A 72,089-nucleotide genomic window follows, 5' to 3' on the forward strand; every position below is an offset into this window, starting at 1 on the left:
CCTTTCATGAGATCGTTCTAAACATGTCTGTGACTTACTTGCAGAGTATACGCGGTCTGAAATTAACAGAATAGAAAACAGATATTTCCAATATTGATTGAAATATACTGAAGCTAGGTTATTGATTTTCTTATTTACGAAAGATTAACAGAGTATTTCTTTTCTGAAATGTATGATTTCACAATTTCTTACTGGTGGTGGTTAAAATCCAAATGCAGGAATTCCCTCGTTAGTGAAGAAACTTCCTCTTTGCATCGCCCTAGGATTACGCAAGATGGGAATTCCCATCTCGCCTAAAATGGCGGACATTCTTATCTTGGAGATAGGGTCTATCAGTTGCTGACAAATCGTTAGGCGAGATGGGAGGAGACCTTCACGGCATGGTACCGGTACTGTTTCAAGTAGGTGGATCTCGCAGAAATACAAAGTAGAAATACAAAGTAGAAACTGGATTCAATTGGCTAAGGATAGAAGTCAGCGGAGAGCTTTTGTGAATGCGGCATTGAACCTGCGGGTTCCATAGGCCATTAGAGTTTGTTAGTTATGCATTTTTTCTTAATTCTCATTCCTAGGCGCACATTCTATTCTATACATTTGATCAAGAACTGTTAACTTGGCATATGTTTCCTGCTAAAATATCATACCAGGAGCGAGGAGAAATATTTTTTAAACATACGGGGGTTATTTGTTAAGTAACAAGCGTTTATTGTAAGGATTCCATCCCATCTTGCCTAATCCCATCTCGCCTAACGATTTATCAGCCGCTGATATCTCCAAGATAAGAATGCCCGCCATTTTAGGCAAGATGGGAGTTCCCATCTTGCCTACTCCCATCTTGCCTAAGATGTAAGAAGGGAATATCTGCACTAAAGAAGGAATTTCTGTAGAGGGAATTTCTCCATTAAAGAAGGAATCATTTTAACCAGATGTTTCAATCAATATTCGCCGTTCGAATATGTCTGCAGTACAGATACATGGAGCAATTATTACATTTTCTGAAACCATCACAAATCTCGGGATAACAATTGATCCATATTTTGAGTGGAAACCCCGTTCAACGTTGTGCGTAAGAAAGCTTTCTGGTCTTTTCATTCACTCACCAGACTAAAGAAAATTCTAACCATTGATACAAAACCACTCCTTGTAAAATCTCTAATATTTCCTCACCTCGAATATTATGATGGGTCGTTAAACTAGATATTTCATTTCTTCCCAGTACCTCCATTTTATTATTATTATTATTATTATTATTATTATTATTATTATTATTATTATTATTATTATTATTATTATTATTTTATTTATTTTTTTTTTTTTACATTTGTGTAGGCTGAATTTTCCAAGAAATATACAGATAATCTCACCTATGATAAAGATATTGCATAAACCGTTACTCTATTTGTAGTAGTTCTCGAAGAGTAGGGTAAAGATTGTGCCCCACAAGCATGTTGGGAAAATTTTTAATCTAATTAAAAGTGGAAAAGTAGAGTCAGAAATACCTTTTTTTCTGTAGACATGGTGCAGAGACCATTTAAAAGATATTATTTCTGATCATTATTTGTCCATTGTTATACAAAGTTTGTTATATTACGAGGTTCATTCCGAATGTAGTTCCCCCTATTTTTCTGTGTTGAGTGATCTATAAGCTAGGGCAGCGGTGATAATAAGAAATGAATGAAATGGTGGAATGAATAAAGTGGGAGGAAATGGGAGAACTCCGATAAAACCCAAGCACACGGTGTTTGCCAACCACAAACACCACTTGGCGCGATCTGGGATCGAACCAGGGATCACACGCACAAGAGGTAAACGCTCAACCACTGTGCGACTGCGGCTCCCAGCAACGGCGAAGAGGCATTTCCTTTACACAAAGAATTTATTTAAAAAATAATATATTTCACTATATAAATTCTATATACAAGGTCTGTATGATAAGTAATGAGACTCGCCGCGCCGCGGCGCGCGTGTCGCTGGAGCGGGTTTGTCGGTGATGGAGGATGTAGGGGGGGGGGTCCGAGCAAAGCAACGCACCGCGCGTCAGTTGGCTCCGAGCCTTAGTGGAGCGCGGACAAGCCTTGGACAAAGCCCTTGTGAACATTCTTGTCACGGCGGAAAATCAACAAACATGGAGGGTTCCATCGAACAGCGTTATGCGATCAAATTTTGCGTTCGCCTGGGGAAAACGGCTACTCAGACGCTTTCTCTCATCACGGAGGCCTACAAAGAGGAAGCCCTATCCAAAGCCCAGGTGTTTCGTTGGCACAGTGCGTTCCGGAACGGCCGGGAAAGCGTTGAGGATCTGGAGAGGGCTGGACGCCCGACAACAGTGACTACGGACGAAACTGTGGCAAAAGTGAGGGATCTCCTGAACTCAGACCGTCGATTATCGTTGAGATTGATTGCTGATGAACTCGATATGAACCACACAACAGTGCACAAGATTGTGACGGAACAATTGGGAATGAGAAAAATCTGTGCGAAACTGGTGCCGCGAGTGTTGACTGACGAACAAAAGCAACGACGTGTTGATTGTTGTCAGGAACTGTTGAACCTCATGAACAGTGACCCTAACTTTGAAGATGACGTCATAACAGGTGACGAGTCGTGCGTGTTCCAGTACGACCCTGAAACGAAACGTCAAAGCGCGGAGTGGCACACTCCTGCGTCCCCGCGCCCCAAGAAGGCCAGAATGTCGAAGTCAAAGGTGAAAACAATGTTGATTGTTTTTTTTTGACAATGTGGGGGTGGTCCACAAGGAGTTTGTACCCCAAGGACAAGCCGTCAACGCCGCCTTCTACAAACAAGTCCTTGAGAGACTGCACAGGAGCGTCAAGCGGAAAAGACCGGCGATCGCTAGCCGGTGGAAGTTGCATCACGACAATGCCCCTGCCCACACCGCCTTCTTAGTGACCTCCTTTTTGACCCGGATTGGGGTGGAAGTCCTTCCACAACCACCCTACAGCCCAGATGTGAGCCCGGCCGACTTCTTCCTCTTCCCGAAGCTGAAGCCACGCTTGAAAGGAACCCGTTTTGCAGACGTCACAGCCATCCAAGCAGCCGTGACCACATTTCTAAAGGACATGCCGGCTGCTGACTTCCAGGGGGCGTTTGCAGCGTGGAAACATCGATTGCAGAAGTGCATCGACGCAAGAGGAGAGTACTTCGAAAGCTTTTAAGTCCCTGTACAGATCAGATCAATAAAACAATGTTTCCAGACCTGGTCTCATTACTTATCATACAAACCCTGTATACACTACTTACTTCCACACATAATGAACATAAACACGTGATAAGAGAATTCGTTGATTTACTAGTAGAGATATATATTTATATTTGCAGAGAGTGCAAATAAATCAATTTTCAGTTAATAAACATCGATGTTTTCTCACTGCAACTTTTAAATTATCATCCCACCTTATCTAAGAATCAATACCAATCTTGCATGAGATTTCTTGCTAATGATAGAAAAAAAAACATTAGAGCAACAAATTAGCACACAAATAACCCATAATTCCGGCATTTTAATTATTTGATCGGAGTATTATAGCCCTAGTTTTATAGCTAGAAGTTAAACCAAATCTCACAAGTTAATAAAGAATTCCTGCTAAAAGGTAGTAGCCCCAAACTCGGAATTACAGCATCAATTAGCCCATAAATAGCCATATTTCTGACATTTGATTTTCTTCGATTCGATATGTCTAACCTTAAGGGGAGTTCTAGCATGATGTCAAGCTAGACTCACCCACTTTGATTCCGATTTCCCGCTAAAAGGTAGGAGCCCAAAAATCAGGATTAGAGCAACTAATTAGCCCATAATTCTCGCGTTTGAATTTTTTCGATCGGACCATTGTAACCGTATGTTTCTTTAGCTTACTGACAAGCTAGACTCGCCCATTTTGAATCTGTTTTCCCGCTAAACAGTAGGGGCCCAATAATTGAGATTAGAACAGTTAATTAGACCATAAATAGTACATAATTCTGGCGTTTGGATTTTTTCGATCTGACCATTGTAACCGTATGGGACGTTCTAGCTTGATGTCAAGCTAGACTCGCCCAGTTTGATTCCGATTTCCCGCTAAACATTAGGAACCTAAAAATTGGAATTACAGCGACTAATTAGCAAATAAATAGCCCATTATTCTGGCGTTTAAATTTTTTCGATCGGACCATTGTAACCATATGGGGGGTGCTAGCTTGACGTCAAGCTAGATTCGCCCATTTTGATTCCGATTTCCCGATAAACATCAGGAGCCCAAAAATTAAGATTAGAGCAACTAATTAGCCCATAATTCTGGCGTTAGAATTTTTCCAATCGAACCATTGTAATCATAACCGTATGGGGGATTCTAGCTTGATGTCAAGCTAGACTCGCCCATTTTGATTTGGATTTCCCGCAAAACTGTAACAGCCCAAAAATTGGGATTAGAGCAACTAATTAGCCCACAAATAGCCTACAATTCTGGCGTTTTTCGATCGGACTATTGCAATCGTATGGGGGGATGCAGCTTGATGTCAAGCTAGATTCGCCCATTTTGATTCCGATTTCCCGCTAAACAGTAGGAGCCCAAAAATTGGGATTAGAGCAACTAATTAGCCCATAAATAGCCCATAATTCCGGTGTTTGAATTTTTTCAAACGGATCATTGTAACCATAACCGTATGGGGGGTTCTAGCTTGATGTGAAGCAAGACTCGATCATTTTGATTCCAATTTCCCGCTAAACAGTAGGAGCCGAAAAATTGGGATTAGAGCAACTAATTAACCCATAAATGTCCCATAATTCTGGCGTTTGAATTCTTTCGATTGGACTATTGCAATCGTATGTGGGGTTCTAGCTTGATGTCAAGCTAGATTCGCCCAATTTGATTCCGATTTCCCTCTAAACAGTAGGAGCCCAAAAATTGGGAATAGGGCAACTAATTAGCCCATAAATAGCCCATAATTCTTGCGTTTGAATTTTTTCGGTCGAACCATTTTAACCGAATTGGGGGTTCTAGCTTGATATCAAGCTAGACTCGCCCATTTTCATTCCGATTTCTCGCTAAACAGTAGGAGCCGAAAAATTGAGATTAGAGCAACTAATTAGCCCATAAATAGCCCCCCATAATTCTGAGATATGTTCTGGTCGTTTTAGTGTTGGTTGTTGGTCCAACTTATATTTTCTATATTTTGCGTTATATTTTCTAGGTGTTAGGGAAGAAGCAACCAAAATAGTCTATTGGACTTCCTACGTTGATAAACTGTCAGTCTTCTATCTTTAGAGAGGAAAACCGACGCTTGATTCAGGGATGTAAGCGAGTTCGCTCGTTTGTCATGAGTTTTGTCTTGAACTTGCTCATTTTCGAAAAGATGAGCGTGAATTAGTTTAGCTCAAAGTATAGGTGCACTTAATTGCAAAATCATGGCCAACTTTAAACTCAACTCAGGCATTAGCGATTTAGCCACTTGTATATCAAATGATAATAAACAATTTTGAAGTTTGTTGTGTAATCTCTGAAGACATTAATATATAATCATGGAGAAGATAATCTAAAACTTACAATAACAAATGGCCTGCAATTATGGAGACTAATAGTTACTCGAAACAAGATATTTCTATTTTGGCCTCAGCAAATCAACTTGCGAATTGCAACGTGTTCTATCGATATACCTAAAAGAAATGTAAAGCCTTGGTTTGTGCACCCATAATTTAAATTGAAACAGATCAAGTTCTGGATAAAGTATGTAAAAGCAGAATGAGTTCTTGGAAAGGTCAAAGAGATGCCTGTTTAATAGTAAGAAAAGTGAACATAAGGGGTTCAACAGTAAGATGAATTTGATTTCGATAGTTCATGCCTTCATTGCAATGAAGATCTGTATGCCACCTGAACTGAACAATGTTTGCATCATCTAATCCCTACCACAAAACTGTTAGTGGAAACATGATTCCCTGAAAAGTTGTAAATTTGGTGATAAGATATAGTAACATGTTTCATATAGCCTGGATATGAGATAATCTATTTTCTTTCCTTGATGACTTAAGTATAATGCTCCTATCTATAACGCAGTATCCCATAACGTTCACATAGGGTAGCTTCTCTCTTTCTCTGTGTGTATATACTATTTCATGGGGCAAATCATTGTGACATGAGCATTAATGTGCTTTCTTGTTGTATAGTGCTTATTATATATTCATATTGTAGTTAACAGATATTGCAAATATTCATTGAAACATACTGAAACTAGATTATTGATTTTATGTAGAAAGATTAATACATAGATTACTTCTTTTCTGAAATGTGCGTATGATTTCACAATTTCTTAGTGTTGGTGGTTAATACTAGTACAGGAATTCCCTCTTTAGAGCAGAAATTCCCTTCTTACATCTTAGGCAAGATGGGAATAGGCAAGATGGGAACTCCCATCTCGCCTAGAATGGCGGAGATTCTTATCTTGGAGATATCAGCGGCTGATAAATCGTTAGGCGAGATGGGATTAGGCAAGATGGGAGGACACCATTGTAAGTACCTCCTGAAATTTTGTGCACCCTTTAGAATAAGGCTTCCGACATCCTTTTTGGATACACTTGAACCCGATTTTTATTCACGGCATCAGTCTGTACGCTTCGTTAGTGTAAGGTTAACATATTAAAGAAAATCGAGTGTCTCACCGAATGTGAAATAACGGTCAGTCATATTGTTCCTAACAGCAAGAAACATGATAGCTACGAATATTGACTGTAAGGTGTGTGTGTGTGGTGACAGCGTAAACAATGACGGCAAACTGCGAAGAAAACTTAAAATGTTCCTGTTCAAGTAAGGTTGGGAATTTTTCAAGGAAGATCTGATCAAGTGTTTTAGTTGGTTGGAACTCTATCACCCGCCATACAGTACAGCCCTTGTGCCTAAGGACTACCACTTATTCCGACATCTTAAGATCTTCCTGGGCGGCAAACATTTAGACGTTGATAAGGTAAAAACAACTATGAATAAAACTGGATTTTATGAAAGGCAACCGAGTTTCATAGACGTTGATAAAGTATAAACAACTAGGAATAAAACTGGATTTTATGAGGCAACCGAATTTCATAAGGAGCTATCTAACACTCATTGTTCGTTAATAAATGTTTAAAACCAGTGAGAAAGTGACGTAGAAACATGTCGAATATGCCTACCTATTTTGGAAACCGTACCGCAGATTGGTCAAGATTTCTATGAGTAAACTTGTTTTCATCTAAATGATCTCGGGAATTTATAGATGGGATAAACTTAATATGACATGCAGATCGCTTTCCAATATTCAAAGTAACGAAACTTAACATCAATGGTATTAATATAATTTTCTTCTCATGGCCATATCCTTCCTAACCAAAATGCAGATCACCTGGTATAATATATTTATTGATATGACAGACTGGCATCTTCTGAGCTTTGATTTGATCAAAAGGACATAATGGATTTACTAGACATCACCAGCCTTATGCAGAGTCGTTTTGACATATGATTAGCGTCTTACTAAAAGTCTGACTACTACAGGAAACTTATATTAGTCGAAGTCTTTAGTATGGTACTAATCACGCTTCAAAACGACTCTGCATAAGGCCCCACATGTTTTTGTACTTCCTCATGCGCATCGTAACGTAGGAATCGGTAAGAAGTGTTTTTGTGACATATAGAGAAACCACGATGGCTCAGTGGTGTGCCCTCCCCGCTGGTTTAGTGGCTAGCACGTGAGCCTTTGGTGTACGGGGTCCCGGGTTCGATTCTCAGTGGAGAGCCTTTGGAATTTTAAGTGTCCAAGTGTCCCGACGTATTACTGAGGCCAATAGTTGTACTTCTTTCTTGTACCTTTCGTATAGAATTAGTCAACACTGAGGACCACGCACAGAATTGGAACGCCTCTTTTGGGCATTCTTAGCGAATCACTCTTACCCCTTTTTCTTTCACTCGGTTAAACAGCTATCCGCGCAGAAACACGTGTTTAAGTAAGTTATTTTAAATAAGAAGTCAAAACACCAAATTTCGTGTCTCTAACCTTTAGGGATTTAGAAACATGAACTCTTATTATAATAATTGTAATCCAAGCACCATTTTTCTCCCCATCCCGTTTTCTTCCTTTCTAAGTCAAATATAATACATAAAACTGATATTAATAATGTATATATATATATATATATAATGACCATAGCTTAACTAGCCACATATTCTTGTTTCTTGTTAATATAAGGTACTTTCAGGAAAATCTAAATCTAAATTAGAATCATATGCTGCTAAATTTACTTACAGGGTATCTCATCGTCTTGATTCGTTGAAAGTAATTAAATAACATAAAAACAAAATATAGTACTTTTTTTAAATGTGAAAATATAATGATTAAAAAAAAATAAAATTAAGAAATGTTAACTATTTAACCATCTTAGCATTCAGGAATTAGTGAATGGGTGGTAACAAATCGAGGACGTATCAGTTAGCTAGCAATCCTTTATAATTACCTCATTCACCGTAGCGCAATTTTTCGAATTTTTTTTCTTTTTAAAAATGTATAGAGAACAATGTAATAACCTTCTATTTAATACATGCAGGTTTCAAAGCATTTAAAGCGGATGGTGGTCGAAACGTCAATTTGAGTTTTCACGGCGCTCAAGGAATAAACCTCACGGATACTATACATAATTGGAATTAAAAGGTATTGTAGTGTGAAGGAATAGTTATACGAAACGATAGTCAGATCATGGCGAGATTTTTCTTCATTCTCATCACAAGATTCTCTCTCTTTTTTTTAATTCTATGTAGTAAAGTCATTGTCCATAAATTTCCTGAAATATTCCCTTTTTCCTTCTCGGTATCGCTTCTTGAAATGAAACAAAACGAAAAATTGTTATTTTAGAAAAAAAAAAGTGTTGAAAGACCATTCCATTGAGAAGAGGAGTGACATGAACCTGGCGTGTCGAATGTTGTAGTCGAAAAGGGAAAAGAAGATCGGTCACATATCTCGAAGGAAGAAATCTCTTCGATACAATACCTGAGCATGACAATGTGGTGCAGAGCATGACGGACGAATTCAGAGGCAGAGACGGAAGGGGGTGATAAATAAAAGTAGATGAGAGGGAGGGGCAGGTAAAGGTGGATGTTGTTTTGTTATTCTGTTGGTAGTAGTGATGATTAGAAAATAAAAAATAAAAAAAAAGAAAAGAAAGAAAGAACGGCAATACGGTAGCGAAAGCCTAAAATTTGCTTACTCATTTCGGATCGACACCTCGTCTGGTATTACGCTCTCTGCCTATATCGTAGTGACGTTAATGAAATACATCTATTCATTCAGTTGATTGTAATTCAGGGGATTCCATAAGGGATAGCAATGTTTTGAAACAGTGGTTTTGAACCGTGAGTTCGAGATCCTATTTTAACAGTCTGATACTTAAATCTAGTACAAAATGAAATGAAATATTCCCACAATTATGCCCTTTAGGCTAAGGGATACGATGAGTAAGGCAAGTGAATGGTGATAGAGAATTGATGGAAGGTGAATGTGGGAGGAAACGGGAGTACTCCGAGAAAACTTACTTGGCCAGAAAATCGAACCAGGATCCTCCACACAGGTAAATGCTCTACCACTGAGTCACCGTTCCCCTCCATTAACCCTTGTACAGTAACAGCCCAACCGGCTAGTTTAGTAACTTGTGCGCGTCTCTATTGTACAGCGTCCTGAGATCGATTCCCGGTAGGAGAGTATTGAAATTTGAATGAATCACAGCGGTTCGGATTCCACCTTAAACTATAAGTTCACGTCTCATATAGTCTCGATGCTGAAATGAACTACATTAACTCCAACCCAACCAACTAAGTTAGCACACTAGAGTCATTTCAGATTTTGCTTGATAGGGAGGGAGGGGAGTAAGATTTTCCGATGTATATAAAATTTCACACTTTTCATTAGTATATTAACATACTGTTGATTAATGCAATTGTTCTCTTAATGTCGCTCCTGCCCTTGTACTGGATGCATAACACGAATCAACTTGATCCATCGGATTGGAATGTTTTGATTATTTTTAGCACCATATATGAGATGAGACGATCAGTTTAAACTGAGGTTGAGTCGGATTGATTTCAGTTTAACGTCCCCTTTCAGCTCTGGGGCAATATGGGACAAGATGTATCGTATAAAGTGAGATCTCAGGTTTGTATCGGTGACAAGTATTCTCATCGGGAATTAAATTCGGAACCAAATGCGTTAGCCACTCAACCAAATTGATTTAGATCAGCAATTGCCCTTTGGATAGTGACTTATGTCAATGTTGGAAGAAATACGTATTTTCACCAGCTTTTTTTTTTTTTTTTTTTAAAGGAAGGAAGAGGATGACAATTCCTTTACATCTAACAATAAATACAAGCTGTGCATTACTATCTCATAATTTTCAGAAGTCGAGCCCCTGAATTTCGCTCTTGGCCACGCTGTACTGTTGAAAACTATCATTGATATGTTTACGCCTTATAGTCTATGCTAGAAAAATTTTCAATCATATGACTTTAGTGTTACAAATACAAAAATGATTTTCAAACAACAAACTTGAATTTCCCAATTTTTCCTGTCTATAATTTCCAACTTTCCTTTTTCCCGGTGTACATACCAAAACGTTAAAAAACTGTTGTTCCAAGGTTTGTTTAAGTTTGCTAAAGGAATGGACACATAGCTACACGCGCACCAGACAAAAGTTTGAGCCAGTCTCGTTTCGAAAGTGTGTGGTAAAAGCGATATCTCTCTCGAAAATTGCATGTTTTGAATTGAAAGAATTCTATCACATCGTGAGAATGACGCGTCTTGTCTCATCTGCAACTCTAATAAATGAGATAAAAGTGAGTATTTTTTTTAGTAGACTTGTACAGGATTAATAAAAAGTTATTCCGTTTAAACTTTTGTGTAGAGTGTAGTAAGACATATGTTGCAGTGAACTTTAGTCTGTTATGCCGGTTAGGCTAAAGGAGACGGTGATGAGTAATGAATGAAATGGTGGAATGGAATGAACTAATGGAATGAAAAAAGTGGGAGGAAACGGGAGAACCCCGAGGAAACCCACTCACACGGTGTTTGTCCACCACAAAGTTTACTTGGCGGGGGTTGGGATCGAATCCTGTACCCCAAGCACCAGAGGTGAACACTCTACCACTGAGCCACCGCGGCCCCCAGTAGTAGAAGATTAACAAATAGGAAGTGCTTTCTGGGAGTTGGAATATTTATCACAAACTGTCAATAAAAGAAGTTTACGATTACTGTAGAATAGTGAACAGTAAGAAACCTTGTTATCTTCGATGTTGCTATCATATTCTTAAAGAAGCGCATTGGAAAAAAAAATTAATAAATAAATACCAAGTAATACATCTTGCTTTAACTTTTTGACAACTAATGGCCAACAATTACGTTTTTACAGTCAGCGACAAAAGTTCTTTCGCTTTGGTAAAATTTATTTTGGAAATAATGGCGCTATGGCTGGAATGTACAGCGGTGATATGGCTGAAACGTGCAGAAAAATATATTCCTTTAATTTACTGAAAACTGTGCTGAAATTGTCCTCCCAGTCTGAAGTTATTTACGAAATTAATTTCTTCAAACGGAAAGAGCTTTTGTCTCTAACTGTACATCATAGCTAGATTGTTTCACAGATATCGATGAAAAACTGCCATCATTGGACCAACTCCATGAATCAACCTGCATCAAATGTTAGTAAAGTACTGAGCAAGCATGTGAAATAATATTCTAGGTCAATGGTATTCAATCAGGAAAACGCGATGATTTCTTAAGGAGTAAGTAAAATCTAAAATAGCATAGTTCTATTTAATTTTTATAGCATAAGTCTTTTGTTTGGAGTAAAACCAGGTTATTTAATTAGTAAGTATTAAATGCTACTATTTTTTAATATTTACATATACATAAGTATTCTTACATGGATACTTTCAAATATCTAGGCTCAATATTAACGGACAAAAACCATATTTACGAAGAAATTAAATGTCGACTAAAAGCAAGGGACTCGTGTTATTATTCAGTTCAAAATCGCTTGTCGTCGCGAATTCTGTCGAGGAATTTGCAGCTAAAAGTATATAAAACTACAATTGTGCCTGTTGTCCTGTGTGGTTGCGAAACATGGTCCGTTACTCTGAGGGAAGAACGTAGACTGAAAGTATTTGAGAACAAGATCCTGAGACGAATAGATACTCGGACCCAAGAGGAATGGCGAAAACTTCATAACGAGGAACTGCATAATTTATACGTTTATCAAACTTGTTAGGTTCATCAAGTCTAGGAGGCTCAGGTGAGCAAGCCATGTAGCCAGAATGGAAGAAAAAAGGAATGCTTTCAAAGTCTTAACTGGAAGGCTAATCGGAAAACGACCATTAGGAAGACCTAGGCTTAGATGGGAGGACAATATTAAGATGAATCTCGCAGAAATCGGACTACAAAGTAGAAACTGGATCCAGATGGCTAAGGATAGAAGTCAGTGGAAAGCTTTTGTGAACGCGGCATTGAACCTCCGGGTTCCATAGGGCATAGAGTTAGTTATACTTATATTTAATTTGAATTAAGGATAGCTTAGATCTGGGAATACGCTTTTGAATCAGAAAATACTGTTAGAAGTACGCAAGAAAAAAGATTGAATACCACTGTTTTTAGGATATTAATACTAATTATCTGATGAGAATCCCACGAGGGTCCGTTCTTCATAGCAATAAAGCCGCAAAAACACGAAAAAATCGAACACAAATTATAAATATATATATACGTATATTTTATTGTATAACTGTATAAATATATAGAATGAACAAGTGCATTAGTGGTTACAGTACCAATAGTATTAATGACTGAAGCAAAACATCGTATAGTTGATAATGATAGCAACATATCAATACGGACGACCACCAGCAACGAGTCATGGATTTTCTCTAAAAGAAAGGAAGTCGATTGGTACAGCATCAGATCTCTAAATAAAATAGTCCAGGCATTACAACATTTACGAATCGGGTGGTCGCCATATTTTTTTCTATGTAAAACATCACACTAACTTCAAGCCAAACAAGCAAAATTTAATCTTGATTTTTCTTTCTTGAATGAAAAAGAATACATTTTACACTATTAGTATAGTTTCATAACATCAATCTAGATATACGTTTTTATATACACAGAAATTTGATCCAAAAAAAGATTTATTTTTCTAAAACTACTATTTATGTTTTGATGAAAACATATTGCGTCAACTTTTGTTAATATTTCTTCATATTCAAAGCTGTATTTATTTTTTTTTTCTTTCTTTCAAAGAATCCCAAAAGCAGCAAAATTTATCGACAAAGAAAATGGGAGTAGCATTTTATTCTACGAATTGCTAAATAAATAAATGTATAGAAATAAGAAAAGACATGAATTATGTTTATAAAAGTTAGTGGTTGACACTTGCTTTTACCTTTTTAATTGAGAAATAAAATAAAACAAAGGAGAAAATACTTGCCATGAAAAGTTATATAGAATAATAATTTGGTATCAATTATTGAAAGCATACAAGTAAATAAAGGAAAAAGAAGAAAGAAAAAGGAGGAGAGATAATATATTTGTTTTTCGAGACGAAAACCAGACTAATCAAGTGTGACCAGATTTCTTCTTTTTCGTAAGATATTTTTTTCTTTCGTTCTTCTTTACTACGTATTTTCTGATTACTTTCTCTTGTTTCCTTTTCTTCCTCCCATACAAATTTTTACTTTATAAAAAAATCTTTCTATTTCAGCTATGCTAATTTATGTAGATGTTATTCTTTATATAATTATAACTAAGCAAGTCTTAAAATAAACATTGTGAATTCTTCTTTGTTAAAGAAAGGTTTCCTTTTGAAAATATTGATATTAATAATTGAACCTGAGTTCGCGGTGGCGCAATGGTAGAGTATTCTCCTCTGGTGCATGAGATCCTTGGTTCTATCCCAGCTCGTGCCAAGTGAATATTGTAATGGACAAACACCGCGTGCATGGGTTTCCTCGGGGTTCTCCCGTTTCCCCCCACTTTTTCATTCTACCATTTCATTCGTTTCTCAATATCACCGTCTCCTTTAGCCTAACCGGCATAACCGTGGGACGTAAAACTTAAAAGATTTCATTTCAATAATTGAACTTTATATTAACCGAACAGCTTTACTGAAAAATCTTGAAGAGAATTGTAACTTATTTCTAATTTTTTAAAAATAATAAATAGTTGTGTTTTTTAAAAAATAATTCATTGATTGTTAAACTGTCTTTTCAGCATCGAAGATATATGATACAATATCTAGTAATTTTCCAAAAATTTTCAGCCTAACATTGAAATATGCCGCCGTTACCTTTCATGGCATATAGTGCCATATATGGAAGAAATAATATGGAATATCAGCTTTAGAACGTCTAGCTGCGTTCAGGGTCCGTAATTTGAGGGAAATTTCCCTAATCTAGAGAACTTTAGTACGTAAATTTAACAAGAAAGGAAAATGGAATTTTATTTGATAAAAGGGGAAATTCAAGGAAAATTCTCGCGCAGACTAATTGACTAATATAAATGTTTAAACTTTTCTTTTTTCTTCAGAAATGAACAAATATCAATAGTGTGTGTGTGTGTCTATTCAAAGGACCAGAATTTGTAGACATTTTTGGTTAGGTGTATTTGTGAGTATTTTTATTTTCGTAAAGAAAACTTAAGGAAAAAGTAAAAGAAACAGAAGTAAAAAAACAAATAAAAAAAGAGAGACAAACGTGGTTGGCACTTCTTTTAATGTGACTAAATTATCTTATCACATAACTTGTCATAAGAATTGGACACTCAATAAACTGGGGAAAATTTGAGAAGACAACGGAAAATTTTCTGTCAGTCGAGGGAAACTTTTATTAAGGAAACCTGCGAACACTGCCTTTCGTCACTTTTATGGAGGCAGTCATTAGAATCAGTCACCGTGCGTTGAGATTGCGTACTGCCTACAATGCTACAGCTCACACGACTGGAGATGGCATTATATGTCATAAACAGCTTATTACTAGTGACGTCATATTTCAATGTTAGTCCGGAAAGATTTTGAAATACCCTCGTATTTTGGAATCCGAATTTAATCCGTTTGAGTTCCGAGACAATTTTTCTGCTTTAAAGTAAGTAGAAACTAAATTAATCCATTTCTGGATCCCAAGAAACTCGAATTTTTCCCAATGACTTTAAAATACTAAATTTACTGGATATTAAGGTAATATATTAACAAATAGGGCCTAATAATTGAATAAAAGTGTAAGTGAATAAAATTAAAAATATAAAAACTTGTATTTACCACAAAAGGGAATTATGGTGATCCATGTGGCAGCTGGAGGAGGAGATTAGTATTACATCTTACGTTTTTTCCCGTACGTTTTACGTTGTTCTTGCACGTTTTACAATATATGTTTTAATTTCTTCCATAAAACGATTTATCTTGGCTGTTTTCTTACAATAAATAAAACAAAGAATAATTCTACATAAGACCAAAAAAAAAAAAAAGTATTACAATTCCCGGTGGAAGCTCATATGGTTCGGATCGAACATGTAGCTATAGAACCTAGTTTAGAAGGGACGGCAAATTCAAGTACACACACAAATCTTTACACAAATCTTTGATTTCTTTTGATCCTACTTTTAATGAAGACTTTGCATCTCTTAGCAGTTTCACATAATTCGTTTTTATACGTTCAAAAAATCTTTGTAGAACATATCAAAATCCTTAATTACTTGCACTTTGGCTTTTATTAGTAGCTTCTGTTCCTGTCATCAGTATATCATGATTGATCGAAATTACGATTTTCTTCGAGATAGTGTTGACAGAGGAAGGTTAAGTTGCTGAAACCAAATTGTTCATGTATATATTTTTCTACATAAGGTTGGGATGCCAGTTAGATAGGAGATACGAGAGCATCCTGTTCTATTTAATCTCTGAATACTAAGTTCCATCATTGAATTGCGTTGCTAACAGTGTATGAGATATCAGTTCATCTACTTATACACAAAAACAAACAAACAAATAAATAAATTGTATTAACTTTTTAAGAACATTAAGGAAGTGTCTCCACAGGCCTGTAGCCAGCCCAAAAATGTTTGGGGGGGGGGGCGGCTGGAGTTAGGGGGCCAGATCCAAACATATTATAGTTCATCACCATATTATAGTTAATTTGCAAGCCTACCGTGAAAATTTTAGGGGGCAGCCAAAATTTAGGGGGACCCAGCCCCCTAGACCCCCTGGATACAGGCCTGTGTCTCCAACGTTTTCACGTCTCGTCTCGTAAATTTTGTAGAAGTCTAACCTCGTCTCGCTTTCTCGTCTCACTGTAAATTTATTTACAGAATTTTTGCTCTGACTTTTTTTTCGGAATTTTATGTATATACAAGTTAGCAGAATCCTTCCACGACATGAAAGCTCCATAAAAGGTTTGATAGAATATAATAACATTAAACCATAATTATTATTGGGGTATATTGCGTAGAAACTGTAAACGTTGATAAATACCCTTCATTATGCACGTATAATCATTTTTACTATAAATCATATAACACTATAACTACAGTGTTTGAGATCTAAATCTTTGGTGAAATAGTGTAGCCAACCAGGGGTAAAATTAAAATCTGAAAAGGTAAGGAACGCATGACGTCCCCCGTGCATATCTCTGCCCATTGTATTTTTTTTAGGAAGTGGTGGAACGCCATAGATATTTTCTGGAAGTGGGAGAACGGAATCCGCCCCGCGTTACCTCTAATTTCTCCCAGTACCTGTTGTGCTTCACCTCCTAAAATTTTTGTTCCAACGCGTTTGGCAATAGTTAACTTCAAAGTGAGAGAGGAGCGAGATGTGCAAGACGTGTCCACTAAGAATGGTAATTGTTTGCCTATTGATACGATGAAACAGTAGTGACTCTACCAGAAGTTGAGCGGGTGGACTGTGAGTGAGTGACTTGTGAGAAAAGCTAAATGAAGGGCAGCCACTCAGGTGGAAAGACCATTCGGAGTCAATTGACCTTGACAGACGGTGCGAGCACCTGTTGAGGTGAGTTGAATTTTCTTTTTATTCCACATGGTGTCGCTTTCTGAATGATGTCCAGAGCACGTGACGCTACAAATCGGAATTTCTGCACATACAAAATGATTGATTCCTTCTGAAACAGGGGCGTCATTTAGGGAGGGCAGAGAGGGGCAATTGCCCCCTCCTGAGTTTGACATTATCAATAGAATAGAAGTAAATCAGTGAAAAACACGAAATTTTACTTATATCAAGGGGTCTTGCCCCCCCCCCCCCAAGCAAAATCTGAAATGACGCTCCTGTTCTGAAACTTTCTCTACCCAAACAAAGAAATTTTAAAAAAAAACAGTTAAAAAGAGCAAGTTTTGATTACATTTTCTATATCCTTGAATTAGAGTTTCCCACAGACTTTCCGCTAGGGGCTGACGCACTCCAAAGCCTATGAAAATCCTTTACAAATAAGACCACATTTTTCTATAATACAGCGGGCGTAATCAAATGTCAGTTTTCTTTTTCTTTTTCTTTTTTTTTGATAAATACCCCATCACGAAAAAAATATCTGAAAATCAATTGTGACGTCATAATGTTTAGACTATTAACTGGCATAAGAACAAAGAACTTCACCAACTTACTGAGTAATAATTTTTATTTAGAAGAAAATTGTGTAGAAGGAAATTGTGTGTTAGAATGAAACCAATCTACGCTACCCACTGTCACGTCTGTTCCATGGGCAATTTACAGAAAATAAGAGTATTTTGAAGCAAAAACTTACAACTCTAATATATATATATATATATATATATATATATATATATATATATATATATATATATATATATATATATATCACTTCGTCTTGACGAAAGGATCCTAATGGCATTGGAATTGGATAGTTCTGAGCATCCGCTTCCGGTACATGGTACTTATTTTATTTTCCGAGGTGAGGTATTTCCCGCGATTAGGAACATGCAACTTACACAATTGGTCAACTAGTCTTGACAAATAGAAAGCGGTCGGATCCGAAATTGGAAAGTGTTGGTCACTCATTTCCGGTGTAGGTACTTAGTTCACTTTCCGTGTGTGGGATATTCCAGTGCAATCCCGGTACCGATCGATTTATTTCGCCAAGATGAATTGATTGGTATATACCTTGCCTGTATGCAATCTTGAGAAAAAAAAATCTGTCGGAAAGAAAATTAGGTACCGTACCCTGTACTGGAAGTAGCTGACCGGAAGTGACCAATTTTGAGATCTCTTTCTTTCGTCAAGACTAGGTATTATATAGGTTGGATGTACGTAATCGCTGGAAATATTGCACCCCTGCAAAGGAAATTAGGTACAGTGTCTATATACCCGAAGTAAGTGGCCGGAATTGTCTAATTTCCATACTAATTATTTATTTGGTCAAGATCAGTTCATTGACATATAAGTTTCCAGTGTTCAATAGTTTGAATATCGAATTCCTTGAAAGTAAGCTATTTACCAGGCACCGGAAGAGGGTGACCGAAACTGTCGAATTCCGATACTGATCGTTTTATCTCGTCAAGATGAAGTTGGTAGCCTGTGTGCAATCGCTGGAAATACTCCATGCCAGGAAGCTATATTATTCACGATGTACTTAAGAGTACAGACTCTTTGTTGTTTGTTAGCGTAAGCGCCTTTGACGTTGGAGACCCGGATTCGATTCCCGGCGGGAGCTCATGTGGTTCGGATTCTACGTTAAACAGTCGGTCCCGTCTCATATAGCCTTGCTCCTGAAAGGGACGTTAAATTCAACATCAACTAAACTGTTTGTTGTTTGTAAGTGATCCTACGACCAACCAGATTCAAAATTTATTCATTGAAATCGATATCAACTTTTTAACACAAAACTTCCAATAGTTTCTCTTGATAAAATTGAGAGCCAATTTCAGCAGATAACACAGTCAGTAAGCAATTTTTCATGTAAGCACGATGTCTACGAAAAACATGTTAAAGAACTGTAGTTTGATGTTCCTTTTATAACTGAGTCACTCATTTCTAATATCTAGTAAGTATACATTTACACAAAATTATTGAGTTAGTTACGAAAAACACGTTAAGTTCTCGGAAGAATTTGCGATTATGATAAGTTAAATGCCCTTCTCTTACATGTTCTTTGTAGTTGGTGTCTAAGATACCTTAAGAACTTTTCGATTTTGTACATCGTATATTAAATTTGTCTCTGGATGTTACATTCAACTAACTTATCATCCCGTAACCTTGTCTTGTAAGTGTTGTGCCACCTATTGACTTTCTGCTCAAGTGATCATGCAAAATTGGGCCTGATGAGCAAGTTAAAGATAAATTACATAAGTCTTGCAACGCTGAGATTATGAAATACATTATTTACATGGGCTCCGAATGAGCCACGTCTAGGCCTGCAACTAGGTCTAGACAAACAAGAAATTCGGCGCCGCCTTAATGTATGGGCTACATATTGCCTTTTTGGCCCCCACCAACCACGCGCCCGGGCCAATGACGTCCTGACCGCGACCAAGGCTTAAAATCTGGTGCAGTAGCAAGCCAATTTGAAAGATTAGTGTTATCATATGACAGGTTTGTGGCATAGCAAGAAAAAAAATATACAACATAAAATTTTATAACACCAATCGTGGAAATATTAATCTAGTATTTCGATCAATGTCTATTAACTTATATATGTTTAATTGAAATTTATATCTATACTGTTTCATCAGTTGACAACATAGTCTGGTGGTTAGAGCGTTGTCTCACGTCCGCGTTGTTCCCGGTTCGATTCCTGGCCGATGCTTCCCAATTTTCGGCATCAACCCAGCGTCGTGAGATAAACTGGGGGAATCATGTGAATAAAAGACGTGTGAAGACCACTAGGTCTAAAAAGCTTCCGATACGCTTGTTAAAGACAGGGCGACGCAGTTCGCTGATCATATGTTAGTAGCTATGCTGGAAGTAGTTCAGCTGGTCACTAACAGATGGCGTTGGAGAGGCTCAGACCCGTGAAGGACTGTTAGGCCAAGTGGTTTGGTTTAGTTTTAATATTTCATGATCTTTCTATTAAGCATACTAAATTTTTGTGTTGTCTATTATTATTATTATTATTATTATTATTATTATTATTATTATTATTATATTATATTATATTATATTATTATTATTATATTATTATTATTATTATTATTATTATTATTATTATTATTATTATTATTATTATTATTATCATCATAATTTTAATTCTTATGTTACAGCGTAGATATACGAATTGATATTAGAGTCATATTATAATATCTTGTTAATTTTATATGTAACTTTGTAAATAATGTTGTACAAGTTCAATATTATTATCAGTGGCGTATTTACGATTTTGTTTCGGGAGGGGCTTTGCTAACTTTCGGGGGGGGCTTTGCCTGAAAATGTGAAAATTCTGCAAGATATTTCATTTACTTTACTATACTAAGTAAGATTTCGGGGGGGCTTAAGCCCGGAAGCCACCCCCCTAAATACGCCACTGATTATTATCGAAGCAAGTCTCGCACCAAGCAAACAACAATACAAAATGAAATCTGACAATCATCCTCATCTGCATTATTATAATGGTAACCAAGAAAGTTTTGCCACTTTTTATGAAGGTTAGTGTTCCATTGACCATCACACCGTGGGCTGAATACGAATGCAGATAAGGCGAAGGTCAGTTCTTGTTGTGGGTATATCCAACGTACTACCTGGTTGTGGAGTTCAGTTACACCGTGAACGTGCGTAAGGATAGAGTGTAAATGGGACCTCCACAGAGAGTCATAAGGGCGTGTATGCTGTACGAGTTTAAAAACTGGGGTGAAACGCCGTTGCAGCAGGGCGGAAGATATGCCAGGCCTTTGGTGAGGGTATCGTGACTACGCGGACAGTGCAACGGTGATTTTACAAGTTTAAGGACGGTGACAAAACACTTGAAGACGCACCACGTGTAGGAAGACCAACACGTGTATAAAATGAAGATATTCAGGCAGCAATTGAAACGAAAAGTGGCCAGACATGTGAGGAACTGGGACTACAATTCAGTGTGAGTGAAGAAACCATTCGGCAGCATCTTCATCAACTTGGGAAGCACTACAAGTTGGGCCAGAAGGTGACGCGAGCAGACATCTGTGTTTCTTTACTGTCTCGTCTGAGGAAGGAGCCATTTCTGGACAGGGTGTTGACATGTGATGAGAAGTGAGTCCTGTACGAAGTTCCACGGTACCGTTATCATTGGTTAGCATCGCATGCACCGGTTCCAAAACAGCTGAAACCAGCACTGCACCAGAAGAAAGTAATCGTGTGTGTTTGGTGGACTGCTCGCGGTATCGAGGATCCAGAACTGCTACCAGCTGGTCAGAGCATCAATGCAACTGTGTACTGTCAGCAGTTGAGCCGTGTTCAAGAAAGACTCAGAATTCTGGAGCCAGAACTTCTGAATCGCAAAGAGGTCCTCCTGTTACAAGACAACGCTAAGCCAGACGTGGCTAGGATGATCCGGGACACCATTCTACACTTTGGATGGGAAACACTATTGCATCCGCCATATTCCCCAGACATTGCACCGTCCGATTATTACCTGTCCCAATCCTTGAACAATCACCTTAGAGGATGCCAGTTCAAATCCCTAGTAGAGGTGCAAAATACACTTGATACCTTCTTCGCTTCACGGCCCACCAAGTTCTTTAGCGATAGAATCCATGGCCTTCCAGAATGTTGGCAGAAGGTCGTCGATGCTGATGGGTACTATTTTTGATATTCCAGATACGTCTTAGGTGACATATCGATGTTCGAAAGTGATGGATGAAAAAGCGACAGAACTTTCTTGGTTACCTCTATAAACTCTAATGATATTGAAGATGATCAAGTTGCCTGTAATCCCAAAAAGGACACTTCCTTATTTTCCTAAAAACCCACCCAGGCCCGTGAAAGAGAACATGTTCGGGTAAAAGAGATCGTCTGAATAACCCTGTGAAAGATCAACTCTAATAGTATAAGCGTTTCCCACCACACTATACCGCCTTCAAGAGAGCAGGTTTGTAAGGCCACGCCTATGATATTACTAGCCTATAAGTTTTCATATATTTCTATTTATATATTTATACATTTCTGTTTAATTATGTCTGATATACGAAGCGAAGTCAATATACTATTAGAACATGTAGCCATTTACTGTGTATAACACATACGTAACATGTTTCAGGTACGGTCCAGGATCCTTTTAGAAAATTTTGTTTTACTAATCTAAAATTACAATTTCCGTGTATTGGGGTGCCATTTGCACAAGAATCACACATAGTTCTGGTTGCCAAAAATGTTCTACATTCTACATTAGCCAATATATGTGGTAATAGCGATGCATGAAACAAATATTGATTCTTTTGTGTTGTCCCTTGTTAGAATACATCCCAGATAGCACGAATACTTGCGGCAAATTTTTGCTTCGTTTAGTGGAGCAAACAATCTGAAAGTTTGCGAAGGCAAAAATTTTTAATATTTATTAAAAGCTTTCAATATGGTCTGCAAATTTTCGCTGATTTGTAAAAATAAATTCACCACTGCAATTAATTTGCATCTTTTTTGAAAATATAGCGTTGAAAGTTTGCCGTCGCAAACAGTTTGCAACTCTGTAAGAAAACTTGTTTCGAAAAACTTGCTGAAAGCAAACATGTGATGATATTACCGAGTGCGCGCGCATGGTACCCAGAATTCACTGCGCTACATCAACTGTGACAAAACAAGAGGTAAGTGAGAATCGAGAAAAAACAATACATCAGAGGACACCAGAATAAACTCACTGGTCTCTTATCAGATGTTTTTATTGACCCAGGCAGCCTGACGTTATTTTGTGAATGTGTGTGAGAGTAAGTACAGGCATATGATCGTTGAGTAAGTAGATAAATTGTGATATCCTTTGTCTGTGCGTTTATCGTTCGTAAGTTTTTTATCTTTGGCAAGTAGCTAAAGATGTTTAATGCTTGCCACTAAGAAAAGACGGAACCACATTATAAAAATGTTGATGTTTCATAAAGTTAGGTTTCACTTTATAAATTTGCAGCAAACGTGAACTTGCGATCGTGAAAACACTTTCTGCAATGTTGCTGCAAACCTTTTAATGTTTTCAGCAAATTCATCAGCTCATTTTCGGAAATTTTGTCAAAGAAAATTTGCACAAAATATTTGCAGCAAAGTCCTGGCAAACTTTCTTGTTGTGCAGTCGCAAACATTTCGTTTGTATTGGCAGATATTTTCATTTTCTAAGGCAACTTTGCTGCAAACTCAGCCAGCGTCAACTTCGTTATGTGCATTGAACTTTCGGCAAATTTTCTCATTTGAAAAGGCAAAATTTTTGCAAACTTTTTAGTTTGCCTTTGCAAATTTTTAAAAATTTTTAAAAATTTTTCTGTGCTATCTGGGATCGATGTGAATTAAAGATAACCACGTATATTCAAAGAAAAATTTATAAGGAACTAGCAGCGTTCACCCCGCTTCGCTGCGGTCACCCCGGAACGCAATAAACTTTGTTACTTAGATAATTTTTACTTTTTCGCTTTCAAATTGCAGTAAATTTTAACATTATAGCGCCTGTCATTTATGTTAACCCGCCGAGTGACACGGTCATGCGGGTTGCATATACATACGTTTATTTTTATACCTATGATGAACTAATAACAAAGGATTTGTACGTATGGACACTTGAATGGTCACTTATCTCAAGACACTGGTAATTAAAAATTAAAGTGATATGATAAAAACCATCTAGGGTCCTAATCCTAATAACCCCCCAAAAATAAAAGAAATTGGTTCAGCCGTATTAGCGTTATGAGGGAACAAAGGATTTGTACGTTCTCTTTTATAATATAGATTATTTTTTTTTAACTAAATGACCCGCTATTGATAATGACAACTATAAAATAATACGAAATGACATCATCATCGTAATGTCTACTCATCTCATATATAGTTGCATAATGTCTAGTGAGCTGCCATGTGGGTATTTTCCCATTTAGCCTGATTCTGTTATGCTTAATTTTCAGGAGAGGAATATTAAACGTTTTAGGGATTATTCTTTCAGAAATTTCACCATTTTCTACAATCCAGGGATTATACTTTTAGAATTTATTTTCACATCTTCTGCAATCTAGGGATGGTTCTATTATAAACTGTTCTATCTTCTACAATCTAAGGGTTATTCTTTTAGAAACTTTTATTCTTTCTACAATCGATGACTAAATGAAAATTTAAATTGCAGGATTCTTCTCAAAATTTATTTAATCATTGTTTCTGTTACTAAGAAATTCTACGCTCACCGTTAAAATTCAGCGTTTTTGTGGAAAGTAAAATCAGGGGTGCCCACAAGGGGAGGCTATGACGCAAACTGCGTCATTGAAATATTTGGGGGGGGGTAAAAATCTATATAAATATGTTTGAGAGGGTGTAAAAATTAATCGAAAATATTTTTTTTTTATGGAAGAACACCTACGGATAGGCAATTGAGGGGGGGTGCGTCATGGACATGAGGGGGGCACCACTGGTAAAATAGATAATTAAGCTTATTATTATGAAAATCTTATGCTTCTGGTATATCTCAGTCCCGTGTTTTATCTTACACTGTCTAATCTATTACGTGATTGACTATCAGGACAAAACTGAGCCAATCAAAGAAAATAAAGTAAGTACCAGAAATCGACAAAGCAAATACGAGTACTATTAAGATAAAATAGAATTTGTAGTTCTTTCATTTGAGATAAAATGTAAGGAGTCTTGTGTATGGAAATGGTGCTGATCGTAAGTTCAAAGAGTGGAGAATAATCGCTTATGATGGATATCTATATCATATTAATAGAAACGACGAAGAAAAGTCATATTGGAAGTGCAGACATAGCTGCAATTTGTGGTATGTTTTTTTTTTTTTTTTTTTTCGGTTGAAAGTTGAGTGATAGAAATTGGTAGAAAATATAAGGGGGAAAAATCTCTAAGACATTAATTCTCCCGGAGAATTATGGGAAACAGAAATAGGCCATACAGGAATTCCTATTTCGTCTATATCTAAGATCTGATAATGATATAAATTGCTATCTGGGATGTAAGCAAAACAGGGCTAGGCCAAACAGGAATTCTTGTTTCGCTTAAAGGGTATATGAGATGAAACAAATTGCCAGCAGCAATGTAGGCGAAATAGGAATACACCAAAATGATTTCTTTATTTCGCTCACATTTGAGATAAGATAATAATATAAATTGCCAACAGAGCTGTGAGCGAAACAGGAATGGCTGGAATTCCTTTTTAGCCAACATTTAGTATGAAATAGAGATAATAATGTAAAGTGTCAGCAGAGACGTAGGTGAAACAGGAATGGGCCAAACAGGAACTACTGTTTCGCCTAAATGGAAGATGAGACAGTGATTATGATATAAATTGCCTGTGGCAGTATATTTGAAATAGGATTAGGCCAAACAGGAATTTATTTTCCGCATATGCGTTACATGAAATAAAGGTAATGATGTAAATATCTGTAGAGTTATATTTGAATTAGGAATGAATCGTCATATGCAAGCATTATTTTTCCTTAGCAGCCTCAAATAAGATATCTATAATTTTCTCTTCTGTACAAATGATACTTTAGGGGGTTGTCTCAATCCTTCGTGACTTAAGCAAGGGCGTCATTTGGGGAGGGCAGGAGGGGTCAATTGTCCCCCCCCACGAGTTTGAGAAATACAAATGTTTTAACCATTTGTTTACTAACATACTAATAAAAACCTGAAACTCTTATATGAGTAGGTTATATTGCCCTCCTCAAGCAAAATCTGAAATGACGCTACTGGACTTAAGCACTCTTTGTTATGTAATAATAAAAAGTGCAACATAGTTAACAAGTGATAAATGAGACGAAACTAAAGAAACAAAAGAGGGACTGGAGAATGAAGGAAAATTTATAATTTGTTGGAAAACAAAAGCAGAACAAGTTATTGTGTATTTTTCTTGTTAATAAGGATATCCTCAACACGCAAACATGCGTTTTTACTCTCTTTTTTCATTCCCTTTTCCTTTTTAATTTAATGTCTGACAACAAACAATTCACGCCAAAATGATAGACATGTGTCGTGTTATTCCGTGATTAAAAATAAGAGAAAATTAAGCAAAAATTCTGTAACACTTGTATTAGTATAAAATAAAGAATGGAAAGATCAAAGGGTAAAATGTTCGTTTTGTTCGTCATGTCAGACTTTCTATATAATACAACAATGGAAAACAAGGAAGAATCATTTTGTTTGAATGTCATTTTAAATTGTTTGACTCATTTTTTTTTATCGCCCGCTGTCAGGTTAAAAGTGTTACGTGCTGTACTTCTATGATCAAAACATCTGATTATTTATTTTTTTAAAATTATTTTTATTTTCATTTCCTTCCTCTTATAATACGAATCGTCATGGAGGTTTAGTCGAAGGCAGTGATAATTTTAGGTTTCCCTCCGGGGGGTGGGGAGGATTTCAATACACGTAGGGTGTGTGTGTGAAAAATATTGCAAAAAGCACTGGTAAATTTGTGGGGAGAAATTCACTCAGGATCAGGCGCGCATCCAGATATTTTTGTTGGCAGGGTTCTATGTTCTGGAGAGGGGGGTTCAACACTATAAGCCACTACCTATATGTAGTATTAAACGGATATTTTTTTGCACCCGAAAAGACGATAAGTAATTTAAAATACTTCCACCTATATTTTTAGGGAAAAGAATGATAGAAAGAGCTCCTCGGTGGCTAAGCGGTTAGCCTTTGGCGTGGAAGACCCGGGTTCGATTCCCGGCGGGAGCTCATCTCCCCATCAGGAAGTCGCGGTCGGAAAGAGGGATTGCCGCCGTTGACGGTGGCGGGCCGCCGGAGGCAGCCGGCAAAACAATCGGAAAGGCCTCTTTCCGACCCTCTGCCGACTCCATATGCCGGCCTCTTTTCGACGGCGGCGCCGGCGCATTTACTGCGCCTTTACGGTTGTTTGCCGACTGCTCGGCAAGACAACTTTCCGACGGCGGTGCCGGCGCATTTAATGCTCATTTCCGGCTGTTTGCCGACCGCTCGCCAAGGCAACTATTCGTCGCGGTCGAAAATCGCGCTGAAAGATGCCGGCGTCCGGCGCTGGCAATCCGACCGCGGCATCTGGTCGGCATGGACAAATTGTCCGACTATAGGCGGCAGAATCCTGATGGGGCTGGTTCGGATTCCACGTTAATCAGTAGGTCCACGTTTCATATAGCCTCGCTGCTGAACGGGACGTTAAGCCCAAAATCAACTCAACTCAAGAATGATAGAACTAGGTTGTTTTTATAAGAGAAAGAGTACAGATGAAGTGAAAGATCCAATTTTCTTGCTACATCAATCATTTCCTGCTAAAAAGTATAGTTTCATGGAGAAAGTATATAAATGTACCGGTATATTGAGATAGGAAGTTTTGTGGGATTTCGGACCCATTGGACCCTCCCTTCGTCGGTGCACCAGCTCAGAATCATTCCCTGAAATCACTACTGGTCAGAGGAACTATGGGAAATGTGAGACACCTTATTTGGAAACATTGCGGGAAATTCTTGATTTTTTAAAAGACATTATTGATGTTTGAGTAACATCTTAAAGGATGCTATAATTTATTAGAAGTACTGTTCGACAGAAAATCTGACAGGAAGGAGAGAAGCAGTAGCGTCGATTTTTGAATAACTTCGGGGGACAATTCAGATATACGTGTTTTGTTGTTAGATATCCAAGCAAAAATTTCAAAATCTGAGAACCCAAGTAAATTTGGGAGGTAGTCTTATTTCTTATTTGGTAGTCTTATTTCCGGATTCCCTGCATTTTATTAAAAACAAACGATCATATATATATGGTATATATATATCATATATATATGCTGACGGCATCTATAGCCATGTTAGCCCGTGATGTATGAATGATAACATCCGTCTCCAGTCCGTCTATCCATGAAAAGGGGGGAAAAAAAGCGGCTTGGGACCTATATGTTAGATAACATCCCGACATTAGCCTGGTGTGAATGAAGAAAACCCAGTAAAACCTCACTCTAGATGGCCGGCCTGAAAAAAAAAAAAAAAAAAACTTTTTCAACCGACTTTCCCCACTGAAAATGGAACCCGGGACCGCTCGCACCAAAGACGCGAGTATTAGCGACTTTGCTACGCGGGGTCGCAAGGAAAGATGGAAGGAAGGCGAGGAATAGGAAGAAGAAGAATACAACTGATCAATGATTTTTGAAATGCAAGAAAATATTGGAAGTTAAAAGAGGAAGGTGAAGATCGAGAAATGTAAAAGAAACATTTCTGGGCCCAAACCTTTAAAAAAAAGAAGTCCCAAAATCCGTCAAGAGGCAAAAATATTTAATAATAATAATAATAATAATAATAATAATAATAATAATAATAATAATAATAATACAAATCAATGGTACTTAGTACCGGTAGCATATTCTTGTTATATACTTACAATTTTTAAAAATATAGCTATGCACGTAATTCATTTTTTTCTAAAATAACTCGCTCGCGCTTTAAATTCGGTGTATTATTTGATTTTAATACTTAAGTGTTTGAAACACTTTGTTCTACCTGGAAATATAATAATAATAATAATAATAATAATAATAATAATAATAATAAGAATAATAATAATAATAATAATAATAATAATAATAATAATAATAATAATAATAATAATAAAGAGGTTTTTATCATTACCACGCAAAAAACTTCAAAGAACTCCTCCCATATGTACATCATGCAGTGGATAAAAGCAGTAGCATTAACGTGTGTATCTTAGTGTCATGACATGTCATCCAGAAATCAGCAGTCAATTAAAAGCAATTTGTCCTTTGTCACTTATGTAACATAGTTTATGTCAAGTCAGTGTCTTTCATCAAGAAATCTAGCAAAAAGGAAAAAAAGTATATGTTTCAAAACAAAAAACAAAAAAAAATTAAAAAAGAGAAAAGTATGTGACAAGTGATTATTATGATGATAGTGAGTTAAGTGATATGGAAAAAACATTTTTTCTTTTAATTGTATTTCGTTCCGACCTTCTTCTGAAAGAGCATTTTAACCCAGATATCCTCTCACTATATTGAACATATTCATCATAGCTTTTGTTAGTGTAGCAGATACACTCATTCTATTATAAAGGTTCAACACATTTTGCAGCACAACAAAATTATATTCTCACACCATGTGCATTGTGAAATCAGAAAATACACACACACACACAAACATATATATATCAACGAAAAAAGAAGAAAACAAAAAAAGTTAGATCTGAAAAGTAGATTGATTTCTGTTTGTTGTTTTGTGTTTATTCTTTTTTTTATTTTCTTTATTTGAAACGGATATATCAAACCGGAAGTAGGAGGAGAATATACTAGAGATGGAACAATATAGAAAAGTTACGCTGCTTGATTTTGTTTTGTTTTTTTGTTATTTCAAATCGAACGTTTTGCTCACTGACTTTTTTTTTACAATCCTCCCTTCTTAACTCCCCCCCCCCCCCATCTGTTCTGCTCTGTACGATGCCCTCTCTTCTGTCTTTTATACCAGAGTGTAACTTATTCATAATTCGGCATACTACCTTCCCTACCTAGCTTTTCATACCTATTTCTTCTTCTTCTTCTTCTTCTTCTTTCAGATTGAGATTGCTGTTACCAACTGTTAGTATCACTAGGGGGTCATAACACAAAGTCATTTAATATAAAGATAGGGACCAAACATGATTTATTGTCGAAAATCTAAATGTTTTCAAGGAATTTCAAGTTTTTGCTTTTTAGGCGGCAAGAACGGGACTGTTCTTTGTCAATACAATAACTGTACACTTATCTCGTATCGTTTCATATATTTTCCATATCCTAAGTTGTCTTCATTAACATGTTAGCAGTGCCAATAATTTCTATTTACATAAAAATCTTCATCTGATTAACACGCAGATCAATACGGTATGATCAGACGTGAACGAAAATGCCTAGATGATACAGTTTGCTATGATTTAACAATAGCGAAATATTACTTTACTTTCTCATTTTTGGATCAAAAGATATTTCGGGCAAAAATTTTCTTCTAGGCCTTATATCTCGAGAACTACATATAGTGTACCCAAATCAAAACTAACAATTTACTCAGTATGATGTGCTTATTCCGTAAAAATCATGAAAACTCGATTTAGGGGCCGTTCAAAAATTTTGTGGTCCTGATCCAAAAAATTCAATATATTTCATGCAATCAAACATTTTCTTGTACGCCCCATATTTTGAGAACTACATATAGTGTAGCCAAACCAAAACTATCACTTAACTCAGTATGGTGTGCTTATTCCTTATAAAACATGAAAACTCGATTTAGGTGCCGTTCAAAACTGTTGTGCCCCTGATCCACAAAATTCAATATATTTCATTCAATTAAATATTTTCTTGTACGCCCCATATTTTGAGACCTACATATAGTATAGCCAAACCAAAACTAACAATTTACTCAGTATGATGTGCTTATTCCGTAAAAAAATAAACAAATAAATAAATAAATAAATATGAAAACTCGATTTAGGGGCCGTTCAAAAATTTTGTGGTCCCTGATATAAAAACTAATTATTGGCCAAGTTAACAATCTTTTGATTCATTTTTTGATAATTCCTAAGCTTCTTATCCAAGATCGCAATCTTTTGATCCATTTTTTTTTATCATTCCTAAAATTCTTGTGTTAAATTTTTTTCATGACTATTTCTACGAATGACAGTGAATTTCCTGATTGCAGAGGAATCAATCGTCATCCATTGATTTTAATATGTCTTCGTTGTAAGTACAAATATACACTGTTTTAATATTTAATTTCAAATTAACGTTCAATAGGTTTGTTCCCCACTTTTGCCCTAATTCTTATTCTAAACACCTACTGCACATACCTAACACGTTTCAGGATTGTTCCATGCATTTTACCCTAAATCCTGTCCTAAATACCTACTGCATTTAACTTATTTTTTAACCCCAAATTAACGTTTAACAAGATTGTTCCATGCATTTTATCCTAATTCTTGTTCTAAATAGTTACTGTATTTACCTAACGTTTAATCCCAAATTAACTGTTAACAGGATTGTTCCATGTATTTGATTGTTCTAAATAGCAATTAGTAAATTTTTAGTGAAAATTTGATCACGTCAGAATCCAAAATTTAGTGTACAATAATTATGAAACCAAAAAATCTGTACAGGAAAGTATTTCACATGTGTATACTAAGAAACCAAACATCTACCTCCGTGCCAAATTTGGTCAAGATCGAATGAGTTTTGAAGATATACTGTTGTTTGGATTTTTTATTTAAAAAATGAAAAAATCAAATGAGAGAGAAATCATTTTTTTTTCAGTTCGAAAGGATAGTTTGAGTGACATAAAAGTTTTGTTATTTTAAATCTGACCTTTAAGGGCTGAGTCAATATCAGACGCAACTTGTTCCATGGTTTTTCCACAAGCGTTCAAAAAATTCAGAAAATAGACATACTTTAGACATAGAAAAAAGTGTGAAATAAGTACATGTTTTGAGAAAAGACAAAATTAGTAGAAGTGTGGTTGAAGTCGAAAATTCTTTTAGAGGGTGATTGGTTAATAGAGGTGGCCATTAATATAACTTTACTCTATTTTTATTCTACATGATTAAAACATATGATGACATCATATGTAGCTACCTGGTAGAAAGTAGGAAAAACTGAACTGAAATGAAAACTGATAAACACGATCAATGTTCGTAGATTTCCTTAAGAAAATTTCCCTCGACTGACACAAAAATTTCCTTTTTCTTATAAACATTTTCCTAGCTTGTTGAGTTTCTAATTCCGATGACAAAAGTTACGTGATAAAATTAATTTTCTTATATTAAAGGAAGTGCCAAACACATTTGTTTTGCTTCTATTTCTTTTTCTTATCCTTCCCTTTTTTATTACAAAAAGAAAAAAAGATTCACGTAAATACACCCAGCGAATAATGAGTACAAATTATGCTACTCTGAACACACACAAACTATTGGTTTATTTCTGAAGAACAATGAAAAAATTAAACATTTCTATTGGTCAATCAGTCTGCACGAGAATTTCCCTGGATTTTAACATTTTATCGGTAAAATTCCCTTTTCGTTTTTTGCTAGTCGACAGCGTCACAAACTGTCGTATCTCAGTTTTCTAAACTTTTCAGGAGAGCGATTTTTAGGTTTTCACACAACTTTGAACAGCCATAACTGAAAATCTATTTTACCGAAAAGAGAGAAAATTTACCAGGTTATAACTTAAATCATAAGAAATCAGTGTAGAAAGTTTTATGGAATTTGCCTGTAAAAGCTTGTGGAAAATTTGGCGGGAAAAAGATACGACAGTTTGTGACGATGGTAATCCTCTCTTGTATGAAAGTTACGACCCATATTTTTTATACTGAGAACTACATTAATAGATGAACAATCGGAATATATTGCACTTTTATTGAAAAACTTTGTGTTTATTACACAAAATAATTTAACAAATGCTTCCTGAGATTCTTGATAGTAAAACGAAATTCCTGACAACACACAAGAAACACAATATTAAGAGCACACTAACCATAACATAAAATAATGCTATCAAGTTGTCATTGCCAGAATATAAAATCTTGCAAAGTAATTTGCAAATTGCATGCTTTGATACTGCACTTGAGAAGGATGGCTAATGTGATAAGTTTCTGTAAAACTGAACATGTTCAAGGTTTCGAATGATTAGCGTTGGGCCCGGACACAATGATAACGAGTCCTCGTAGGCGTGAGAGACTCGCGTTCGATTCCCGGCGGGAGCTCATGTGGTTCGGATTCCACGTTAATCAGTAGGTCCACGTCTCATATAGCCTCGCTGCTGAAAGGCACGTTAAAAATCAATCAATCAAAACGAGTCCTCGTACTTCTCTGGAGCGATAATTTTTGACAAGTGTGCAAAGTAGAAACTTCTATCTGGTGGATTAAATCTGCGTTCTTTTCAGGGAAATAGTTATGTAAGTGTCCTCAAAATGACTTGTCTTAAACTGAATGCAGTTTGGATAGTCTTTGTCCACTTTCAATTCGCGCATTTCCGTCCAATTGATTGGATCTCCATTTTCGTCACGTCTAACTGACAGAATACAAAGACATTGGAACAGAGATCTAGTCTCATACATCGCTTCTGTCAACACAATGAACGGTATATGGGTTCTTTTTCCTTGCCAGTTTAAGAATCGGTTCAAGTTGCGAGGGTACAAAATTACTGCCATAGTGCTTAATAGATGTGCTTATAGCACTGTGGACTGAATCTCAATCATTTTTGTCCATGCCTAGATTCAAAGAATCGGAGAGAAATTTCTCTGATGTTCTTACGTGTTTGCACCGCATACCCCATCATAGCAACCAATCTGAACTCCTGGTAGGTCCATCCTGTATTTCTTTAACTCATTCGTTACGGATTTTAACGCGCCTCCCTATAAAAAATTCTAATATTCCATGTTCCAAATCTCATGTCCATTTTCTTTTGCTGATATCGTGCCAAGTTATCAGTCTTGGTCCGAGGCTTCTGTGATTGTTTCTGAAAAACTGTCTTTTTTTTCTATTACAGGATGAGTTTGTTAGGCTCACCCAAACCCCCAAGCTGGAGGGCCACTCCTTGTCTGCCCGCGACTGCTTATTCAGTATATTCGCAGCTAACCTCTATATCTCTGCTCCTCGATCCTCAACCTGAAGCCGCGGTGGCTCAGTGGTAGAGCGTTCACCTCTGGTTCATGGGGTCGCGGGTTCCAACCCTGCTCCTGCCAAATTAACTTTGTGGTGGACAAACAGCGTGTGCGTGGGTTTCCTCAGGGTTCTCCCGTTTCCTCTCACTTTCTTCATTCCATCATTTCATTCATTTCTCATAATCACCGTCTCCTTTAGCCTAACCGGCATAATCGTGGGACGTAAAACTCAAAAATGTCATGTCATGTCGATCCGCAACCTGAGGACGCCCCATGCCGTGTAAATATATATGTATACAACCCCGCATTGATCAAGTATAACATTCTAGCTTATAAGTTTATTTGCTTCGGCTGTTCCAAGCTTAAGATATAAGTAAAAATATATTAGGAACAAATGATAAAGAAACTAAGTCTACCTGATGGATAACAATAAGAAATAATATAAAAAGCAATGAGTTTATCAGTACGGGATACCTACTATCAGGAGTATACCTACTTTTGGGCCACTTTGTATATATAAACAAATTGCTTTGAATATAGGCGTATCTGTCCAGTTGCGAAAGATCTGTTGCTCACAAACTGTCGTAACTCAAGATACGACTGTTTGTGAAAATGGTTTATATGCTTCATCTTAAGATACGACACAGTGACGTCATCACCCCCGTCAAAACAACGCACATTACAGATGTGTCGTTTTGGGAAATTGTAGAAGTCAGTGTATGCGACTACATAGTAAAATATCTCAATTTTCGATTTTTTTGAGATACGACACTTTGTGACGCTGTCGACGAAATTATGCTACTCTGAACACACACAAACTATTGGTTTATTTTTGTAGAACAATGACAAAATTAAACATTTCTATTGGTCAATCAGTCTGCACGAGAATTTCCCTGGATTTTAACATTTTATCGGTAAAATTCCCTTTTCGTTTTTTGCTAGTTATGTACGAAATTTCCCTAGATTAGGGAAATTTCTCTCAAAGTACAAGACTAGTCACGATTAACACTGAGAACAAAAATGTGGGTAGCGCAGTGGCTCAATGTCTGAATCCACTCTAAGGGGGAAAAAATGCGGCTCAGTCGGCGGCAAATTACAAAATTTGTCGAACTGTAGAATGCCCGATTACAGAATATCTACTGTAATTTGTACTTTCCTGAAAAATCATGAAAATTATCATTTGAGAACTTAGCCGTTCATATACTATTTGAATACGGATGTAGAAAAATATATCTTGAGAGAACTTTTAATAAACATAAATATTGGATACTAGCAGCGTTCACCCCGCTTCGCTGCGGTCACCCCGGAACGCAATAAACTTTGTTACTTAGATAATTTTTACTTTTTCGCTTTCAAGTGATATGATAAAAACCATAGAAGATTGCACTAATGTTAACATTATATCGCCTGTCATTTATGTTAACCCGCCCCGCTTCGCTGCGGTCACCCCAACCCGCCCCGCTTCGCTGCGGTCATCCCGGAACGCAATAAACTTTGTTACTTAGATAATTTTTACTTTTTCGCTTTCATGTGATTTATAGCGCCTGTCAGTTATGTTAACCCGCCGAGTCACAGGGTCATGCGGGTTGCATATAAATACGTTTATTTTTATACCTATGATGAACTAATAACAAAGGATTTGTACGTATGGACACCTGAATGGTCAATTATCTCAAGACACTGGTAATTGAAAATTAAAGTGATATGATAAAAACCATCTAGGGTCCACATCCTAACAACCCCCCAAAAATGAAAGAAATCGGTTCAGCCGTATTAGCGTGATGAGCGGACAAAGGATTTTTTGTACGTATGGACACCTGATTGGTCAATTATCTCAAGACACTGTTAATTGAAAATTAAAGTGATATGATAAAAACCATCTAGGGTCCAAATCCTAACAACCCCCCAAAAATGAAAGAAATCGGTTCAGCCGTATTAGCGTGATGAGTGGACAAAGGATTTTGTGCGTTCTCTTTTATATATATAGATTGTGAAATTAAAAAAAAAAGAACACTATACTATCACTAATGCATAATGATAGTACATAGAAGTTACTCAAACACCACTTTCATAGCCAGCTGGTTAACATGCGTCCTTTCTTTCGTGTAGTTTCAGGTTTGATACCCGGCGATGGTGCTTCCTTTGGATACAAACTTCAGTAGCGGTTTGAATTCCACTTTAAGAAATAGATTCCGTCTCATATAGCCTCGGTGCTGAAATTAGACCTTAAAGTTAAAGCAATCAAACAGAATAACTAACACTACCACTCTAATTTAGCAAAGAGATTCAAACTTTATCGAAATTTCCTTTAGTCCTTTATGAATCTTTTGACTACCTATAATATTATATATAGTTCATATTCTATGAATTATTGAAATTCTTTGGGATGAAATGAAATAGGAACCTAAGTTTTCAACAACGGGGCTAAACTTTTGACTATAACTGTTTACTGGAACTCAAAGTATATTTTGACAGTCCGTGAATACCTTGATTTATAGAAAGTCAGACAAACTGTGTCACTGGCAGACCTTCTCTCTCTCTCTCTCTCTTTTTTTTTTTTTTTTTTTTTTTTTTTAAACCAGAACATTCAACTACTAGTTATAAGCCTGACAACAAAAGCATATTACTATACACTCCTAAACCTTATCCTTACCCTGTCATTTTTTTTTCCATGAGAAAGAATTTTGTTTTGTATAAAATATACCTAGTATACCTAGGAAGTAAATAATAATATATATATAAGGCTAATGGCATTGCAAATTGAAGTTATTTTTTCCCCTCTGAGATATTAGTTACGCTGTTGTCGTAACATTCCTTATGAATAGAGAGCGTTTGACCGTAAAATAACATGGTTGTATATCTCAACATATTTTTCACTAATACAAAACTACCTTTTGACAGGATTTCAGATCGTATTTATTGTATTTATTGTGAAATGTCAAGTTTGACATCTGTTTTGAACAATAAATGTTGTGAAAGGAGGAATGACATATGTCTAATATACACGTCATTTTCAGTTTTTCATGATCATTTTCATTTCTACACATACTAGCAGTGCCCTACGGGAAGGATTTTCTAGTAGATAATTGTGTTCGAAACTGCCTTTAAAAAAAAATCCAACTTCATTTGTAGTGGTTTTATTTAGAAATCGTCATTAATAGGATTTATCAACTGATTCGAGTTTAATATAGATCACCGAAGCTATATATGATGTAAAATGTGAGATTTGATTCGAAAAACTGAAATCTTTCAGTTTTATATCCCACGATTATGCCATGTAGGCTATAGGAGGTGGTGATTATGAGAATGAGTGAAATGGTGGAATGAAGAAACGAAAAAAAAAAGAAAGAAAATCCAAAGACACTGTGTTCGTTCAGCACAAAGCTCACTTGGAGCGAGTTGAGATCGAAAGGGGGATCCTATGCACCAGAAATGAACGCCCTACCACTGAGCCACAGTGGGCCCCCACATGACTTAATGATTAAGAAACCTTCATCGCTGGTCTGGCGGTTAGCGCGCTAGCTTTAGTGCACGTGATCCTGGATTGAATTCCCAGTGAAAGAACATTGAACACATTACTGTGGTTTCAATTCCAGATTAAACTGTACGTCGTCATGGTAGAACGTGAGGGTTATGTTTTTTTTTCGATGAGTTTTAAATTGTTTTTTTTTTTTTTTTTTTTTTATCAAAACAATATTGTTTACAGCATGTTTAATGAATAGTGTGTTATTGACAAGACGGTGGTCAGTATACTACAGAAGACATTAATTTGTCCAGCCAGAGGCACATAATATTTGCTGTAAATGACTTAGAAAACAAGATCTAGTAATGATGAGAAACTGAATAAACAATAACAACCATAAAAGTAAACAGAGTTGGAAATTTAATGTCGAGATTAAGGATGAAGTTATAAAATTATAAATTGAAATAAAGCATCCCGCAAAACATGGGTACATTTTATATAAAAATGGTCTTACCTTGTTACTGTTTGTGTAAGTTTGGCATAATTCTGGGACATTATTATTATTATTATTATTATTATTATTATTATTATTATTATTATTATTATTATTATTATTATTATTATTATTATTATTATTATTATTATTATTATTATTTAAATTAATAGATTTAATTTACTGCCCCACGATTATGCCCTTTAGACTAGGAAAGATGGGTGATTAATGAAAATGAATTATTGTGAGAGAAATAACAGAATAATGAGAAAGAAATTGGGAGATTCTCGAGAGACATCTATAGATGTTAAGTGGTCATTAGAAAAGTCGAAGCGAATACTCCAACTACACGTAAAAAACAGCGCGCTCTGCTGCTGCTGCCTTTAATTGCTTAAGTTATGTGATTGAAATCAAAGTATTTACTATTTGTTTACGGTTTAACATGGGTCTATGTTTTCAATAACAGAAGCTACCGGTATATTAGGTTTGAATATACAAAACAACGTGGAATAGGAATAACATGAACTCCCTCCGGAGATCAAAAGCGGCTTTTCCCTAACAAGTGATAAGGTCTCCCTAGTTATAGAAGTTTATGAAATATTTAGGGCTGGATCAGCAAAGTACTTTTGTCTAGAAAAACTAGGCAGCTGCCTAAGGCCGCAGCATTGGAGGAGACTCCGACTAGAAAACGAAATACTCGTTTCTAGAGCTGAAGAGAACAACGAATTATATTTAAGATCCACCAGAAAACAGAAAAGGCTTAATTCACTCTCTATGCTGTATATAGTGAAAGAAAGAATGCAGTCCGTGAACTGTAGTGAAGTCATTCGTTCTTTTGCAAAAGGAAAAATACCGGTAGTTCGTATTGTGGCAATGTAACATTATAATTATAAATGTAAAAATTATATGGAAATTCATTTCTAAATCGGATTGAATTTTCTAAAGTGAAAATACATTAAGGAAATAAAGTAAAAATAAATAATTTTATTGCTAAATTACTAGTGTTGTCCACGAGACGAGAATACTTTATTTCTCGTAAATTTAAGTAAATTTTAGTAGAAATCTATTTCGATTCTCAAAGACCAGATTCTCGTCTCATATCTCGATTCTCGGATAGCTTTTCTCGTTCCGTCTCGAAAATAATTCTGGTTTTGTTGTGTGGATCCTTTTACAAATTTTATGGGCCGATTGTTTCTTAATCGCATATAGAAGTTATCAAAATCCTTTCGTTTCAGGAGAGGTCCTCGAAGGTGTGATATAATAACATTTAAGTCATATTTATAATTGGAATATATTTAGTGATGATTTACGTATCTTTAAGCTTTAATAAATGCTTTTCATTATGTTCGTACTATGAATCACGTGATACTAAAACAGTGTTTGAGAACGAAGACTGACCGAAATAGTGTTGCTCACAAGATTCTTGAAATTAGTGTTGTAACGAGACACAATTTGGGACAGCCCCGTCTCGGAAATGTACCATCAAAACGTTTTTACTCGTCTCAAAAAGTGTATGGGAGCGTCCTCTTGGTTAAACGGTTAGCGTACGAGCTTTTGGTGTGGGAGACCCGTGTTCGATTCCTGGCGGAGCTCATGTAGTTTGGATCCCACGCTAAGTTGTAGGTCCACGTCGCATAGCCTCGCTACTGAAAAGAGACTCTAATCTCAAAATCAAATCGAAAAGTGTTTCTTGTTTTATTCGAAAAATCTCTTGTCTCGCATCTCATCACGATAATCCTGTTTCGTCTCGTCTCGTCTCTCTCGTGAGCAATACTAACCTTGGGTCCCAAACTTTGTTTACTGTCTAGGAGCCTTGTGTATTTAAGACCAGCCCTAAGCTGGATTATATTAAAGATAATCCGAGATGAACAACGGCTGCTTGAATAGCGAGGCGATAGCTTATTTATAGAATTGTCTCACAGATGGCGTGAAAGTTTATATGCAAAGTACTAATAGCTATCTAATAATTTGGTTTATAGGCTGAAAAACCTGTTTACTCTTAAAATTTATCTCTTTCAGTAGTTTTAAAATTACATTTGTTATAGAATCAATAATTATTAGTTTTTCTATTTGAGAAATTTGACACTAGCGCTATCTGTATGGGAATTCTATTAAATATTTGAAACTCGTATATAACTGTCCGAATCGCAGTTATGGGTCTTCCGTGATTAGACCTATATGTGCTTCAAAATTACTGATGAAAGCTCGCTTATTAATCTTGGGTCCACATCAGAATCTCTTACAAGCCCTACTATAGACCATAGCAGTAAATGACCATATCCAATTTTTCACACGACGCACACACACAACATGCAGCATATGTATATAGTTTTATGACCTCATTCACATAATTACCATTTTATATCAAGAGTTATTATTCTTTTTTTTTTTATTCTTTCGTACGTAAGGTGTCCGTAAGAATGACCCTTAGAAGGCGGCCTTTCTCGAGATGGTTATCGGCGGAGATTTTTCTTCAGCGGGCGGAAAGAAGAGAAGAAAAAGAAATGGAGAATGAGATGCAATTATTCTCTTAAAAACATTCACTTGATGTTTATTTTGATGCTGAATTTTCTCATGCTTGCTAATTATCGTCCAATTGAACAACAACAAAGTTAAAAAAAAAAAAAAAAAGGAGCAAATGAGCAAGATAACAGGAAACCATTCTCCTCAGTGTAGGTGCAACATCATAAGATCAATCTTTTTTCCTCCTTCTTATTTACATACTGTACAAGGGGGAAAAAAGGTATCACTTCTCTTTGTTTGCTCTAGAATGGAAGATTTTATTTTTTAATTTTTCATTTACAAGTTTGTTAGCTTCTAAAACAGTGGATTAGTAACGGATTCCCTAATTACAGTTGGAAAATCGTTTTTCATTGATTTTAATAAATTCTTTATTGTATCTCCAGCGCCGTGCCTCGAGAAGGGTGAGCGGGGAGACAGCCCCGAAGTAAGGAGGAGTAAAATTAGGGAGGAAAAAAGAAGATATATATATATAAAATGAATGGGAAAAAAGTAAAAAAAAAAAAAAAAAAAAAGGTGCTCAAAATCAAGGAAACGCAGGGTTTATTTTTGAAAATTTTATTACGCTTCGCACCAACCACGGTGGCGCTTCGTGGCTGGTCTCTCGACCTCACTCATATGTACAGAGGCGCAGTCGTATACTCTCGCCCCGGGCGCTGATTTTCTACGGCACAGCACTGAGTATCTCACAGTAAGGTCTAACAGTGTGTTCGATATATAGATGTTATAAAAAAAAAATAGAAACACCTGGAATACAATTGGCAATGACCCATCATGGCGTTCTGCGCAAGTTTCTTCTCAAAATCCATTTCCTTAAATATAGACTAATGTTTAAATAAAAGCTAAAACATAACACGCAAAACGGTCAAACCAAATACCTATTTCATAGTGAGATTGATACTTTAAAAATATTTTACACATTTCATTTCATAAATCATTTCATAATACTGAGCACAGATATAGTAAGATCTAATAGCAAGTGCCATCTTGTAGTATGCTCATTGTAAAACGAATCAAGTTTTTATTTTATTTGTTACTTATTCTGAAACCAGAATACATAGTTTAATGGTTATTATCTTGTGTTGTACCTGAAACATAATTATATTTTATAATGCAATATTTATAATAAGTAACGTTTCATTACGCAGTAGTTAAGGAAATAAACTAAAATCCGTACTGACTTCCAGGTGGTGATTCACCTTAATATGGCAATGGACCACTTTTCACTCTTAGAACAGCTCTAATGCTATGGAGTTATAGAGATTGTAAATAGTAGTAGGTAGAATATTACATCATTCCCGGTGCAGTGTATGACTCAGTTTCGTGTGAGAGAGAATGGAGGCGGAAATTGCGTCGAATTCGTGTCTCCAAAACGGAATTAGTCATAGAAGCGACAGTCCTATTAGCGACAGGAACTGTCACCTGTTCTATGAGCGACCGATTCATTTACATTGAGATTATGGAAGATGATATGATTCCCTCTCGTAAAATATGTTTGCCTCTGGCGTTATAATAACCGAATAACCTTGCTATGAAAAATGTACGTGCCAGTGATACCGTTCGTCAAATATATATTTTCCCTCTATTGTGAATGCAAATAAAACATCTTAATTTTGAATTAGATTTAGCATGAGACATCAAATAACTTAATGAGACAACAGGGTTATTTCCAAGAAAAGTATATTCCTATGTAATTAACTATTGAAAATCCATTGTAATATCCCCTTTTTGCAAAAGCTCTGCATTCTGTACTTAATTTAATTTAAATCTAATTACTCACTAAGTAAAGCAGTAGGCCCTATATTCTATTTTGGAAAACTTAAACGCTTAAAAGTTTTGCGAACTATCTACCTTTTAGACCTAGTAAGACTGTATGCATAAAATGAGAAAAACATTTCAATAATAAAAGACAGCTTTTGAGATCCCTTACATCTAATTATCTATTTCCAACCAATCCCACCAATTACAATGCAGTGCTCTCTAAACAATCCAAAAGGTAAACAAACTCTTTAAATTACCTTCCCCTCTGTTGTAAGCTACGAAAACGTAAAGTAATTGCTTATTTCGACTTCCCCTGTTGTTCGTATAGCAATTTGATATAATCCCTTATAGTTTGATGAACGGCTGGAAGAAATGAGACCTCTAGGAACGTAAACTTCTCATAGTACATTTTGTTAGGTTCTAAATCACACTAGCATGAATCAAGTTAAAGAAGAAGGAACCTTATCTTCTTCCATTATCTTACTATTAGTATGAACGAATCGGTGACTTATAGGCTAGTTAAAAGATCGAATCGGTCGCTCATAGGACAGTTAACAGTTCCTGTCGCACATAAGACTTAGCAAATAGGATGATACCTCCAAAACGTACCACAAATGTTCAATTATGTTCAGGTCGAGGGATTTGGTCGGCCAGGAGAAGTGTTCAACTTCGTCGCGATATTCCTTACAGTCCTGGTTTACCGGAACAGTTGCAGCTGTGTGAATGGACGCATTATCATCCTGGAATATTGCATCATTACCGGAAAAGATCATCTGGACCCTAGGATGGCACACGGCACTTAAAATAGAAACATAATCACGAGCAGTGGTGAGGCCGCTAACGATTAGCATGGTACCTACCAGGATATTCCACCTCACAGCATTACAGAGCCGCCGCATGTATACCAGTTCGTGGGAGGCACTGCAAATCATGCATTCCTTTGATAGGAACACATAACACGGCCCGTGGTTTGAAAATAAGGTGAAGGATGCTCATGGAACCAGATCACGTTTGCAATCATCAGTGGTTTATGATGTATGTTCACAACACCATTGGAATCGTACTAAAACGTGTGGTTCCTTATCAGCGGTTTCATCCGTGCAATCTGACCCGGTACATCTATGTCATATAACTCGCGGAGTATTGTGATTGTCGACACAGGCAATAAGAAGTACTGCTTGAGTTCCTCCATTACTTGCACTGTAGTTACATGACGGTTCTGAGTGACAATCCGCTTTAAGGGTCTTCACTACGGCGAAATTAAACTACCGCTAATTTTAGAGTTTTTCTGTAATATCTTCGAAACAAATAAAAATATTCGAAAAGCAGAAACGTAGTGAACTAGACAATACGATTTTGTATGTAATACCGTTATCACAACACATCTATCTGCTATTTGCAACTGTAATTAGATTTAACATTTTTGCGGGTTTTGTAAATAGCGGCATACCAAAAGGAGATAGGTGAATTGTGCTAAACGTATCACATGCAAAATCGTACTGTTTAGCTCACTACGTTTTTGCTTTTCGAATATTTTTAATTTTTAAAAAGATATTACGGAAAAACTCTAAAATTAGCGGTAAGGCCGCGGTGGCTCAATGGTAGAGCGTTCACCTCTGGTGTTTGGGGTCCCGGGTTCGATCCCAGCCCCCGCCAAGTGAACTTTGAGGTGAACAAACACCGTGTGCGTGGGTTTCCTCGGGGTTCTCCCGTTTCCTCCCACTTTCTTCATTCCACCATTTCATTCATTACTCACCATCACCGTCTCCCTTAGCCTAACCGGCATAACCGTAGGACGTAAAACTCAAAGATTTCATTTTCATTTCATTTCAAAAAGTAGCGGTAGTTTAATTTCGCGGTAGTGAAGACCCTTAATACTCTGGAGAAGCTGTCACTGAGGGTGTTCTTCTGACCACTGTTCCTCTTTATCCATATGATTTTGTCGTTGTATATGCTGTAGCCTAATCAACTTGGACACTATTCCTCGCAACACACCCAACACATTACTTTCGTCACGCTTGCATCACATAACCAAGCGCCAACAATTTGTTCTCTTTGGGAATTAGAGAGATAACCTCTTTTTTACTATCATCGTCCGCTCAGTTCACTGCACAGTGCCATTCTACTGTTCCTAAAATAATAAGGAGTTTGCCCTAACACAACACCGGGGCATGATAATTTTGAGGCTGGAAAGTTTGGCACCAGTAGTTTTGACCAGGTAATTTTGGTACCAAGAAACGAGACAAACGGAAGTACAGAACTGGGAATCAAACCTAGGCGTCTCGCAACGAAGCCTATCGCTAATCATATATAGTCATGAAGGAGGTCTTCGGATCTTATTAGAGAAATATAACTTATCTCAGAAAGGAAGTTCTTGCGTCGTTGTATCACAGCAAAGAGATCAAATCTTTGAGCAAGCAAGAGAGTTAACAGACTTGAATATCTGCTTTGTCCACATCGTTTTAATCCATTAATTTCTATCGGAAATTATTTTTCTGTTTTCTTCGAAATGACCTGGAATTTTAATTGTTTGATTTTACCAGGCCAATAGTAAAAAGTACCCACGCTTAAGTATTATAATTGCACTTTTGATACTATTTTTAGGATATTGAATCCAATAAAAATATTTTAAAATATATCTATGCATGGAGTCACGATACAAATGACCTCAAAGTTGGGATCTTTGAAGTACCGTTTATGTAAAAGGTAAAAGTGTCCAAACTTGAATATATTTCTATTTTCACATTTTATACTATTTTGAGGACGCTGAATTTAGTGGAACTATATCTAAAGATACGCGTCAGGGGGTTCTTAGAAAAGCGATTTCAAATTTGGGATATAAATAAGTATAAATATCCCATCTTTGGGATAATTTTCTTGGTAACTCCATAGACTGATGTGTTCAAAAATAGTCCCATTCGGTTAGGGATCCTCAAATTAGTATAAAAGATATAATTAGAAATGTATCCAAGCGTGGTCAGTTTTTCTATTGGCATAAGCGATATCTCTGAAAGATCTCAACTTAAGGTCATTTTTCTCGTGATCATATGGACAGATATGTTTAAAAAATAGTTTAATAAGCAATAATGCTAATTAAATGGGCACTGAAGTTATCATTCGTGCGTATAAACGCAATAGTAAATGATTTTGCTTCTAAGCAACAGAGCCAAATAAAGGGTGGCCCATAAAGAACACAACTTTTGAAATGCCCGCCACTTTCGTTCTAGTAAGTTGGCAGCACTGAACGTTACACGAATTTCACCTGTTGTCTTTGTGGTTATAAGATATACCAGATTGACTTGACATCTAGTCTTCCGATCCAAGCGCTGCTATCGGCTGAAGGAATTCCACACTCTCTTTCGCTAAAGAGTTTCTGTCGCTCATCAACAGCTGAACCCTTATTGGCTCAACCTGTGGGTGTGAGCTTTAGTTCGCGTTTTTGCCACGGATTAAGACATTTTGGCAGCACTATAGTAGTCACGGAGCGCCGAATACCGCATGATGGTCGTCTGCATTTTGTACAGGTAGGAATGTAGAGCTTCACGACAGAATAGCGTGACGTCATAGTGAAAACTTATTATAAATGTGGTGAATGTTGTGCACAGACTATTCACATAACTTCGCAGATGACGATCATTCGCTATTCGGTGCTCCGTGACTCTAACCACGAAGATAACAGATGAAAATCGTGTAACGTTCAGTCCTGCCAACTTACTAGTACGAAAGTGGCGGGCATTTCAAAGTTTGTGCTCTTTATGGGCCTAAAAGGTTAGCTAGACTTAAAGAAGAAATCAGTGAAATTACGTCATTACAATTCCAGTTCATTTCAATGAAAATAGAAAAACAATTCCCTATATAAATCAATGAGATAAAAAAATGCCCTAGTCACTCAAAACGCTAAATTTTTGCGCCAGCAAATTATGTCAGAGTAGACAACAATTTTAGCCAATATCAAAGTTCAATGTGAACTTCGTGAACACTAAGTAAATGATGTATTTCAGCACAAGGAATATGTTATCCTCAAATAAGAATAATGGTCAATAATGGTCCTTGCTAGAAAACTTAAATCAGATTATAGTATTGTATTAATGGAGACAATCATTTGTAACAAAATTCCTTATTTAGATGAATGTAGCATTGATGTTTCAGCAACCTTTATACAGGGTGATCTAATAAAACCTGCCATAAAGGCTAATAAAACTAAAAATATTACAGATAGAAAGTTGTTTATTCAAAAATATAAAAGAGCACCCTCGTGGATAAACAGTTAGTGTACGCGCCTTTGTTACGGGTGACCCGGGTTCGATTTCCGGCAGGAGTTCATGTGGTTCGGACCCCACGTTAAGCTGTAGGTCCACGTTTCATATAGCCTCGCTGCTGAAAAGGGGAGCTAAACTGAAATCAAACCAAAAAAATATCAGAAATACAAAATGGTATTGAAAACGGTTTTGGATGAAAGTGCGGGTCTTCTTGCAAAATTCTTCCTACACTCTCCCTAGGGTGCCCAACAGCTGCAGCATACCTGCCATTTTTTCTTTCTTTCAACGCTGTTCGGAAAATTCTCGACCCACTGCGAGATAATCTTCCAAGCACGTATATTTTAATTACATGGAAGAGAAAACTTTAAGCAAAACTTTCTTTGCACTGAAACCACGGAACTGCTGCTCTTAAAAAAGTAGTACGCTCTGTGAGTTCGACAGTGTACGAACACTGTGAGTACCTGACTAAACCATAATGACGACTGAGAACGACAAGAGAATGATGAGTGGAAGCGACAATCCCCACTCCCTTCACCCTTCTAATAGCACTAATGGTGATCAAAAGGGTTAGGCTTTATTCGGAATTCTTGGCAGCAATTGATTTGTAAATTGCTGAGTCATTACAACACACAACAGAACTGAGTAATTCAAACCAGGACAAAATAATTTCAAACTGTTTTCAATATGATTTTATATTTTTGAATAAATTAGTTTCTATTTCCATTCCTTTTTGGACTATTAAAAGTAACCACTGGGATGACAGCCCTATTTCTAACAGGTGTATCAGGAGCCCAGTGGCCTTCACGTAATTTCCCACCTCATGTCGCTGGGTAGACACTGAAAATGGTAAGCACCTGCCGGGAATTGAACCTGGGACCACGCGGACTTGAGTCCAACGATCTAACCACTACACGGTGTTCCCTTTTGGGGGTTATTAGTCTTTAAAATGTGGGAAGTTTTGTTGGATCACCCTGTATAAGGAAGTGTATTCACGCAGTTAGAATATTTCGTATATGAAACTGACTAAAAACTTTTGCTTCTAATTTATTCCGGCCCAAGTGGGAGATATGGTGCTTGTTTCTTTGGAGCAAAATTGGCAATGCGGCTGAAACACTTCAGTGACGTCATTTGGGGGTTCACGGGGGAGAGCAGTCGAGTCCCTGAATGTAGGGCACATAAATTTTAATCAATATTTTAATAAGAAAGTAATGAAAAACATGGGATTCTACTTCTATCTGAGGGTCTTACAACTCCAAAGTAGAACCTGAAATGACGCTCCTGACCTGAAACACCTAATTCTTGTTGTGCAGGGAGTTTTAGGACTGATACCCAGCGATACCAGCTCCAAGTAGTTTGAATGAGGGTATTACTTGTGGTGGTTGAACAATACTTTTAGAAGCTATACAAATAGTTCATTAACGATCTTATTACTAAACTAATTATTTTACTCAAACGTTCTCAGCTTTGTACGTGCCCAAGCATTCATAGTATGTTGCAGTACTATACTTAAGTGGATGGAGAGATAGAAAAACTTGTTTGCTTTACGTAAATGTTACATGTTCGACTGTAGGATTTATAGACCAACAAATTTGTTTTTTGTCGTCGCTTTTTTTTATTAACGTTCTGTCTGCGACTTTTCCCCTCCGCTTTGTTGTTCTTTATCTCTTTGTCTTGTCTTTGTTATAGGGTGAGGGTGAAGTCGGAAGACCTTTGTCCATCTTTGATCTATATGTTGTTAAGATTTGTCCCCCTTTTTCCTCTCTTTCTCTTCTTCCCTTTCCCACCACTTCTTCATCACCTTTTTCCGCCTGTGCTTACAGATTTCTTCTTAACCCAACTTGAATTACGAGCGTCCGAAACGGCAGTTCATTCTTTAGGTGCTTCTCCACACACAAGTTGACATGTCCCCATGGTCTGAACCTGGTACCCTAACCTATTGCATGTGATTGTGTCTTGTCTCTCTTCTTCTTTGCCTATCACCTACCTACCTTCCCCCCCTCCTTTTTTCTCTTAAAGCGTCGCCCATTCCATGAAATCTCTTTCCCACTTCAGAAGAAACTAAGTCTCGACATTTTCCACCTGATAAATTCAACACTGACAAGGCGCGGTGCCGCCACGACTAAAGTAAAGATTCCACATCGTCTACTGTACAGGTTGCCAGGCGCACACTGGTGAAAATAAATTTTAGTATTTCTTTGTCAACACTTTTATACTGAGTGTTTAATACACTAAAAAAGGTTAAATATTTTCATTTTCTTTTTGTGCAAACTAGCCTACCATGTTTATGCAATAATTCTAGGACTTCGTAGAGCTCCTTCGTGGCTAAGCGGTTAGCGTACACGCCTTTGGCGTGGGAGACCCGGTTTCGATTTCCGGAGGCAGAGGGGTTCGGATTCCACTTAATCAGTAGGTTCACGTCTCATATAACTTCGCTGCTGAAAGGGACGCTCAACTAAACTCAACTGTCTTTGTGAGTTGGAGAGAACACTGGACTAAATGTGTAGAAAACAATGATTTTGAATTATCCTGATCTGTAGCCAATAATCGTGGATTCTTCATTATGTACCAAGTATCATAATTGTGAGTTATTAATTTAAAATGTTGTTAAGGATTGTACATTACATATTGACTGATCGAATGGACATAGAAAAAAAAAAAACATGTAGAGTACGTAAAAACGTGGGCTACATGCATAAATTCTGTAGTTTTTGGACTTAAGAGTCTTCATCCCGGCGAAATTAAAATACCGCTAATTTTACAGTAATTATGTGATATCTTCAAATAGATAAAAGATAATTGAAATATGGAACAAGAGCGCCCTAGACAATATTATTTTGCGTGAGGTACCGTTATCACAAGTCACCTAGTGGCTTTCCGTTTTCAGCTGTTTAGAAACGCGAAAATAAATGCCGATTTTCAAAATGGCTCGAAATCGAAAGCAGATAAGTGAGTCGTGATAACGTTTTCTCATGTAAAATAATATTGTCTAGGGCGCTCTTGTTCCATATTTCGATTATATTTTATCTATTTGAAAATATCACAATTACTGTAAAACTAGCGGTATTTTAATTTCGCCGGGATGAAGACTCTTAACGTACAACTATATGTAACATCCTACATCAAACGTATGTAACTGGACACGTATATTTTATAATACTTTCCGTTTGTGTTCCGTCTAAACGTACTTTTCGTATGAAAGAAAAAACTGTGTATATGAGGTAAGGATTTCAGATTAGAATTAAATATTAATGATCTTCGGAAATAAATTAAAAAAAAACACACACAGAATACGAAAAAAAAAACTATACTTCCTGAATTGTATGAAATTGACTGATAGAAACGTATTCCAAACAAAGTTGTGATAATTAACATAATGGTATATTGGTGATCGGTTTTGCTGTCGTTTCAGTTTTTTTTTTTTTTTTTTTTTTTTTTTTTAATATTCTACATTCAAAAACCTAGCCTAAACTGGCAAATTATGTATTGTAGAACGCGAGCTGTTTTATTCGTCTCACCTTACAAATCTTAGTTTAGTTTAAGAGTCTTCATCCCGGCGAAATTAAAATACCGCTAATTTTACAGTAATTATGTGATATCTTCAAATAGATAAAAGATAATGGAAATGTGAAACAAGAGCGCCCTAGACAATATTATTTTATATGAGAAACCGTTATCACAACTCACTTATCTGCTTTCGATTTCGAGCCATTTTGAAAATCGGCATCTATTTTCGCGTTTCTAAACAGCTGAAAACGGAAAGCCACTAGATGACTTGTGATAACGGTATATCACGCAAAATAATATTGTCTAGGGCGCTCTTGTTCCATATTTCAATTATCTTTTATCTATTTGAAGATATCGCATAATTACTGTAAAATTAGCGGTATTTTAATTTCGCCGGGATGAAGACTCTTAACGTACAACTATATGTAACATCATATAGCAAATGTATAACTGGAAACGTATATTTTATAATACTTTCCGTATAAGTGTTCCCTCTATACGCACTTTCCGTATGAAAGAAAGAACTGTGTATAGGAGGTAAGGATTTCAGATGAGAATTAAAAGTAAATGGAAATCTTCGGAAATTAAAAAAAAAAAAAATAAAAAAAAAAAAAAACAGAATACAGAAAAAACTATACTTCCTGAATTGTATAAAATTGACTGATAGAAATGTATTCGAAACAAAGTTATGATAATTAACATAATGGTATATTGGTGATCGGTTTTGCTGTCGTTTCAGGTTATATATATATATATATATATATATATATATATATATATATATATATATATATATATATATATATATATATATTCTACATTCAAAAACCTAGCCTAAACTGGCAAATTATGTATTTGTAGAACGCGAGCTGTTTTATTCGTCTCATCTTACAAATCTTGGTTTAGTTTAACCTTCCACGATTATGCCCTTTAAGCTAAAGGAGACGGATGGTTAAGGCAAATGAATCATGATGAAAGAATTGGTGGAATGCTAATGTGCGAAGAAACGGGAAAAACCCACGAACACGATATTGTCCACCAAGGACCCGATGCACCAGAAGCAAGCGCTCGTGGTGCGTAAAACTGAAAGGTTTCATCTCCTTTCTTTCTTTCTTTTTCTTTTTCGTTTTTCTTTTCTTTCTTTTTTTTTGTTGTTGTTGTTGTTTTCGGAATCTTTCTTAAAGAGAGGTGGGGTCAGGCCCGCAACTGGGATTTGTGTCACCCAGGGCAAACACGAAATTATTGTAGATATTACTCTTTTAGGCTCACACCAACCACGTGCTCAGGGCATGTGTCCTGCTTGACCCCTCTTAGTTGCGGCCCTGGGTGAACTTAAGTATATGATGACACATGTTGGAATTGGAACATAATCTAATGATTGTGTGTACGAGTACAATACAACTGGACCAAATACAATGTATTTCTCAGATTCTTTCTTTGGATTATATGGTCACATCATGTTACGTAAAACTTGGTCGGTACTGGCAACTCTGCTTTGCAAGAATCGCAGTGTGGTATGGTGTAAGAAAGTCATTCTGTTGGTAAGTTCCTCTTGAGTTTCGCTTTTCTTCATTGCCCTCCAGAGTACGTGAAAGAAAACAAGGACTAGCCCTCCCGCGAGTATAGACCCAACAACACTTCGTAAATATTTGGGAAGGAAGTGGCTTATTCCACAAACTGTCCCGTATCTTCTTCAGCGCCAAGCAGCTCCTTAGCAATATATTCCTCAAAAGATGTCCACACGAGATCACGTTCTCCCTTGTAACACATTCACACCACCACTGAATATATGTCCTTCCTACTTACGGCTTAGTCTAAATAGAGAATGAGCAAATAAAAAATAGTACCTGGGGGATGAATATTGTGAACCTACATTCAGTGTGTGATTGGTATAAAGCTCAAGATGTAAAACATTGTATTTGTGTAGAATATATCCATCATTTACGCATAATACAATTGGAGTTGCAAGTAGTATGTGGGTTACTGTTAGAACTATATGTCTTTGTATTAGGCGTGTGCTATAGACGTTGTGTTTTGTGTGTGTGTGTGTTTTATTTACGTTCATAGTACATAAATAAATCAACATTCTACGAGGGCAAGTCAAAAATTATCCGCAATTTTGACATACATAACTCTCCTTACGTTGTTTATACTGACCTTTGTCCTCGTTTGTTTTATTGTTATGCTGTTATAGTGATGCTATGAAAGTTTGATCCTAATTCCTCCATTTGCCTTTCTTTTGTTGCAGATAGATCATAGCCGCTCCGTTAGAAGTTTGCACCAAAGAGGAACATCGAGCAATGATGCAGTTTTTGTGGTCGGAACCATAACTAATTTCCAGATGATGTGCCACTTCATCAATAGTCACTCGGTCTCGATCGTCTGTCTAACAGAATCATGTCACGGTCACTTCCAATGTTGTCATCATTTGTGGCCGTAGATGATCGTCCAGCTCCTTCCTCGTATGGAATACTTGTGCGACCATTTTTGGAATTTTTCAATCCCTTCGTAGACACTCCGTTGCGGCAAGACACTGTTCTCGTATTGTGCCTAAAATCTTTGATGGATTGCGGCCCTTGATATACCTTCCGAACACAAAAAACCGGATCACTGCTCGTTGTTCTTCTTTGGTGCAAACTTCTAACGGAGCGTCTATGATCTATCTGCAACAAAAGGAAGACAAATGGAGGAATTAGGATCGAACTTTCATAACATGAACACAACAGATAACAACAAAATAAACGTGGATAGAGGTCAGTATGAAGTGTAAGAAGAGTTATGTCAAAATTGCGGATAATTTTTGACTTATCCTCATATTCCAGCAGAATGAAAACTATCCATTTTGTCAAAGAACAGCATACTCTTTAGCACCATTAAAATTCATTTTTATCGATTTTTTTTCGAAAACTACGCATGAAAATTTATCCTCGGACATTGCATTTTGTTCAGTTTGGTATGATATTATCGATTTGTCTAATCTTTGGGCAATATAATTAACCAAAAATTAAAGTTTAAGAGTTAATCATTATTTTGGGCTATATCTCATTAACCATACCGTATACAAGGCTATATCTCATTGACCATACCGTATATTGGGCTATATCTCATTAACCATACCATATTCTGGGCTATATCTCATTGATCATATCGCATACCAGGCTATATCTCATTAACCATACCGTATACTGGGCTATATCGCATTAACCATACCGTATACTGGGCTATATTTCATTAACTATACCTATACTGGGCTATATTTCATTAACCATACCGTATACTCGGCCACAATATATTTCATTAACTATGCCTATACTGGGATATATTTCATTAACCATACCGTATACTGGACTATATCTCATTAATCATACCGTATAGTGGGCTATATTTCATTAACCGTACTGTATACTGGGCTATATCTCATTAACCATACCGTATAGTGGGCTATATTTCATTAACCATACTGGCGTCCTTCCTAGTATCACAATAAAAATCTTGAGTAGTGTATACTTCAGAATCTAGAGAGCTCGCTTGTGCCTATATGATTAGTATACGCGACTTTGGTGCACGAGACCCAGATTCGATTTCCGGTGGGAGCTTATTTGGTTCGGACCCTACCTTAAGCTGTAAGTCCACGTCTCATGTAGTTTTTCTGCTAAAAGAGACGCAAAACGCAAATTACCCTAGATCTTCAGGATCAGTTAAATCTTGGTAAGTGGTGTGGTTACTGTGACGCATATCTCCCCCCCTTCAATTCGCTCTTATTCATATTTCTGACCTCTTACAGTAGTACAGGCCAGTACTTGATATATGTTTATCTATTGCACTGTACGTTTTAAAAATGTATTTATTTATTTAAAAAAGAAAGTGGAAGAATAAAAATATTAAACACATTTTAAGATATATTTTTATAATGTGTAACTTAAATACAGACATATAAAATGATGCACACTGTATAGCACAATTTTAAAATAAAATAAACATTAACGTAAAATGCAGGCCTAATATTTAAATAATAAATTTAAACTTGTTTTACTGTTCAGTTCATTGACAGAGTTATTACACACACACACAAAATGTGGAGAAGTAGACCTAAAAGAGTCAAAACTTACAGTTTTCAGTTTTTGAAAATTCCTTTGGTAGATGACTCCTTTTCGTACAAAAAAAAAAAAAAAAAAAAAAAGTGAAAATGCGTTACAAGACAAGTAAATTGCTCAGAAATATTATTCATAATCTCTCTTTTTCTGAAACTAGGCTGGACAGACGAAAACTGGAGAGTTACGCGCCGGCTAGTCGAAAGTCTACAGTATATGCTCTTATATGCTCATTCTTTCGTAGATTTAATGTAAATATAGGCGGTCTATAAAAATATTGGGTAGTTATACGACGTATACTCTCGTATATAATCCATTACATTTCTGACCATCGGTCGATGATAATCACCTAACTTAATCTATACAGCCTGTCGTTTAGTCCGAATATTCGTAAGTCGAGTATAGTCAACGACTAACCGTAACAATATAGTAATGAGTTTCTCAATTGATTTTTAAAAAAATCGTCCATTGATTCTACAAATCTTTCAAATCGATTTTCTCCTTACCCAATAGGAGATAAGTTTTTAAAAAGGACTTTTTGAGACCTCAGGGCTTAAAGGTCTATTTGGAACATAATGCGACTTTGTCATACCGTTCTTTTCCATTATTGAGGCTATCTGAGGCAGGACCTACTATTATTTCAAGTGTTACCCGAACCACTATTCGGATTTGGATTTGAAGCAAATATCCCCACTGGGAATCGAAGCTGAGACCCCGCACACAGAAAATACATGTGACGATACAGTAAATATGTTAATGTTCTTAATTTATTTTAAGCTTTAATTCTTTTAATTTTTTAAAAATGTGCAAAAAGGCTGTACATAAACAGCTTTCGTACTCGTATAGACTTACCATTACTGAGGTCGGAGGTTCATTTACTCAGTGATGTGTGTGTACGTATAGGCAAACATCACACGCATAATATAATATGTGTACGCAATCTATTAAAAACTCAAGCAAAGCACTGTTATTTTTTAAGTGAGCTTAGTTACTTTTTGGGAAGTCGGCGGCTTCTTTCCTGAAATACAAAACACAATAGTTTAAAGTTAAGAAAATAAAATGCAGTAAATAAAAAGAGAAAAAGTAATTTCACTTCCAGTAGTTAAAGAATTTAGAACTTTTTTTAATTCTTTCGTCTTTCTTTAAAGAAACAGTGGCGGGGTAAAAACAAGTCATTTTTTGGGCGGATCAACTATAGCCAAAATAGTCCATAAACAGAAGCTATCGTGGGATACAAAACATTTGATTGAAACAAAAGGGATGCTCTTTTATACATATGTGTTCTTTTAGCAGGAGGGACACACACATATAAATATATACATATACATATATATATACACACATCAGTCAGTCACAGAAGTCAAATGTTTTCTTGCTTTGAAGAACAATGCCTCTATTTTAACACCTTTTACCATTTATAAAAGTATGTGAGCACTTCGAGTGGAGCTTCTTCAGAGAAGCACACACATTACTTCACACATTACCGCCACTATGTGCTCCCTCTGTCTGTCTGTGTGGACGTATGCATAAATATCTACCTGTCTTTCGCTTTATATATACATATATATATATATTCTCGTCTTAAATTCACTTGGCAATCTCTTTTCAATATATGCTCGTGAAATTCCTTTAGATAGTTCGAAAGGTTTTATTCTCACTTGAATTTCATGATAGACAAAAATAAATAGAAAAAAATATACATACGTTCACATATATAGGGAGGGCTCCGTATGTGTGATGCGGCATGAAAATGGATTTTTGAATGTCTATAAGGAATGGATTGGACATAAGGCAACAATAAGTATTAAAAAGAAGATCTGCGCATGGACATGTATGGCGTTGTGTTTTTGGTGTTTCGGTACGTGATGTACAAAAATCATGTTCTCTCGCACACACACACACACAAATCAAATGCTTACATACTTTTAATATGTTTTGCTGACGCTGTTAGAGAGACCGTTTCGTGTAATAGTCTATGCTATACTCTTAAACAGACTCTCTTTCTTTTTCGATTTGAAGAGACAAGAAAAAAGGACCCGTTTACCTTCAATGTGTAAGAGCAGACGCATCAAAATACAATAGCACACAACATGTTTGCTAACTGAAGTTTACATGAAATCTAATACACGTATCACGATACATAAACAAAAAGAGCGAATATTGCAAAGATACTGTATTATGTCAGAAGGTGTGGAAGAGCACTACCACCAAACTAATTTCAGAAGATGATTCTTTATGTCAAGTGAAAAAATGGAATTATTATTATTATTATTATTATTATTATTATTATTATTATTATTATTATTATTATTATTAGCATGGATCGAAAAACGCAACCTTTTCTCAGGGCTATCTCATTTTTTGAAGTGCTATAGGTTGAGAATTATAGGACATAGCTAAAACGATTCAAAATTTATGACGGAAATGGTTCAAGTAACATCTAAATATCAATGATTGCAAACCATATCGTACTTACACAGCATATTTTTGACGAGTAAGTTGAGTATTTTAATATAACGAGTTGATGTTATTTATTCTTATATAAGAAATTAATGTTACTGAACTTTTTATAAAGAATTGATGTAACTTTTTATATAAAAAGTTATGTTAGTTATATTTATATAAGGATTGATGTTACTTATCATTATATAAGGAGTTGTTAAAACTTTTGTCACTGCATTATGTCCAGGAACGTCGTTTCAGATTTTGCTTGGGGGGGGAGGGGCAAGACCCCTTCATATAAGCAAAATTTCGCGTTTTTCACTAACTTTCTACTATTATTATATTGATAAAATCTATATAGATCTCAAACTCAGGGGGGGGATTGTCCCTCCCGGTCCCCCTTAAATGACATCCCTGATTATGTCATTTGAACTATCCTGTTATAAAGGATCCAGTTTTCCAGCAAAGCACTAGGTGTGCGTCAGTTGAAAAGTTTGAATATACTAATCAATTCTCGTCTTTTATTTGATTTTTTTTTTTTTTTAATGAAATCAATCACACTAAGAGCTACAAAACTCATCCAATCTTGACTATACTTAGCATGGAGATTGATCCTGACCAGTTTAGTAAAGCATGCAAAATCCATTCTTGCGCAAATCTTTGTCTCGCGAGTTAATAGACCATGAAAGTTCGAATTTGGATCTTAATCTTTTATTTAAGGAGTTGATGTTACTTATCTTTATGTTTGAGAGTTGATGTCATTTAAGATATTTAAATAGTTGATGTAACTTAACTTTATATAAGGAGTTAATCTTACTTAATAAGAAAATGATGTTACTTATCTTTATATAAGGAGTTAGTGTTACTTACGTTTATATAAGGAGTTGATTATACTTACTTTTATGTAGATGTTGATTATGTAGATATTGGTTATCGTTTTATAAAGGGTCGCTTTTTTTTATCTTTGTATAAGGAGTTTAAGTGTTATTTATCCCAAAATAAATAAGTAAATAAATAAATGAATGTTATTCAGAACAGAAATTCAGAAAACTACTTGGGACAAGTACGTTAAACGTGAATTAAAGGTAAAATGCACAGTATATTTATACTTAAAATGTGCTGAAATAAATGAAGAGCGATTTTATTCTGCAATCGCGCAAATCATTATTAGTATTCCAATTAATCTAATACAATACTACATGCTTAAGAAAGAAATGTGTATTATACTAATAAAAATATAATAACTTTTTTGTTTCTTCAACATATTATTTATCTTATTTTCTTTCTCTATCGTCTGTTTTCTCTATATATATTTCATATTCTTTTATCCCACTCTCTCTTTAATCATCCCCTTTTTATCACAGTTTCGTCGTCGTCTAAACTCAACCGATGTTAAAGCTCCTGCCACAAGCAGACGTTTACAAAATTATTCGCCGAGAACTTCTGCAAGTTATGCAAACTCTGAAGGTGTGTTCCTGCCATACAGAGACACGGTTTCTGTCTTAATCTCATCAAACATTTACGACCAAGAGACTGCAGCGAGAATTTTGGCAGTTGGTGTGAGGGGACGGGATGTCGAGGAGAAAGGAGAGGAGTGGGGGAGAAAGGCAACCGGGAATTATCTTAATCGCTTAGCGACTGTGGTTCCATGCAAAAGCTGCCATACCAAAAAGCAAGAGAAGTGGCGTCGCTAGAAAATAAAAATAAAAAGGATGGGTAGGTAAATGTTACAAGTTTCTTCCCCCTTTTATATGTGTATATATCTATCTCTAGGTTTCCTCTTTATCCCCCCACCCCTTTTTGTGCCTGCTTGCAGTATCGCCAACATCTCTTCACCCCTTTACTCTGCTCTTAAACAACCAACCATTACCGTTTTCGCTTGTAAGATACCTAATCTAACCATAACAGGAACAACAGAAAGTACTGAACAGGATTCTGTATTATTTCGTGCGTGGAGCTCGCTGTAGTTACCATTACATTTTGAGACCAATTTGTTTTTCTATTTTAACAATTTCTACGTGTATAACGTACACTCATACATAAACAATAATAGTTATAGGAAAATAATGTTCTGAGTAGCCCTAAATTTAAAGTAATACCTAATATATATGGTTACTATTTAAAAAATCACCAGTTTTTAATGAGATGTAATTTTTAAAATATTACAACTTAGAAAATTAAGCAGTGGCGTATCCAAGGGAGACTCGGGGCTTAAACCGCCCACTTGAGCAAGATATGGAAAATAAAGTACTATGCTAAGACATATATAGGGTCTACACAAAAATTAAGGCTTGTTCTGAAAGGAAATTAGATTGAGTGCTTGAACCCAACCTCTTGGTGAAATTATGTGTGTGACTATATGGTTAGCAGTAGGTAACCCGAACCTTTATATACCATTTTGGTAATTGAAGTAATGAGTATTTTCAATGAGAGTCTAATTACGCTAATAGCGCAATGAGTATTTTGCAATTGAAGTCATAAACGAGTACGATGTATGTAATTGAACTTATAAAAGAGTATGGGGTGTTAATGATAATATGAATTAATTTTTTATGTGATTTACATATGTAATTGTTATTTACGTATGATATAATGTTTCGCGCAATGAGATGAATGTAATTACGATTTTTTATGATTTACATATACATAATGTGTTGCACAATGAGACTAATTTGTAATTACGAATTTTACTTGTACTTTTAATTAGTCTAATTATGAATTTACCTTGCATTTTGTTAATAGGAAGCAACCAATATTTTTATAGAATTTTAAACTAATTACCTTTAATTTACTTTATGCACATACTTACCTATTGGAGCGGTTTTATTGAAAACTCCTGTATGTGACTGAATGATTGTAGCGCCATGAAATTAGTAGCGGGAAAATTGGGCAGCATTTACCGCATGCCACTTTGAAAACGAAGGATGAATGACGGGGCATTAATGAATTTTTTTTTTTTTTTTTTTTTTTTTTTTTGCTAGCCGAAGCTAGCCCCACCCAAGGGTTACGCCCTCGACTCGGGAAGAGATGAGCAGGAAGATGGAATATCTGGTACTGTTGTTGGGATAAGTGATATTTATTTATTAATTTATTTATTTATTAGGAGCATATTAATTCACTGGACTTTATGATCTTTTGATCATAAACATAAGCATAAGGTAATGATGAAATGAATGAGGTATGAAGTAATGAATAAGTGCAATACACATCACAACACATAGGTAATGTTAGAATAACAAGTGAAGTTATCTTCTCGCCCCGGGGCAACGCGGGGCATTGATGTGAGACAGTTGGTGCCCTGTTAGTACGGTAGGATTACTGTGAATGATGTGATGGAAAGACGAAATGAGAATGAATATCGAGATGAAATGCATCTAGAAGAGGAATATCGGGATGATCCGGAGGGACAGTGTATCGATAGAGAGTAAAAAGCAGAGAGAGAGGGGTGGGGCGTAAGGGTGGGAAGGTGACGAAGTCGGCTGCAGTATGTACTGTGTCCATGAGTAGTGGGTGGTTCATTGTCAGTCGATCAGTGATATATTTCAAGCGAAGGTGTTCTATATGTGAAAGAAGCGTGGGAAAAGTAATACGACTATAGAGATCGGCAGTGGGGCTAGGTAAGGATATACGGTAAGCGATTCTGAAGGCATGGCGTTCTAAGATTTGTAGTTTTTTATAAAAGAAAGGTGCTGCAGGTATCCAGGCTGTGAAACCGTAAGTCAGTACTGGTCGGAGAAAGACCTTATATGTGGTGAGAACTGTAGAGGCTTTAAGACCCCAGCTGGTGCCAGTCAGGCGACGCAGTAAGTTGATTCGATTATAGGCTTTCGATAGAATAGATTTTAAATGAGGTCTCCAGGTGAGATGTTTGTCCAAAAGAAGCCCTAGATATTTGGCTGTGTTGGAAGCGTGAATTCGTGTTCCTTGAACATGAATATTTAACAGCGTGGGATTGCGGTGAACCCTAGTACGTTTGCCAGGAGGCACAAAAACAATTACTTGAGTTTTATCGGCGTTGATTTTAAGTCGCCATTTGGAACACCAGGATGTGAATAGATCAATAGCTGCCTGAAGATGTTTGTTGATCTGTTGTATGGTTTTGCCTAGTGCCAGAAATGCAGTGTCGTCCGCATATTGAAAAGTACTGACAGTTGGTGGAAGAGGTGGAATATCTGCCACATAGAGAAGGTAAAGAAGTGGAGACAAAGCAGATCCCTGTGGTACGCCTGAATATAGAAAGACTGGATAAGATAATGCGTTGTTAATAGAGATGTAGGCTATGCGACCGGTGATAAAATTGAATATGAGTCGTATGTAGGTGAGAGGCAGATTATATTTCGTAAGTTTGTAAACCAGACCCTGGTGCCAGACAGTGTCAAAGGCTTTCTCTAAGTCGAAGAGAACCAGACAAGAAGGTTTTGTGGAATGAAATTGGTTGTAAATATGGTTGACAAGGCGAAGTAGCTGATCATTTATACTAAACTGAGGGCGAAAGCCGGCTTGATAAAGAGGTAAAAGGCGATGATCTGTGCAGTAGGTGTGGAGGCGAGTAACTAGAATTCGTTCGAAGATTTTGCTGAGTGTACTGGTTAATTGAATAGGGCGGTAGGAAGATACGAGATTGGTAGGTTTGTTTGGTTTCGGAAACATTAAAGTTTTGGACATTTTCCACGTGAGAGGGAAGAATCCGGTGCGGAGTATGAATGTGAAGAGTAGAGCTAGAAAATGAAGAACACAGTAAGGGGCCTCTTTAATATGCCTGTAAGAGATATTGTCCATGCCAGGTGCACTATTTCGTTTTCGTTTGGTTACATTTAGAATGTTATCAACTGTAATCGGCGATGTGAGTTCTTGATTGTTGACCAAGGTGTGGCAGAGTGCAGGCTGGAGGTGTGGAGATTGGAAATCAATTCGATCGACGGGATGTCGATGAGGATAAGGATGTGCCAGAGGCGGTGTGAAAATATCCTGCAGGTAATTGGCGAAAGCATTTGCCTTGTCAGTATCTGTGGCAAGTGGTTGATTATGAAGAAGAAGTGGATATGTTGTAATACTACGTTTGCCACTGAGTTGATTGAATCTCTTCCAGTATTGCGTCGGATGAGAAGTATCAGCCAGTGTATTGCAGGTTTTAGCCCACTGCCGATGTTTATATGTGATGATGTAATTGGTGACGATGCGTTGCATATACCGGTGGTGAACTAATGACTCTCGGTTTCCCGTACGCTCGTAGTCTCGGTAGAGCTGACGAGATCTACGTATGAGCGGAAGGTAGTGCGGAGGTAATTTCGGACTATACGGGTTCGAACTGGATGTAGGAATGTAAATAGTGGAGGCCTGATTGATCGCACTGGTGAGGAGATCAAGAGAATTGTACATGCTGTCTTCTGATGTAGGTTCGGGAATATTAGAAAGTTTTGCAGTTAAAAAGTTGCGATATCCGGTCCAGTCTGCTTTGTTGTAGTTGAGAGATTTTCGTGTTAATCGTTCGTGGTTTGAGGCTCTAGGATGGGAGCGATTGATGATAAGTTTAATTGGCAAATGATCACTACCTATTGGATCTAGCACTTCTATGGTACAGGAAGATACTAAGTTGGTAGAAGTAATTACAACATCAGGTGTGGTTTGAGAGGATGGCCGGGTGTGCTTAGGTAGCTGGTGAAAGGTACCGGTGGTATGAGTTGTAAGGAAGTTGAGAAAAGCCTGTCGTTGCTGAGGTGTTCTGCTATGGATATTGATGTCGGCCATTATGATATAATGTTGGAAGTTATTTGAAATATACTGGAAGAAATCTATCGGAATAGCATGACCAGGTCGAATGTAAATGGTAGCAAGAGTGATATACAAGTGTTTGAAGTATAGAGTTGTTATTAGATATTCTGGAAGGTTGTGCTGTGGAAGTTCGTAATGACGACATGGTATAGAAGGTGAAAACCCTATTGCAACTCCGCCATTTGCACGTCTAGCTGGCATCGTGCTATCTTTCCTTATGATTGAATATCCGGATATCTTGCAGGAGGTTCGAGGTGTAAGGTGAGTCTCATTGAGAAGAAAACCGGAAGTGCGCTGTTCTTGCAGTAGAAGTGCAAATAGTGGTTTGTGCTGGATGATAGAACTGATGTTAACAAATATAAAGGATAGTGCCATGATGATATGTGAAAAGAGGAGGATGGAGTTAGACTTCGGTTTCAAGTGGACTGACATGAAAGTATACTTTACGTCCGCTGTAGGTAGCATGGAAGTTCATATGGAAGATTGCACGTGTTGAGTATTGGAGCTGCTGGAGGATGTGAGGACGGTGAAAAGGATGTATATTTTGAAGTGTGAGTGTGATGAAAGCAAGGAATTGATCAATGGTGACAGCCTGGTGTTTGTCAGCAGGTATGGAAGAAGATGGAATGGACTTAGTGTAATGCTGCAAAGGAACAGTCATTTCAGGCTTGGTTGGTTCTGGAGGAGGCCGCTGCTTGCACTTATAACTAAATGCTGGATGCTGCTCATGACATGTTGAACAGGTTGGAGGTTGTGCAAGATTTTGGCATTGGCGCGTATTGTGTGGTCCGGAGCAGTATCCACAGATTGGCTGGTTCGGACATTTATCAGTAGAATGAGCATTATATTTTTGGCATCTTTCACAGCGTAAGGAAAGTGGTGGCTGAGATCTGGAAGGCTCGACCCTATGTCGTTTACGGTAGATGTATGCTCCATTTGACAAAAGATCATCGATGGTCTCTTGAGAGTGTGTAAGTACTCTCACCATATATGTTGCGCCGTTATTGTTTCGAATGCGAATGCATTTAGATATGGTATAACCTTCTAATGCAAGTTCATCAGTGACTTCTTGATCCGTAATATCTGTGTCAACGCCTCGAATCACCACTGACAGAAAAGGCTCTTTACGTGGTGGGGCCGTTGTTTTAGCGGTTTTTCAGTGAGTCGAGTAAGTGTAGCGCCTTTCCCAAAGATTTCAAACCCATGTTTGTTGAGCAAGGTTGTTCGAAAGTTTGGATCTGGAGTCCGTAAGATAGTGCCGTTACGTGTAGGTATGATTTGACTTATGTTAGCGCGTGGCATGTATTTAACTAGTTGTTTATACAGATGGTGTGCCTGCGAGTACTTTGGATCAAAGTTAGTCAGCAGAAACTGATAAATTTGTGGCCGAGTGATCTCTGTTAATTCGGGAAAATTCTCAAGGTCCATTACAAGACCTGATTCACTTGCTGTGTCTGACAAGTCGCCTTGGTGAATTTTCTTTGGTGGCGGTGATTTATGATTGTCAGTATAAGATTTCCCGATTAACGACCTAGCAGGACTGGTGTCACGACTCGTACTCGGATTATTGGCACCTTTGCGCTTTGCTCCTGACGCAGTGGCAGAAGGAGCGGCTACTACCATAGGTAGACCTTGATGATGCCCTAGGTCGCGTGATGTATCCAGGGACATGATGCTAATCTTTGGCCCGAAGGCCGAAAACAAACCAGTGTGGCCCTAACTGTGTGATGACAATACGAACAAAGGTTAGACTACCCGTTTGGATAGTAGTCTAGGTTGAGTTGCTCCCGTTACCTTTACAGTAGAACCAGACGCCCTTGGCTGGATTAGTCTGACGTCTAGGATCTCTTGAGAAGGAACGACAGAGTACCCGGGATGAGGAATAGGAAGGTAACAATCAAAAAACAGCTTTCAGACGTATGGTACGTCAATAGCTGATGAGATCGATTACAGTATCGATCTGAGTATGATGCATTAATGAATTTTGAAGCTTGTATTAATATCCTATAGGCAAATATAAAAATTATGAGAAATTGAATTTAATGTTTGTTTTTTGTGTAAATTATATACGCTTTATATATACCCTTTGACGCTTGTGATTTTATTATTATTGTATGCTTATGGATAACAGAAAATTATATAGAATTGTTAAAGAACACGAGTTAACTTGTGCAGAATACTAGTGATTGGTGCTGCCATCTGCTGTACATTTTTACAGTTTTCAGGAAGATAAGAGAATTTATGTATGGTGAGTGAGATTTGATATGATTGTAATGAAATGTACTATGAAAGAGAATGAAGAGATATATTTACAGTTATGTTAAGTCTTACTGATTAAAAATTGTGCAGGAGATATATTATAACAACATTTTTTTTTTATGCTTGGTTATTAAATGATATAGAATGGTATGTGTAACTGTGGGATTACTTAATCTGTTATTTTTAAAGACTGATGTTATTTAATATTGGACTGAGGAGAGTGATATTTGCAATTTAGCGAGTAGAAGAAAGCAAACATTATTTTTGTATAGACATAACTTTTTTTTTTAAAAAAAAAATTTGGATTGCAAGAGAAATACACAGTGAGGATTAAATTACTTATGAGAATTAATGCTTATTGTAACTACATTATTACGAAAAGAAGATTCGATTGAGGACATGTATATTTGACAGTAAATTGATTGTTATTTTTTATTATTGCAAAATATTACGGTAAACATACCTTACCTGGACACAAATGTTTTATAAACTTGGATTTAGCTTTGCAGGAATATACAGTGTTAACACATATTGGAAACGAAATACGGACTAGGATTTTTTTTTAAAGATAGAGTGCGCTGATGACAGAATTGCTTATGGAATTTGCATTTTATGTTTTGAACAATGCACTGAACGTTATATATTTGATTAAACTTAGTATTTAGGAATAATATTGCATTTAGAAATACGTTATTAGTAACATTTAAGAAAGTACTACGTTATAATACTGAACTAGCTATTACTTTGTATGATACAGCCAGTTACTGAATGCTAGGCATTAGACACAGTCCTTTTCTTATTGATGGCATTGAATAATAATACAGGAATAACATTTTTGACTTGGTTGCTAAGCTATTGAAATATATTTTTTATAGTTTACTTTTTATAACTACATTTTAGAAATTTTGTTGTACAGTACTTTTGAAAGAAAATTGCGTCCTATTTTTACGTGCTAGGATTTACATTTAGTTTTTTTAAAGGAATGAAATAGATGTTATGATTAATAATTTAATTTGATTTGTTAGGAATATTTTTTGGGTTGGGGGCATTTATGACAATGTTAGCTTGTAACGTATGAGGGAAGACGTGCCTTGGCGAACAGATTATTTGCTAAAAGGGAAGGAATAAAGGATAGGAGAAGGAAGGAAGCGGCTTGGAAGCTGCATACTAGGTATTATTTCGGCATTTAGCCAGTGCGAATGAGGAGAATTCAGGAAAATTTTTATGCAGAATAGCTGCTATAATTTTGAGTGGCAACGGACACGGGAATACTTACATTAAAGGCGAGAATGATTGTGACAACGCTACGTGGGGTACAAAATTGATTTGTGAACCTACGTCTTTTATACTTTTATGTATTTGTTTGGATAGCTTGTAGTGTATGAAGGATGACGCCCTTTGGTGAGCAGATTATCTGATGAAAGGGAAGGGAAAAGAAAAGGATAGGAGAACGAAGGAAGTAACACTTAACTTGTATACTAACTATTATTTAGGCATTTACTTGGTGCGAACGAGGAAACCGCAGGAAAAAATTTACTTAGGTTGTCTGTTTGACTTTTTTTTGAGTGGCAACGAACTTAGGACCATTTGTAATGAAGGCGAGAGCGTTTGCGACAATGCTATGTGGGGGAAGAAATTTGATTTGTGAACGTACGTGATTACAATTTTATGTATTTGTTTAGAATGTGAGGAGAGGAATTTTTATTTACTAGTATTAATATATAAGATTTGTAGAAATTATGGATGAACGATGTAGCGTGTATTGTGAAATATTTGAAACTAATGAAGGGAATGTTAGGGAATTTGAAAAGCCGATATAGTGACTTTAATACTTTGACTATAATTACTTAGGAATATATGTAGGAAGTTGAAATATTTTAGTTTTATATTTGGAGGTGGGCAGAACAGAGACCAGAGTATAGGGTTTGGTGCTGTGATTTTTATTGAATGAATTATTTGTCAGTTTGGTGCCATTGATTTTGTTTGCTATGTTTTGTTTTGAATTTGTAACGTATTTGCGGTGAGGACTAGCTATAACTGGTTGCAGAGCGACAATACAGAAAGCATATAGAAATGAAATTGTGTGTGTGTATATTTGTAGGATTTGATTTTGGCATATAGCAGGCACAAAACTTAGCAGTTGCAAGGAGTTTTTATTTACTTTATGAGCTGCAGCATAAAACAGTATTATTGCTTGGAAATAAAGACACTTATACTGACATTTGGTGGTAGGAAAACATAATACATGATATAAAGATGTAAAATTACTTATTTGAGATTATTATTATTTTCATGTAAAATAAGGTTATGCGTTTTGGAAAACAAGGAATAAATTTCATTATGAAATTATATTTATAATTAGTGAACATGCACATGAACTATAGACATTGGAAATTATAATTTAACCTATTTAAATAAAGCGAGATTTGCTGAGGAAAAGGACACTTTTGTAACCAATTTTGTATAATATTTATAATTTTGTTTACTGTATATGTGTTGTCATGGAAATATATTTTTGTAGACTTTGTATGATAGGTTTTAATTATTGTGGATGTGGGAGGAAACGGAAGAATTCCTTGAAATTTGCATGTGTATTGTTTCATATTGTAAGTTGAAAGCTTCCCTGAACTAAGCCAGTTTGCTTTAGAATTGAGGCGTAGGGAATGATTTGATTGAAAATTATTGGTAGATACGTAACGACTAGCTTTTAGAATGTTATGTTCTAACCTGATTTTTAGTTTAGCTTTTATTATTTATATCTTTAAGTATTGAACAGCAGTATTTTATAATATTTATTATATTTAAAGAAGGAAACAGATGAGCAGAAAAATGAAGATGGTTTAATGATGTTATTAAATGACGAAACATGATTTTGTAGTAGCTGAAACGCACTTTGGGTAGTATTCAATGATGATTAACTTAGGACTTAGAACATGCCCTTAATATTTATGATTCAGTAGTTTTTATTTTAGGTATTATTTTAGCCAGTTCTGAAAGAAATTTACTGTAAATTTGAGATGCTTTACGTTTGAGAATGGAATTTTGATCAGAGAAATAATATAGATATTTATATAATTCCTATGGAATTGATTTCCCGGTGGGAACTTATGTGGTTTGAATTTTGCGTTAATTAGTAGGTTTAAGTTTTATATAGCCTTGCTGTTGAACGGGACGTTAACCCGAAAATTAACTCAACACAAGCTTTGGATTTGCCCAGTTAAAATTTGGAATATTACAACGTATATATATTTTATTGTAGTGTTTTTCAACATGTGGCATGTATATTTTTGGTGTTAGGGGTGATTTTTTTTTTTTTTTTTTTTTTTTTTTTTGGTGATGATACGCTTGACGTATGTTGGTAGTAGTAATTAATATGTTGATGTTATGTTGGGAAGGATTGAGAAGTTACGACTTGCCATATATGGAAACGATTATTAAAATTTGTAGTTACAGAAGTACTGAACATTAGTTTTTTCTTTTTTCTTTTTCTTTTTTCTTCTTTTTTTTTGCAGTTTTAAGGATACACTTGAAAAGATTTATTTACGTTATATGGTTGTTGCAGAATATTTGTACAATACTCTGATTTGTACTTAGCATGTTATTGAACCTTTATTGATGAGTGAAGCAGTCTTTACTAATAGAACTATTGTACAAATTGTTTATTATAGCTTTGGAAATATTTACTAACGTGAGGCCATATGAATTCCAGAGGTTCACAAATGTTTTTATTAACTATGGTTTGCAGCTATCAATTGTATTTGATTATTTTTACTTTGTATTTTTATTTGTAGGAGAATTATTTTAACATTGTTCAATAAATTACTTCTAGGTCTTCCTAATGGTTGTTTTTCGATTTGATTTTCCAGCTATGGTTTTGAAAGGCGTTTTACTCTTTGCCATTTTGGATACATAACTTGATTACCTTAGTCACGTACACACGATGACTTTATTAATGTTTTGGTAAACGTAATACAATATTTAGGTGTTTGCTGTGAAGTTTGTTTGTCATTTTTATTAGCGTTTTAGGGTTTGAATGTATGGGTTTGAATTGTTTAAATACTTTTACTGTGTTTTTTTTTCTGAGAGTAATCGAGTACGTTTTTTTTATTTATATATTTAAGCTTTTGCATTTTTCGATAGAATTTGTGCCCCAAAATATTTTATTGAATTTCAATTGCCATTTATTTGGTATGATTTCTTATTATTGATTTTAGATATTAGAAACTATTTATTTTGACGAAACTATTACTGGATATTTTGATGTGTTGATATTTTGCAGTATTACGAGTGTAGCGTACTTTTATGTATTTAGTTTTCTTGGCATTTACTTTAAAACTCATATCCCTGCAAGCGTACAATAAGACTTTTGTATTTTTTCAATTGTTTTCTTATTAGATCTATATCGTCAGCATATGCCATAACCTGGTGAATATCATACAGCTCTAGATCTTGTCTTTGATTTCCTTGTAGAATACTGCAGATTAAACTTGAATAATATTTTGAAAATGCATTTTGGTCATTTTGGACACGAAAGTTTGTGAACAAGACCTTTTTTAAAAAAATTGAACTTTACCACGGAACTCACTTAAAGATATTTTAAACAAATTAACTAGTTTTGGTATTCAAACTTGTAAGAACATTATATAATGTGTTTTCCTGTTTGAAAAAGCTTAAAAGCTTTTATCTTTAATGGTCCACAACTAGGCACCGAGGGTAGGAAAGACGATAATGATTACGAAATTGATTACGAAATAGATTATAATTATGGATTAAAGAAAGTGGGAGGAAATGGAAGAATTCTGAGAAAACCTGCGAATATGGTGACTTTGAGATGTTTTTAAATTAACATATATTTGACGCATTAGAATTTTGCGTTTTCATTTCTTTTGGATATTTGTGGAATAGTAAAATTTTACACTTAGAATTATTTTAATATCCCGATGAGTGAGAGGACTTATAAAATGCTGACAGAAGAGAAATACAGACTTAACTATTGCTACTGCTTTCTTGTTTATCAACAGAAAGTACGATGTTTTGATTTTGTACTACTACTTTTTGTTACAAATAATGAAACTGATTGTATGTATTTTGTTTACATTTTATTCCAATTAGCATTAAGTCAGTTATAAAATACATCTATGAAGACAACTGTTTCTTTAACTTCTTTATACTGGCCTTTTTAAAATAAATAATTATGACTGAAATCATTTTTCTTAATTTATTGGCGATTTTATATACATGATGAAGGATTTTGGTTAGTATTAACTGCAACTTTATTATCTTTTGATATCAAAATTGTATTTTTTGCTCTAAATATTGAAAGTTAAATGTTTGATTAGAAGGAATTTTATGTAGATATTTGTACGGATCTTGGAAAGATTAAAGTTTTCCATGTTTATGTATAACTTAAGACTTTCTCGTTTGTATGTGCCAGGAGTTGTTGGTATGTATGTTTGCAATTTTAAACTTATTATTTGTATTATTAACTAACGAAAGTTACAGTGCGCTTTATAATGTTACTCACAGACTGTGATGTTTAGTATGGGAAATTTCGATTTGGCTTAGCTGTGGTATTTAAGTAAATATAGTCTTATTGATTATAAGCGACAACTAGAGACCAATTTGTGGACAGTTCTTTTACTAAGTACAAGAATTGAAAGAAATACAATACGAATTAGAATATGCCATATTATTTTCGTAATCTGGATATATAATAGAGTCAGCTTAATTATTTACTGAATACTTGATTTTGCTAAATTTAAGAGCGTACAGGGTAATAATCAGATTTAAACGTTGTTGAATTATTAGAATTGTAACACATATGAGCTTATGTTATATACTTTAGGAGGAGGTTACAGCTATTTTCCAGTTTTGACTGACTTGTTACTATTGTTTTGATATTATTCTTTCAGTATTATGAAATTTAACGATAAGCTAATGATACAACACATGCTTCTGCGGACAGAAGAGTTGCTGTATGGTCAAATAAGCTTGTGAAGAACGATGTTGTTGGTTATTACATTTTTTATCATTTCATGGAATTATTTTAACTACGATGTTCCTTAAGGGTAAAGCTATGAACATAATATAATCGGGAATTGTTAAATGCAAATGATTTCAAAAGACTTTGTAACTACAAGCTAGGATAGATGAAAGCTTAATATAGGCTTAATGGTTAAATCTATTCCGATGATACATAAGTTTGATTAGATAATTTTATGAAGGAGTAAGAACGTTTTATTTTACATATTTCTTTGTATTACTTTTATTATTTAAAAGCTTGATTATTAAAATATAATCAAAAATTTTTGTGCATTTGAGGCGAGTGGAATCGCGAACACTTTGATTGGTTTTTGAGGGCTACTTTTTTTTTTTTTTTTTTTATGTTAAACCGCAGACGATAACGTCGTCTCTTCGGGAGTGATATATATGGTAAACATTGGTTATGATTGATACACATATATGGTCTATGAGATTTGGCTACAACAATAATAAAGAAAGTCACTTTATTTATACACAGGTGAATTATTATTGTTGTGAAACATGTGATATGAGACAAGAAACACAGATATGGATGGGGAAGGTTGAGATGTAAGTGCTTAAGACAGACAGCGGTCAATGTTTGGTTGAAATAATTAAAGGTATGCTTATTTGAAGAGCGGAGCGAATGATGTGATGAAGTGCATGGACGCCACAGTACACAGGGATGTGTTAGTATTCACAAATGAGCTTATCTTCTGTGTTGGGGCTACTCAACACTGATGATAGACATGGGGGAAGCCCTTGTTAGAAGGAAACTCACTGTGCAAACGATGGGTATATGTGCGGATTGAATTCTGATGGATGATAGGTAGCGAAGAAATGATGGTCAGGGTGCTCCGGATGTTTCTGGCCATAGATGGAGAGTAGATGCCGCAGTGGAGGATAGTAATACTTCGGCGAGGTGGAAAAGTTACTATCAAGATATATAGTGTCCATAAGCGTATGGTGCTGGGTTCTCCATTTCTTATCTACGTAGCGGGAGCGAAGATCTTCCAGATGGCGTGTGATGTGCGGAAATGTGATTCTTTCATATAAGAGACGTGTGGGACTAGGCAAGCTTATTCGAAATGCGAGTCGCAAAGCGTGGCGTTCTATAATACGTAGGCGCTCGTAGAAATCATCATTCGCACTAACCCAGGCGGTGTGACCATGAGTGAGACATGGGCGAAGGAATACCTTGTAGGTGTTTAGGACGGTATCCGCGTGCAGGCCCCAGGTAGTACCAACCAGGCGTTTCAATAGATTTAATCGGTTTTGTGCTTTCTCTTTAATAGATAGAAGGTGAGGTTTCCAAGATAATTTGGCATCAAAAACTACCCCCAGGTATTTAACAGTAGTGCTGGGGTGGATAGGTACACCTTCTACGTTAATAGCGAGTAAGGATGGATTGCGGCGTACTCGACTGCGTCTCTTATTTGGAAGTATTACCAGGGCTTGTGTTTTAGTACAATTCAATTTTAACTTCCATCGATTGCACCAATTGCTAAAAGCATCTATAGCTTTTTGCAGAGAAATGTTGATTTGGTGCATAGTTTTGCAACAAGCCAGCAGTGCAGTATCATCTGCAAATGTGAAGGTGTAAATAGGCTCAGGCATCACGGGCAGGTCACTAACATACAATATATATAATAAAGGTGATAAGGCTGAACCTTGTGGGACACCAGTACAAGGAAAAATTGGAAAAGATAAACTATTATTAATGGAGATATATGCGAGACGATTCG

The sequence above is a fragment of the Thermobia domestica genome, chromosome 1, assembly GCF_964235325.1.
Source record: "Thermobia domestica chromosome 1, izTheDome1.hap1.1, whole genome shotgun sequence".
Lineage (NCBI taxonomy): Eukaryota > Metazoa > Arthropoda > Insecta > Zygentoma > Lepismatidae > Thermobia > Thermobia domestica.